The sequence below is a fragment of the Sylvia atricapilla genome, chromosome Z, assembly GCF_009819655.1.
Source record: "Sylvia atricapilla isolate bSylAtr1 chromosome Z, bSylAtr1.pri, whole genome shotgun sequence".
NCBI lineage: Eukaryota > Metazoa > Chordata > Aves > Passeriformes > Sylviidae > Sylvia > Sylvia atricapilla.
This window is the reverse complement of record NC_089174.1, coordinates 39,445,984-39,518,072: the sequence shown is the minus strand read 5'-3', so window position 1 is coordinate 39,518,072 and position 72,089 is coordinate 39,445,984. Positions and strand designations below refer to the sequence as shown.

At 39.0% G+C, this 72,089-nt stretch overlaps 1 protein-coding gene across 4 annotated transcripts; it reads right to left on the bottom strand.

Moving 5' to 3' along the window:
- Positions 1 to 11,652: 11,652 nt before the first annotated feature.
- SPIN1 (spindlin 1) lies at positions 11,653 to 71,444 on the bottom strand. Of its 4 annotated transcripts, none has more exons than XM_066339213.1 (6): positions 71,358 to 71,444; positions 32,557 to 32,785; positions 24,650 to 24,698; positions 19,210 to 19,463; positions 17,951 to 18,184; positions 11,653 to 15,376 (listed from the first exon to the last, which is right to left on the bottom strand). In XM_066339213.1, the coding sequence occupies exons 2-6, from the start codon at positions 32,606 to 32,608 to the stop codon at positions 15,177 to 15,179; spliced, it is 789 nt and encodes a 262-aa protein (XP_066195310.1). In that variant the 5' UTR covers positions 32,609 to 32,785; positions 71,358 to 71,444; the 3' UTR covers positions 11,653 to 15,176. The 4 variants fall into 4 exon arrangements, with proteins under 4 accessions (XP_066195310.1, XP_066195309.1, XP_066195308.1 ...); XM_066339212.1 differs by having other exon boundaries at positions 71,129 to 71,434; XM_066339211.1 differs by lacking the exon at positions 71,358 to 71,444 and adding an exon at positions 70,214 to 71,092.
- Between the last annotated feature and the right edge of the window lie 645 nt (positions 71,445 to 72,089).

Genomic DNA, 72,089 nt, shown 5'->3' with positions numbered 1-72,089 from the left:
AGTTCACACATTTAAAAGAAAATAGTTCAGTCATCACTATTTTCTAAGAGATACTTCTACATTAATCTTTACAAAGTAGGCCTTTTTATTTATTTCTGAGTATATCTGGACTAATATGTTACTACAATTCTGATATTCTGCTGGAAAACCAAAAATAATTGCTTAGGTGTTTAAAAAGTGGCTTTTATACAAATATTGGATTTCTTCATTTTTCATGGAAAGTTAAGCTATATTGTTTTCAAACCCAGATGCTCATTTGCTTCCAAAACAGAAGAGACATTTAAAACAACGTAGTCCTCCCATCACATCTCCTATCAGTCTTTTCTTAAACTTTTGAGTGCTGTTTTGTGCAGTTCCTCACTTCAAAATTCCTCCTAACATCAGAAGTAGAAGACAAAAGGAGCTATGAAAGTTGCCTGTTCTTAAAATAGCACAGGTGAGAAATTAGGCTCACCTGAGTCTTTGATTTGCCATACTGTTTGTGAGACTGCTGTGAGACAGGGTGGAGGCATAGCATTTGGAGCCTGTAGAATCACCAAAAAATTTGAAAAAAGTTTCCATACAAGTTCAGTCTACCATTGGTACATTCTTGATATTCTTACCAATTTCTCCTTCCATCAGTGGTGAAAGTGTATTTTCTCAGGTATTATGAGTGGAAGCAAAGATCCAAGGAACTTCCAGCTGTTCTGACTGTACAGCTTAGAAAGCTGGTTAGCCAGAAACAGGGCTGTGTCATGAGAAAAGAACATACTGAGATTGTCTTTGAGACCTCTAGGCATGGAGAAGAAAGTTAATAAATATACATCTCCACAGGGAGAAAAGCAGGATGACATGACAGTGACATTAAACTTACTGAAGCTGTTTGAGGAACAGCTACTAGGCATGAAGGAACCGGATACCTTCCTTCAGGAAGCTTAAGGTGATCAGGTCTGTAAAGATATCCCATGGAAGAGCTTGTCTTGCACCTGCCTTTATTTGACTACAGAGACATTTCTCCATGACACTAGTCTGGATCAATAAGAAATGCCTCACTTTATGATTCCTACCTAAGAGACTAAGACCTGTTTCAGTTAGAATTGTCTTCTAGGACTGTTCCTGTTAGAGATGTTAGCACTTTAGTGGTTTAGTGACAACACTTTAGTGATAATCTCCACTTGGACTGAAAATAATGGAGCTTCTTTACACAGAACCTGTGGTCCTGTCTCAAGGTAGTGTGTTAGCTCTGATGTGACGCTATCAGAAAATCTGTACACAATGCTCATCCAGTGGAAGTCTCTAGGGAATTCCAAGAATTAAATAAGAACTCCCTATGACAAAAAATTGCATTTATGATTTTGCTAGAAAAGAGCTTTTTATTACTGAATTTACTATACTGTTTTAAGGTAACAGTATTTAGTTTTGTTTTCAATCTAAGCCCAAGATTTTCAGTTTATTTGTGCTCACATTGCAAAGATGTTCCTGCTTTTCCTGTGAGTTTTGCTTCAATTTAACACTGAAGTTAATTACATATCTAGATTTTGACACACAATTGAGAATTTAAGAAATGAAGAGCTTGAATCATAAGCTCATTCTTTTAATGAAATAGGGCAGCATGCTGAGAAAGAGCTGTGTAATCAAGAAATGAACTGGGAGTAAAAAATGTTCTAACTTGCTGACTCCTAAATAATCTAGGAAAATACAAAATGTGAAGCAAAGTAATTCCGTACACCTATGGTGGCAGAATTAATGTCTATATAAGCTACACACAAGATAAAGTGTGAGAAGGTTCTGAAAGTCTGTCTAAGACTTTGAGGAACGTTGCTCTCTCCTTCATGTGCCTTCTTCATAGCCATCACCGGTCTGACTAGTAAAGAATTTTATCCAATAAACATTTACAATAAAGAGTCTCTTAAAACTTGTGTTATATGCATGACATTGGATTTTTAAGTGAAAAGGTATAAAGCACCAAGTCTGCTTTTAGTTCTTAAGCATTCTGTAAGAAATGCAGGCCTGAAATGCATATCTGAAATGCACACCTGAAATGCATCAATACGGTTGATGTTGGCAGGCTGTATTATCCACCCAGAGAGAAGCCCGGAGAGAAGCCATAAGGCAAAAGCTGACTAAATTCACTCAAAGGAGAGTGTGAAGGGGATGAGGGCTTGTTGGCTCTGTGTTCAATTAATCATTAGCACATCATCTGCTTAATTACACCCTGAGGAAAACATGTAAGTGACAGAACTAATCAAGATAAACTTAGTTGGGCAATACTGTATGTAGTGCAGTCCCTGAACAAGTCATGTTAGTAACTGGCCTTGGTGAATCCTATTATGTTTAAATACTAGCCAGAGAGAAAATCAGACATCAGAGGAGACCAGAACACAGAGACTAAAGGAAACACATCAGTGGATTGAAGAGTTAAATTTGTACAATCATTGATCAAATTTTATAAAATAACTGAGGTTTTTAAAATTCACTTTCATAATACGTAAAAACGTGCTTTATAGGTGAGAGTTATAATTTGAGTTATTGGCGAGAAAGCAGGCAAAGTTACCACAGTGTATACAGTGAAAAAAAGGAGTAGTAAGTTTCTTGGTCTCAACCCAACACATTAACAAATGAGCTGGGGAAAGAAGACAGTGCACAAAGAATACCTGAGCCAAAAAATTTAAACCTTACCATACACAACTGTTGCCTCAGGTTTGCCTGCTTTTCACTATTTGTGTTTTGTTCTCATGCAGCTTCAAGTAAACTATGTATATTTTTGGATTTGTTTACATTCTTCTCCTCTGGGAGGAGAAAGATTATTAATGGTGATGTTCAGCAACGAGGTTGAAGAGATGTAGCCAATCTTGGCCTGTTTGTAAAATTATACATATATAGAGTCAGAAAAATGAAGAGAACTTTCCTTTTTGACCTCCTGCTGCCAGCTTCATCCTTTGATGCACCTAACAGCAGCCACACACAACCTGCCAATTAAAGTAGTTATTACATATTCATAGCATTCCTTCGAGCTGACACATTTGGAACACCTTTTCTTCAGCTGGGTTCAGAGTTGTTATGACAGTCAGCAGTGATACAGAGATTTAGTGAATGTTCCTTCGTGATCATTCTTGGAGCTTGCTTCCCCTACATAACTTCCAAACACAAAAGAAATAACTCTATCTTTTTTCAACTAGGAAAATGAACCAAATAAGTAGCATACTTTTTAAATTACTATTTTATTAATTTTCTTTAAACTCTTTAGTGCCTATTGCAGTAGATGTCGAGGGCTACATGTTAGGGAATCTTACTTTTCCTCCATAAGAGATAATGGGATGTAGCTTAGCATTCTTAACACAAAGACATCTGTCATCATCAGGACTGAATGAGAGATTTCTACTATGCAAAAAGTCCTATAAGAATAGGAAGTGCAGAAACTATGGGTATATTCTTTCAATTTTACAGATTTTGAAATTAGCAAAGGGATATATTAACTTCTCCTTGCAGTACAAAAAGCCTGATTCAACGATCCTTTACATCTGAGTAGTGTATCTCAAATTAACAAGTGCTAGATAGTCTAAATATCAGTGCTGGAACATTTCTGACTTCCAAACAGGTATACCAGGGAAACAATGCAGTGTCATCTAATACAGCAGCAGCTGCATGGCAACAAGGAACAACATTTGCACCTGAAGAAATGGAAAAATACTGTGGCAAAATTCCACTCTAGTTCACTTGAGTTCAGATACACTTTTCATTTCACTCTAGACTTTTGGCAATTTAGTGTAACAAATCAGGTGGTTGTTGTTTTTTTTTTTTTTTTTTTTTTTTTTTTTTTTTTTTTTTTTTTTTTTTTTTTTTTTTCCCTGAAGAGACCTCTGACTAAATGCTTTCCATTCAGGATCAGAGTCATCCAGCACTAGATCCTGCATTTATGTGCCTTAGGAGAAGTGTAAAGCTGCTTTTGAGTCTTCCTACAGAATCCAGCTCAATCCTCTACAGCAGCAAGCGACCACCACCTAATTCTACATTTTTGTCAGAGCTTTTGGTTCAAGAAAAATGTCAGATTGTCACAAGCACTCTGCTACAAGGAGGGACTCCAGATTTTTAACAGCAATTTCAGTTGTTTTAAGTAATTTGCTAGCTCCATACAAAAGTACAAAATTTGCATCTGCACAACCTCTTCTGGCAAAACTTGCATAGAGTCTTCAGCTGTGGAAGGGACAGCCTGCATCTACTCCTGCCCACCTTGTTAGAAGCCTCTCTTCTAGCTGGACTGACTGACTGATTTCATTAAGCCATGTATTTCCGGTGATCATTTCTTAGCAAAAAAAGCAAAAGAAAAGAAAAAAAAGGATCGAGTCCTAGGGAAGCCAATGTAAATTTTACAGTGCTGAAACTGGAATACTTTTCTGCCAGTAACCAAGCTGCCAATGCAGCTTTGCTGCAGCTGCTAGCAGAAGCTCCTAATAAGACTTTTGCCAGAGCACATTGACCTCACTGCAGTGACTTTTCTCATGGGTTTGCAGATGAGAGTTTTCTGTCTAGCATGCTCCTTTTTTATAAGAAATCTCTGGTTTTGCTGTTTGAATTAGAGGAATGTTCTTTTAAGGGTGGGATTCACTGTCGTTTATATTGTACAAATTCTGCCTAGCCATTGTAAAATCCCAGAGACCTTCCCCTGGCACAGACATACCCAGAATATATAACATTCTCTAGCTTGTAAATTGTGTGCTCTGATTTTAAAATCATTAGAAGCATAGAAATATTTAAGGAAGCAAAGTCACTAAATAGGCTGAAAACTCCACTACAAAGCCCCCCAGAAAGGTAAGAAAGCCTAAGAAGGTAAGACCTGTTCCTTTGGTTGACCATGGGTTAAAAAGCTGAGTGTACTTTAGACCTCTGAAATGAAAATTAACTTCAGAGAATGACAGATGTCAATGATTCAGGTTTCACATGCTAGCTTCTCAGCCTCATGAACATTGAGTTTCACATAATTTTCAAGGGCATCCCTGCTCATGGTGAGGGTTTGGAACTAGATGAACTTACAGTCTCTAAGACATTTTATGATTCTGTCATTTTTAGTTACATAAAAAATAATCTTGGGCAAGGAAAAGAAAAATCATACATAAGGTTATTGAGTAAAATAAATCCTTATGCTATTGCGGTGGATTACCCTTGCATGACTGTCAGAAGCCCACTCAGTTGCTCTCTCAGTCCCCCTCCTCCATAGAACTGGCAGAGAAAAATGTTGAGAAAGTTCATCAATTGAGATAAAAACACACACACTGTTTACTAAATGCCATTGAAGGTAGGACAGATTTAACCAAGGGAAAAGCAATTTTCTGGAAAAAAAAAATAGGGGTTGTGATCTGTTCATAACACCCCATCTCTGTGGCTCCTTCATGTAATTACAAAACTGCTAAGAGTTGGAAGGGATATCATCCAGTCCAAAGCCCCTGCCAAGGCCAGTCAGTTAGAGCAGGTGAGATAGGAATGCATCTGTGTCAGTTCAGAATGTCTCCAGAGAGGGAGACTCCATTACATTCTTGGCAGCCTGTGCCAGTGCTCTGTCATTCTTGACATAAAGTTCTTCCTCATGTTGAACTGGAACTTCCTGAGTTTTAGTTGATGGCCATTGCTCCTCATTCCTCCTCACACTTTTTCCCTTTCCCCCCTGTTCCAGTGTAGGTCCATTCCATGGGCTGCAGTCCTTCAAGAACAAATTGCACCAGTATTGGGTCCCTACTGGGCTGCAGTTTCTGCCAGAAAGACTGCTCCATTGTGGATTCCTTTCCACAGTACCATGAGTACTGCCTGGAGTCACTGCAGGACAGACTTTCCATAGAGCGCAACTTCCTTCAGGGCACTTCCATCTGCTGCAGCACAAGGTCCTCCAGGGACTACAGTGTGGATCTCCGCTCTTCAATAGTACTCCACGGGCTGTGGGTCACAGCTGCCTCACCACTGACTGGACCATAGGCCTGCCAGAAACTGAAATATTTTAGTTTATAACTTTAAACATCTTCATGAAGGACTTTTGCCCTTTATAGCAAAACTGTATTACCAAAGTCGCAGAGAAGACCACCACACCCTGAATGGGGCCCTGACTGTGGCCTTTCTCATTGCGGAAGATAAAGTAACAACTCAGGGCTGGTGGAGAAGAATAAATTCACACAGCACAAGCTTAACACCTTTGGAGTGGAGACCGCAGGCCCAGGGCTGTCACTGCCAGACCCACAGAAGGCCTGACACCAAAGGGTGGGGGGAGAGGAGCTTTGGCTGTGTGGGGAAAAGGCCTCTGGTGACAGCAGTGAATGCCCATCCTCTGCTGGGAGAGCTCAGCTGTGGGGCCCCCTCGCCTTGGGAGAAGCTGCACCCACAGGAAGGACACGGGTGTCATGGCCCATCAGAGGTTCCCCCAGAGGGTCCCCAGGTCCTGCAGCAGAGCACTGCAGCACGAGGCTACAGACCACAGTGTTGCAAGGGACAGTGTCAAACTGCTTCCCTGCAAGGGAGGTGCATGGGTGTTCCCACCTGCCCAAAATGTATATTCATCCACTAGATTCTATAGTTTTTGGCGTGGTGTGGTGGCAGCTGCAGGGAACCCTCAAGAAGACCAGATGGAGGGGAGCAACAAGATGTCACTGGGACCCCTGGTAGGGTGATATCTTTCTACCTAACCCCTGTCAAGCTCTCCCTGTCCTCCCATGCTCCTTCCTTCCTCCCTTCCTTCCTCCCTCCCTCCCTCCCTCTTTCTCATAACCTCTTTTACTATTAAATAAATTTTTTTGGCACCAGCATCTAAACTCATCTAAACTCATTTGTTTTTAATTACGTTTTTAGGTGTCTGCTGAACCTTCAAACTTTTTTCCATTTCATGCACAGATACTTAACTTTTTTTGCTCTTCTGGGTTTAAACTGGATTGTAACAGGGCTCCAGGAGAATCTCTGCTCCAATGACTGAAGCACCTTCTTCCCCTTCTTTTGCCCTGACCCTGGTGTATGCAGGGCTGTTGCTCTCACTCAATCTCACTTTTCTCTCACAGCTGTCTTGCAGCATTTTGCACCCCTTCTCTAATATGCTTTCCAGAGGTAACACTAACACCTTGGCTAATGTGTTCAAAGTGTCCTGCACTGGGGCTGTTCAGGCTGGCTGCATCCTACACAAGGGCAGCACCAGCTGTTTGTCACAGAGGCCACCTCTACCACCTCTCTACTGCCAACACTTGACATGTACACACAATACCCCTATTTTAAATTCTTGCATTCCAGTAACTACATCTGTAAACTTCTTCTATGGTTGAAACAATTCAGAGGAGGAATTATTTGAACACAATCATCTTCATATTCAGAAAATGTAAGGCTACTAACTCTGAAAAAAATGACTGCTCCAGGGTTATCTCGGGCTAGGCCAAAGAAACAGATCACTGTGAACAGGACATAGTAAAGATGCAGAAAGTTGGGCCCAGGATGCAAGGACCTTGATGTTGTACATGTCACCTGCCACTAAAAGGCTAGATCTGTTGTCTCCATAAACAGAGAATGAAGTGTTAAAGCCTCAAAGTGTAAGTCTTTCATGTTCACAGTAAGACCGCATTTCATTCTGCATCTCCAAGTGGCTATGACAGAAATTCTTCCTGTGAGATGGCCCTGGATCTTGAATAGAAGTAAAGACTTTGAGTTAGACAGGACTCCCCAGTACTAGAGCACCAAGACAGTACTTTCCTTATGTTAATTCCACAGTAAAGAGAACATGGGTCAAGACCAGCCTTAATCTAGTCCAGTCAATAGAGGATTACTGCTTCAGAAACTTAACACAGTTATAACTCTAGTCCAAAGGCCAGTAAAAAGCAGGTTCAGTTGCTGCCATACCTTGCAGGAGCTGCCTATCTCAGTGCCATCCCAAAAGGCAGTTCTGAATTTCAGTCAGTTGGCCAGGTCACTTTTTCACTCCATAGCACAATTTTCTCTGGTGTTTACTCTGCACCTTTACTCTGCCATTCAAGAGTACAGACTAATCCCAGTAAAAAAAAATCCAAAACAAACTTTGAAATTTAATTTGTTATTTCAAAAATGCTTTTAGTGATATAATCAGATAGTTTACAGAAAAGCAGATGTCTGAAGAATTCAAATTCCTGCCTCTGGAATGTGTAAGTTTTTTTATAAATTAACTCAAAATGACACAGCTATCAGCATCACTTATCTTTGCAATCTTGAGTGCAAAAATCTGCTTATACTCCACAGAGAAGCATCTCAAAACAAAGCATGAAGTGCATCACAGGCTTTCTGCAGTAAGGTTTTTAGCACTCTTCAGCTATTTTCTTCCTTCCACACACAAGTGTATTCTTTAAAAATGTGAAGAAATTCAGATCTCCGTTTCATGTTTTTGTATTATCTGGAGGAGTATGATTAGGCAGTAACTAAGTTAGTAGCAATTTTAGATACTTGTAGTTTTGTAATATGCTGGAGTGGTATTCGTTGAACTAAAAATTCAGAATTTGGAGAACATATCGTGTTACTTTGAGCCATTTACCCACATAATTTAATTATATTTTGAATACGACAATTTTCATGTGTTAAACTAAATCTGTGGATGCCAAAATGCTAAGAACCTTCTTGTATGTACATTGCTAGTCTTGTAAAATCAAGTGAAATGCCAGGATAATGTTTGGTTTTACAGCATGAAAAAGTGCTACCTGTTGTAATTAATCTGTATTTTCTCCTCTCCTCAGTAAAACCTAATACATTGAACTTATTATATATTATAAGCATGCTCCTGTTTAATCTTCTTTCCAGCTTTTTGGAATGAAATCTTATTCTCAGTTTCCAAGCAGTAGATAATGGGTCCTTATATTGTTTGGATTTTTTTCCTCCTACCATCAGAAGTTCTGAATCAGAGTAGTTAGCTTTTCTGCCTTGCTTTTTCAGAAAACTGCACTGTAACTACTTTTTTTTATTTTTTGTCTAATAGGTACTGAGAAGACAATACACTGAGCTGCACTAGCAATAATAGAAGAAAATTTCGTGTCAGGCAGAATGACATCCTTTTAAGACATAAACCTCAATGAAATGAAAAATTCTGGAGAATATTGAGGATTCCCAGCAAGACAGAGTTTCAAATTTCCATAATGAAATGTGTGGCATCACATTAAAAAGTCGCTTATAGAAATTGCTGTTGCCATTCTACCAATGCTTTACGCATAACCTTTGAATCATTATATCTTCTCTAGTGCTTCTGCTGCTAGTGCCAATTTATTTTGTTCTTACAGATTAAAAGGTTAACATTTTGTAATTCATTAAAATAATGTAAGTTTAAGTTAGACATCTGCCTCTGCAAGCTGAAAATAACTAGGAGTTAGTGAACAGTGTTGTAAAATCAAATAAATTAATGACAGCTTTTATCAGCTGGTAAAGGTCTTTATGAAGATAATTTAATCAGTCATTCCCCGTCCATTTCAAAGCTGAATACATCATGTGTAGCTAGTTAGTGCCACAAGACTAAAATGCATCAGCCCAAAACTCAAATGAGAGATGCCCTGACACTGTTCCACAGAAAAAGGAGAGAAATAAGACCAGTCTCTCCTCAGTGGCCATTTACAGGGATTCACTTTGATCAACATGAATGTGTTGAAAGTGGTATAAAGTTGTGGTTTGGGTTTTTTTTAGTTACAAAAAATCCCTGTCATCTCTCAAGATCTGGGTGGAACAGCCTTAGGAAGTAACTAGATTATACAGATCATAGTAAATGTGAAGATGTCCATGTTCATTACTAAGGTCAGGTTTGAACAGATCAGTCTCTAGACCTGAGGAACAATGGCATCAAAAATATTCAAAAAGGGGTCCCTGCAAGGGAGGGACAGTAAAAATCAGACTCCATTGCATATAAACAAATTTAAGAATTAATTGCATGGAGGTGGGTGGAACCAGCGTCAAAACAGCTTTTTTAAACTGTGAAGTTGCAAAACCATTCACACAAGTTGTGTAAAAGTGAAGTTTAATTGTAACTGATTTCAGAAGAAAAATGTGCAGAGATCTGTAATCTCTGCATCTATGTAGAATAGGGAAGCGTTGACAGCACCTCACTTACACTGCTGAGACCTCAGCTGCTTTCTGTTGTACATGCACAGGTGTACATTATGCATATGCAGCTCTGCACCCTGTTCAGAAACCAGGAAACTCACAAGGCAGTGGGAAGAACAAAGCCTGAAAAAATGCTTAGTAGCTTGATAACTTCCCCAGGCTGCAGATCCTAGTCATTAAAAAAAAACAACAAACCCCCCCCCCCCAAAAAAAAAAAACAAACAAACCAAACCAAAAAACCCCCAACAACTCACTGAGCAAAAAGCATTTTTTTTTTCTTTCTGAAAGTATAACCTGTTCATATGGAGAAGGAAGAACCTGACAGATGTGAAAACACAGTACAGCAGCATTAAAGCAATAGTTCTGAGTAGGACCCCTACCACCCTCTTAAATCTGAAGGACATTACTGTCTAGAAAGCACTGACATTTAAGCTGCTTGTAAGTGAACTTTTAAGTAACTAGCTCTCAGGAGCGAGTTCATTACTGCAGTGATAGACAACAAAAATATCCTTGCTTTTATAAGGCTTCTCTTTATCTCTGTGCAGAGAAAAATGCCACCAAACTGGGGTTGCTTTATCAGTGGTAACACCTAACAGGTTCAGGCACTAGTCATAATGTGTTAGTCTATCTATTTGTAACCACAATTTAACAGTCTGCTCACAGAGATAAACACCTGTTTTTGCAGGTGATATTCCTGCTACAGAAAAGTCTTAGATTCTCCCTAATCACAGATATACACAATATAAATCTTCACTGGGAGCAGTGTCAGGGGCATGATGGCTGGATGCATGGATGCTGAACTAAGGGAAGAGTCTTGGCTATGCATGCTGGCATACTTCATGTTCTTCAGTACAGGACTAAACGAGCTTGGTGCCAAAGCCAGGCCAACGTGTTTTAGAATCACTGAATCATTTAGGTTGGAAGAGATCCTTGGATCACTGAGTCCAACTGTTAACACTACAAAGTCCACCATTATACCACATCCTTTAAGTGCCATGCACCCTTTATTATCAGAAAAGAGGTAGTAATAAAGAAAATCTGTTCAACATTGAAAGCCCGCCTTAGTAATTTAACCATGTAAAGCCTTCACAATTTACTTTAGAAAATCCACAATATGGTTATGTTATCTTCTATGCTCATCACCTCCAACTGGCATCAACTTTGTTTTTTATCACCAGTAAAATACACTTATTTAAATTTTAAATTGTTTTAATTCAAAGCAAATTAATATATCCCCAAAACACTGCCAAATGCTTCTGCAGTTCCCCACCGCCAAGATATTTTGCATGCTCTGAAAAGAGAGATTGTTTCACAGACCCACACAGCCCCTGGAGGGGGAGTTTTCCGTGTTCAGTTAAATACAATTGAACAGTGTGCTTTTCCTTAGGCAAATTCCATCTTACCAGCACTGATACTTATTTGGAAAAAAGAGTAAGTATTTGGCTTTACAAGCAAATGTATTTCATAGGGCAAGTATTTTACCAGCATACATGGCTCAACATTGAAATAATAAATCCTTTCAATCACAAAAAATAAGAAACTGCTCCTTCATAATCTGAAATCACATCACTACATTTTGCTTGTGAGAACAAAGCTTACAGGCATCAGTTGCACATAAAGGGTTTATTTTAAATGTTTTAAGGATAGAGTTACATCATAATTATAAAAATTACTTACAGAATTAAGTAACAATTTAAAGTGTTTATACTTCTAAATGCAGAGAACAGGGAACTGTCTACATTGTTCAAAATAAAATAAAAATAAAGAAACCAAGCTCTAAAGATGAATTTATTACCTAATTCAAAAATGTGAACACGAAGACCTCTGAACTATACACATACCAGGAACCATCCAAATTGCACTAATGATGTAAAATACAAAAAGCACAGCATTTTCAAGGAACCAGAAACTGTTTTTACCGTAATTCTTTTTCCTGACACAACTAATAAATTCTCTCTGAAGATAAAGCTCCTCTATTTAAACAATCTGTTTAAAGAATGCTTCTACCTATTCCAACAAAAAGGGTTTTTTCCATCTCTACTCGAACGTAGTTTAGGGTTTGGCACTCAAAAGAAAGAAGAATGTAGTGTTCTGCTATTCAACTGAAATTTTATTTTTTCTTTAACAGAGTACATGGTCCCTTCAAATGCTGCATGACACATACAACTGGAAAATTACCTTCCGTTGGCACTATGCTCGTCTCACCGGTGCATTTAATCCTACTAACAACCATTAAACCAGCACAATAAGCAAATTCACAAAAAAACTGAACACAAAAGGAAAAAACAGAACAAAACAAAAAACCTAAACATTTTAACATGCAACTTTAGTTTGTTACATTGAATGTTCTAACCCTCTAAGCATGCAAAAAAGGATGGTCTGCATTTAAGTGTTTTTTTGTTTTTTTTTTTTCCCTTTTAAGTTTTACATGGCAGCCTGACATCACACACACGCACACACACAATATACAACAATACTACAGCAGGTAAATGTGAAAGGTGAATAACTTTTATACAAAGATCCATGGCTTGTGCCATCACAAGCCCTATGTGATTTTGGAAAGTAATGTTGAACCCCTATAACAAGGAACCAACATTTACCAGGGTAACGCAAGCACTGCATGCAGATCTGAAACATGAGCCTAAAACAAAGCCCAAAGCAGATGGGCAGGGAGTGGAATTAGTCTCAAGCCTCAAAACTGTGGTTTAAGCTATTAAAAAAGAAAAAAAGAATAAAAAAGAAAATACCCACGCAACAGACAACAGGGACATCGAAAAACGACTGTGAAATTTACAGTTTATAGATTATACTCTAATTGTCAGAATACATAGTGTATTCAACAGGCTTGCAGAAAACCCACAAATGCAAGCCTAATGCTAGAAGTGTTCCAGTATACCTAAACCTCAGATATTTCAAAACAAACCTCTTATTCCTTAGATATATAGCCCCAAGTTCAGTGTACTAGGTTATTAATGTATCTCGTGTGTAATTAATACACTCACTCATTCCTGTGCCACGAATATCGACTTGGGCTCATGGAGCCAGGCTCAGCTTTGAGATTTACATGCAGGACTCTTAAGAGTCAATAGAAAACACAACAGATCTGCAGGATGAAAACACTGTGTTGCAAATCTGCTCACTTTGTTCAAACACAAGAAACATTTACGACTCGGGTACTTACTGCATAAGGACTGCACTGAGAAGCTATTCACTGAAAGACAATAGCCTGCCTTTGGTTGCCCATGATGAAATACTGGACTTAATGCAATATAGTAGCAATGGACAAAGAATTAAGGTATCATATTTATATGGAGAGTATTTATTACCATTCAACAGCATAATGAGGCACAAGCCTTAAGGCTAAAATATGAACTCAGGCAAAAAAATGGACAGAAAGGGGCTTAAACCACTGAGTCTTCAATATCGAGAATACCCAAAACAGAGGTCAACTGCACCTCTGCCCTCTGATTAACAGCATCTCCTGCATTCTTCCACTAATGGCACACGGTTGGACATCAGGGTATTTGTTCCTTCCATCAACAGTGTTAACTGTCTTCACATTCTGTACTTCTGTGAAGCAGTTCTTTGAAACTTGAAAAGCTCTGCCTTATTGTAACATGACAACCTTGCTGCTGTGCTGGATTGTTGTTCCAATTCCATTATTTTTAGAAGCTGCCACACTTAAGAAACCCTAATTTTCATTTACAACTATCTTGCAAGATTATAACCATGAAAAGATTTTGCAGTTGTGGGCTGCTATTTACATCCACAATCTAATGCAGATGACTGAACCACTGAGACTGCCTATAGCTTCCATTAGATAGTACACCACTGGCATGCAGAACTCTAGTGTTCATAGAATGAAGTTCATGTTAACAGCATACCTCAATGCAAGTACAACGTACACCACAAAAGGCAATAACAGGTTTAAACTGTAGATTTGTCCAGACACTCCTTACGTGGAAAAGCCAGAAAAAGAATAAACTGGGAAGATGCAAAGATGCCTTCTTGGACCAAAATGATTAAAAAGAAACCAACACAAAAGAATGCAACAGACTGAGCAGAAGGTAACAAATGCTTCTCCTTCTCTAAAATTACATCTTCACTGTAAAAGGACACCCCCTCCCACTTCCCTGGCGTGAGACTGTATTTACCATGTAAAATTTTAACTACTGTTAGGCTTCTAAGTCCACACACAAACATTCAGGTTGCTAGGTTTTGATATTAAATGAGACTACTGATGCCAATGCGTAGTCTAAAGTCTTCTGAAGTAGCATATATACTGTTAAAGTTGTGGCACCAAGCATTTGGGTTTTGCAAAGAAGTGTGTATAATAAAGAAAGAAGAAAAATGTTTAGGATTGAAGGCAGCCTTGTTGCATGTATTTCACTGGTTCCTACAACTTGTAAATATGGGCCATTAATCTGCCTATTCTAATTAAGTGGTTATACAGATTAAATGTAATTTTATAGTTTAAAGCCTTTTCACTGAAAGGTGTGTGATCCAAACACTTGGACTTACTAGTCACCCTATGACCAGTAAAAAACGCACAAGCATTTCCATGCACTGCAGGATCTTAAAAAGCTAAATTTGAAATAAAGTGTAGAAACACAGCAGATTGATATTACTTGAGTTAGGCACTCCTAGACACAGCACAAACTATTTAAACCTTTCAGAAAAGTCACCTCTGTCCCCACCCTGAAAACAAGGACTGCCAGTATCCAAGAAATGAAATTTAATGTTACAAAAGAAGGCATATCAAAATATCAAACTACACTTGCATGTGGCAGTTGAACAAGTGAGTGCAAGATTGAAGAAAAAGTCAAAATCCATGAAAAAATTTAGATTAATGATTACAATACTAGATCAACTTTACACAGCTTGAATTTGCAGCTGTTCTTTGCTTTTAACTCCCTCCTGCCCAAACATACTGACTTCCTTCAAGAAAAGGAGTTCTCTTACACAAAATGTGTCATGTTTGTATTACTCAGAACAAAACAGTTTTGCTGGCAGAGATTGTGGGTTCGCAGGGACATTTAAGCTTTCGTTAAACTGGAAAGCAGTCAAGTCTTTGTGTCTACAAATTTTACATTTAATAGTTCCACAAATTTGGCAAAAGTTCATGATGACGTCTAGGATGTCTTCACCAAATCATAGACATAAATATGGAAATCATCATCAAACTTGATGAAATAGACAGATGGTTTGGCTTCAACTTGATGAATGACCATGCCAGTCCTTTTCGAGCCATCTTCTTTGGCATATTCCACTTGTTTGCCTACCAGGCTGTCCACAACTTCACCTGGTTCCCGTTCTGCAGGAGGTGAATCATCTGTAACAAAAACCCAGTATGCTTTAGTAGACATTAATAAAACCTTGCACCATAGAAGACAACTGCAGAGTCTTCTTTAAAATGCATACAAAACAATTAAAAAAACTAAAAGTTGCAAACAGATTAATTAATTTTGTTCAGAAAATTTTCAAGGAATACTGTCTTCAGTTTTATTAAAACAATAGCATTTTGATTAGTAAGAGAAGTAAATCTTTGACAGGAAAGTGTATGCACAAGTTGTAGAAAATGGCTGTAGATAACTGAATTTAAGCCATGAGGAGAATAGAAAAAGGCACTGGACCTCCTTAGCAGAAAGGTAGCCTAACTTCCCTCTTCCTACACACATTATTCAAAGGTTCAATGCGTGCATTCAACTGCAACAAAAGCATCTCTTCTGAAATGGTAGTAGGTGTAAACTCCTTATTAAAAGAGGCTTTTGACTCCGTATTTGAATACTACTTTTGGTAAGGCCTGATTGTACTATTTTCCACTCTGGTAAAACCTAACCAGACAATCCCTACGCTAAATCTAGTTAATGAAAGGTGTGATCTGTAACATGCCAAGTCATTGGCTACAAGCCAATCATAGAACAAACATGGTATGTATGTCTGTATGGAGAACGGGAAGCTAACCACATCTGCTTTCTCAGCTCCTCTTATTTGATTCCTAGTTCAGATAAACTTGTAGATTGTAGTCCACTGGAAAACTTTCTAAAGCAATTGTAATATCTGATGTGGCTTTTATTTCGGAAATCATAAGCTTTTAAATTAGTAATTTTGTTACAAGTTTGCATTAAGAATCCCTTACAGATTCTATCCGTTTTATTTTCAGTTTTGAGAGCTGTGAAAGAACTCTCAAAGGAGGGAAAAGAAAAAAGAAAACAACAGGGAATGAATAGATTGGCTTGCATTTACACTTAAAAATTATACAAACAGAAGTTTATTTTTTGTGTTTCACTTCCTCTATAAATGCATTGTCACACATATTTATTATCCTCTTAGTATCAGTTTTACATGAAAAGTCTTTCTTGGCAAGTTCAGAGACAGAAGTCAAATTCCTACATTTTCACTTAGAAGCATAGACAAAGTTTTAGTATCAGATCCAACAATACATTTTTCCCTTATAAGATGAAGAAAGGTTGAAACAAATTATCTATTATTTGGTCTCCTCACAGATCCTATATTTGAAAAGGGATATACCCTAGAAATTTTGTTTATAATATTATGGCAAGTTACACCATATTTAGAAGTATTTGAAGATATTCTAAAATCTGATTTGAAAAATCTAAAATACTAACATCCAATTGTTGACTGAAGTCTATGATTCAAAGTATCTGGAAAGCAGTCACACTCAGGAGAGGAAGCAAATACTTAAAAGTGTTTAGAAAATCAGTTAGCAATTATATTTTTGTGAGCACAGAGGGTAGAGTACACTAAAAGCAATTAAAAAGGAAAGAAAATATGTAAGCTTTCCCTACTCTGAACGTAGAAGAAAGCAAAGCAGATTTAGAATACATTTCTAGTCCAGTTTTGGTGACTACTAAAAAGGACAAGTTATTTTAAGATTCAAGTCTGAAAAAGCTTCCTATATGTCTTTAAGAAGAATGTAATTTTTTCCCATTAATATCAGTGATTCATTCTTTAAAGCATCAGAGATGTTGCTTCATCAACACACAGGTTATGCAAATAAGTGCCACATTTTTATTCTGCTAGTAGATCATTACAGTGGTGCATCTGAAAGAAGATGATCTCCAACTCAACAAATTACTAACTGAATAACTGTAGTGGTTGATTCTATAGTGCTTTGCATATGTACTAGTTACAATTAATTTTCCTTAAATCCCAGATGCCTTCTGTCAGAAACGGTTTTGGTACACAGGATAAAGTAACCCCAAAGTATTTGTTATAATCTCTTTTTTCGTACTATCTAAATCACTAGAACAACAACGATTCTGTGAAAATCCTTCTAAATCAACAGGAGTCCTGAACAAGATGACTTCCCATTCAAAATGAGAGGAAAAATACTAAGAGGAAATATTTTTCTTATGTGGGTTACAAAATGTGAGAGAAAATCAATTTTCAAAAAGTAAGTACTTCTTTCTCCAAGCAACTACTGAAGAAGTTTTTCATACTAAAGACACACAGCTCAGTGAAATAGTTCTTACTATATTGGTTGACCCAAAAGAACTACTTCAGAGACACAGATCAAGAGCCAACTCCACAAGACGTGACACTTCTACAAGAAAACAGCAATGTAAGACTTCCGGTTTGTCAGTTTCCACTAAAAAACCAAAACCTAGTCTTTCACAGTAGTGTGCCCGTATTTTCAGCAGAATTAAGAATAATTATGAAAAGTTATTACCCTACATATGTCACTGCTAAGAAAAGTTAAATATTTCAGCAGTTAACAGAGATGTTCTTTGTTGTACTACCACATTTGTTAGCAGTGATACTTTTAAAAAAAAATTAAATGGATTAACAAATATGATGCTTGTCAGCTCTCCTGTCCATAAATAAAGCCACAGCTAAATGTTTAATACAAAAAGCTGCCAAAAGAAAGCAGTAACTGGCTTACTTGAATCAGGCATAATGCGAAGGTCACCTTCTTTATAATCGTCTAAGAGCTGGTACATGTACAAGACGGGATCTTTCTCGTAGGTAATATAAAACCACGTGTTCATAATAGGAGCTCGAGCCAAAACCATCCCCCTCCATTCATCTTTTGAGCCATCCTCTGTCTCAAACATATGTTCCACAGCTTTACCAATCATTGTGTCTGCCAGGTGGGCATCACTAATTCGAGATGAAGCTGAAATGACAGCATTTCAGAAATTCATTCAAAAGCACAGATATGTATCTTTGCAAAAAATTATCTTTATGCTGATTAATGCACAATCTGATTGGCAAGTAGTAAATTCATGCACAAAACAAACAGTATCCATTCCAGAGAGTTTAGTGCTGCAGAACTGAGACCTTCAGAACGTTGTTAAAGTAACAACGGATTATTGTACTTCCTGTGATTAAACAATCATAATGCACGCTAATGAGAGATCAATCATGCAGTAAAGGCTCTGAACTTTAGCTAGACACTAGACAGAGACAGGCACAAACAAAAGGCCTATCTCAGAGTTCTCTGATGCCATTAATGCAGCTTTGGGGTTTGGTTCCTCCTAATGCAACCCTACAGACTGCTTCCAATCCCTTTGCAGTTAGACGAAGCAACACCTTCTTCTATTTACAAACTAGTGTTTACTTTGCAACTAGTTTTAATTTGTAAACTAGTAGATACTGAACCTGGTGGATTGAAACACGTGCAGTTCAACAATCTAATTCTGAAAACCAAAATGCACTATTATTAATCAGGTTAATTCACTTAGAAAATGTCTTCCTGCTATTATTATAAATACAGGGTGGTAGTACAAGAAAAAATGTAACCTCATTACTGTTAGACACACAAAATAGTCTAGATGGCTCACAGCTGAAATTCTAATGGAAATATCAATGTTAATCTAAAAACTATTGTATGCAGTTTTTAGATTAACACTGTATGTATGTATGTATGTATGTATGTATGTATGTATGTAAAATGTACTGCATACTACCTAAAGAGAGAAGACAGCAACTGCACTTACTAGCATTATCTAAACTTTGTGGAATAGAAAAAAATTAAAGCATCTAGATTACCTGCCATGAGACAAAAATGAAATTGACCAGTAACATTTAAGTGATCACAGTTTATCTTGGGGAAAGTCGGGAGGCATTAGTGGAAAACATTTAGTGATAAATGTCAGCCAGTATGTATATTTATTTAGGAGAAAAATCCCTAACACCTACCAACTCTGTCCGGAAGAACTTCAAGTGCCGAAACTCTTTCATCTTTGTGAAGTTCTAGTCCATACACACAATCAAATCCATCATACTTTATGAGATAGAGCGAGGGATTTACAGGAACTTGATCAAGAACTGTGCCCTTCCATTGTGTTACAGGTCCACTCCCTTCTTTCCATCCGTGCTGTATCCTGCAGCCTACAATATTTCTTCGTGGCTGAGAAATAGGTTTGCTTGGTCCCACATTGTTTCTATGTTTTCTGTACACAGATACAAACATTAATATTAAACAAGTAGATACATACATAAAATTTTACTTCAGAAAACAGCTGTTTGCTTTTACATGACAATATATTTTATAGGTTATAAGTTATATATAACTTATTCTAATTGGGCATAAAGTTTTTCACACTTTATTGGAAAAAACATACTTAAAAATAATGAAACATTTTTAATTGCTGTATAAGGTCAGTTTCCTAGAAGTAAATTCTAAATCTAGTTTGCTTAAGCCAATGTAACTATTCTATCCTTTGCTACACTGAATGTCAAAAGTGAAACTCACCTGATCAAATCTCAAAGCACAAGGTTAGCTGGCAGTATTACAACTTTAATACTTTGTTGTCCTCTGCAGAAGAGTAAACAACTCCTTCCCAGGAGGAAAAAGTCAGCACAAGCATTATGTGGCTGACTGAAATTCTTTCAAAATGCTTGTTTTCCCTAAACCAGATCTGTTTTCACCTAAAGAAAATTTAGGCTCTTTTATTTACAGGTAATTTTGACTCCATGTAATTTTAAAGACACATGACAGCAACAACACTTTGTATTTAGTACAAAAAATGAAAAACTGCATGTAATGTAAATGGCACAGAAGGGATACTCCTTTATGTGGATAATAGATCAAGTAACTTTTTTGTCCTTCTGGTATTTTCATGGAATTGGCATGGAAATTCCCTCTGGTAAGTAACAGTTGCTATTCTGATGAAGTGTAATGTAAGCTATTTGACAGTTCCAGGTCACTGAAAATGTTGTACAAGTTTTGTTTTATTCAGCTATTAAAAACACACATTGACAATTTTGAACACAAATAGAAAAAACTAAGGGGCATTACGACAAGATGCCAAATTCCTGTAGATGTCAACTAGCTGTAAAATAAATTCTTGGGCTACTACTTGTAGCACACATTTCAATGGCAGTAATATATGCACACAACTAGCTTAAAAGTAACATCTTAATGATGATAGTTGCAGAAGGCAATATTCTTCCTTAGATTAGAGATAGTGATCAAAGAAAAAGGTCTCCAGGTATGATGAATGCTCTCACAGAAGTCCCTATATAATCCAAAAAATACAGATAACAATCACACCACTGAACTCTTGGAAGCAGTATTTCAGATTAATACACTCACAATATGATACTGGAATGTTTGATGCTGTATCATAACTGTAATTGTAACTATTAAAAACAAGATACACAATTAACTTCAGTACTTGTCCCACCTCCAGACTTTAATTCACCATGAATATCTTAGCAAGGGTGTTTTCAAATGTCACTTTTGTTATCATTTGAGGTTTTCAAAGATCAGGCTGCATTTTTGCATTCCTAACTTGGATAGCACAGATATCTGGAACAGGTTGGAATTCCTGTAGGGAGACTCTCCCACAAAGCTGGTTCCAATTTATGCAAAAACCAGAATGCATTTTTAAATTCTAGTTCTGCTCAACTACATGTATGTGTTTCTAATTTTATTAAGTGCCAGTAATAGCTTACTCTTACAAAGTAAGATCAGAGATCTGGCTCTCAGCACAATAAAATTGAGTCTGTTCTGTATTCAATTCATTTAATTAGTGCTAATGGAACACTGCTTCATTCTGAAGGGAATAAAAACAACTAGAAATAAAAGAAGTTTAAATTGACATTGCTTTGTCTAGTTTATGTTGCTCATAATTTCATCTTTGAAAAATATTATAATTCTATTGACATTCAACCTCCCAGTCAACTTGATTTTCTGCCTACAAAGCATAATCCACTTAAATATTTAATTTGGAACAATAAGGCAAAAAGTTTTACATTCATTCTAAAAAAAAAAAAAAAAAAAAAAAAAAGGAAGAAGACAACACAACTGAGTCCAAACAGGAAACTATGTTTAAAATGCCTCACAGAGCAAAGAACATTAGGAATTTAATTACAAGTCAAGTACCCTCTTAAGTGTACTTGCAGTTCAAATTTTTGTTTGAAGGTTGCATTACTGAACAGCTGCTCACTTCCCATTTGAAGTGGCTCATGCTATAAAAAAATCAGATATTCGAAGTAGTATATTACCAAGGAATACCTACATTTTGCATCTGAATATGGTAAGAAAGTGAGCAAAAGTTTCTAACTATTAATACCTAAGTTATACATGTAGTTCTATGTAATACAACTAAGTAACCGATTCTCCTTTCCTAAACAGTATAGTATTTTTGTAATAAATCAAGTAACACAAATAACCCTCTACAATGTTTTATCCAGAAGGTCTAATGCAATTTTTCCTTCTTCATTAAAGTAGTATTTAAAATTTCCACATACATTTGCTCTTGAAAACAATTAGACATGTAGGGCATGAAGCCAGGAAAAACAAAAAATAACAAGTCCTGGAAATAATTCTTGACACATCAGACATGTCCTCATTGTAAGTGGCCCTCCGATTCCCAAAAGATCCTCTTCTTTATATTGCAGGCTGTAAGCTGTTAAGTAAAACCTAATGCAGTAAAGTTGCATTATCAGAACCAGATACTTTTGGAGACATTCTAAAGACTACACAGCCAGAAGGAAATCTACCCAAATATTAAAGCTGTGTTTATATGGTCCTTGCACAAACTTTAATTTGGCAACTGCTATCTGGGAAACCAACATATTGCAGAACTGCAGAGGACTGGTAGCAGAAAAATCAGCCATTACCAGAGGGTTGTGCTTAAAACACAAACTAACATTTAGAAAAACAGGAGTGGCAATGTCCAGTAACCTATAAAGCTACCCATTTAGGTTTGGCTGTTGATTGTTTTTTGTCCTGATCATGTCATCTCAGAAAAATACCTCAAGGAATAAAGAACCAAACCAAAACCAGAAGGATGAAATAAAATCACATCTTTCAGATGTGCAGAACATGCACAACTATGAAAAACTGGAATGAAAAGTATAAAACACTATAGAAGCAGTTCAGCAGCAGTAGCCACTATGCTTTCAGTCAAATCTTTCATGGTACAATTCAGAAAAGTTATTGAAGAGAGGATATGAAACTTAATACAACTGTGATCTGATTAATATCTACGAATAGTAGCAGAATGGTGATCAGAGAACTGTTATTAACTACTTTTCACTATATTCAGATTATGAAGCACATTAATTAAGACACATTTTAAAATACTCCCTCAAAAGTAAAAAGAATCATTAAGTTGTGAATTTCAGCTCTAGATGCTGCAGAAGCCAAGAGTATGTTACCTTAAAGTGGTATCAAAATTTCAAAATGTTTAAGTTCAGTTGTAGTTAAATTATAACCTACACCTCAAAGTCTCTGAACTGCTGACTACAAGAAATGTGGAGAGCCTACACAGAAAAGATTGTTTCATACATGTGCTAGATCTTGCACTATCCTTATACACTAAAGGTGGAAAGAATGACATCTGTGAGTTTACTGATTGATCTGATGCCAGTGAGGTCAGTTTCATGTAGGCAGAGATCACCATTACCCACGGACAGAGCACTTGGAAGAACTGTCATATAACCATGGGAACCATCTCCAAAAGGCTCAACAGTTAACTACCATTTAAAGAGTTCAGAAGGCTCATCCACACTGCTCATTCTATCACAACCTCAATTACTGAGTCATGCCTTGTTCCTTCCTCTGCCACAAACCTTCTGAAAACAAACCTTTAAAATCTCAATGGCCTTTGAGTGCCAGTGGGCTTCTTTTTCTTTTTCCTTAAATGAGGAGGTAACTTAATAAATAGCTAAAGCAGTGACAAAGTATGTATTACTAACTCATGGTCTATCATACTGGCTCAGAGTAGTATCAGCATATAGTATTACATCATATTCATATCCTACCCACTTATGGTAAACTGTAAGTATAAACAATATTCTACTACTCTGCTTCATTCTCAGACAAGTCAGTAAGCAGCACACAAGAAGTCATCTTGGCTTGGTACACAAAAAACCTTAACTAAATAATAAACAATTGAACTAAGCTAAATTAACATAAAACTAAGCTGGATGCTTAAGTTAAATACCTCAAAATTATGTCACTTATGAACAAAACTTCTTATGTCCCACAAAAGCCTTTGTGCTAAGAAATTTACAGCCTATTTGGTTATTTAAATAAGTGTATAATAACACAACAATAAAGACAAATCTAGCCACCCTCAAGTACAAAAGGCAACCCACCTCTGTTAGTCTTCCCATCATACACTCCTTTCTCTGAGCGGTTGAAAAAGAACAAGAGAAATTAAATTTTAACCAACTCTACCTGCCCCTAGACAAATAAATGTTTCTCTTTGCCTTCTATGAAGATAGACAAGAATGGATAATGATGAGCTGGTGGAAGGCATCAGAGTAGTTTAATATCAGGTGTTGTCTCTGGGAAACAGTTAACACTGTTAACAGTGATTAACTGTGGAAAATAGGCCTGTCAAACAAACTGCTTCTGATTGATACATACTGTATGCCTTAATACTTACAAAGAGCTAGCAACATTTTAAGTTTCTCACTTACCCAGCTTAGATTCCTCTCACCAGATATAGCCAGATATTGTATCTTGCTGCATGACACTAAGACCAATTTTATACAGGTTACCTCTACTTTCACACAGGTACTCACCAGTGTTCAGCTGCTACCATTTAAAATGTTGAAGATGGAAAAATACATGCCATAAAAGTGTAGCAAAAGCAGGTATCCTTCCTTCACATACTAACAGCAGCTTCCTTACAGAAGTATTTCAGTACATTCTTTATTTTTAAAAAATAAAAAATCTTTTCCAACACTACAGTTATAGTATGTACATGATTAGACATATATCAGATTCCTTCCCAACTGGGTCCTTGGTAAACGTGATTTGTAGGTTTTTTGACCTGGTGACTGCATAAACTCTGTGCCACAGAACAGACATCCTACAATAGATGTGGCTAAGTTCAGGCTTGAAAATCTTTCTCTACAGATTCCAGAAAGAATTTCAAAATTGTATTAACGAAATATAATGTTAACAGTCAAAACAACATTTAAAGCTTTATCTGTGGGGCTTTCTTTCCTACTACCCTCCAGAAAGAATTAAGAGTCTGACTCTACACACATATATAGACTGAATATTATTCCACGATTTTCAAGAACAAAGTGAGTGGAACAATACAGATATAGTTCTAGAAGAGTACTTCCAGTTACTGAGCACTATTCTTTAGCAAATATATTAACAACTTACTTGTGGGATGTTCTTTTCTTCATCATGCTGGCAGATACTCCTGCATGACCTACAATATAAAAGATGTCGAAATTACTGAAAATTAATTTTAAAACTTACATAAAAGCCTTCATGTTGAATGTCAAAATGTAAAGAATCCAAATACTTCATGTTATGACTGATCAGTGACCTTCTAAAATGGGAAAAGGCTCTAGAGAGGTAGATATTGGCTATGTGCACAAAAAGCTCTGGTGGGCTGACCTTGGCTAGATGCCTGGTACCCACCATCTTTTCTCTCAGCTGGACAAGGGAGAAAAAATGCAACCAAAATTTCCTGGGTCAAGAGAGGGACAGAGACGCATCACTCACCAACTGCCATCAAAGGCAAACCAGGCTTGACTTGGGGAGTATTAATTTATTACCAAGCAAGTCAGAGTAAGATAATGAGAAATTAAGCTAAGTTTTAAATATGCCTTCCTCCCAACTCTCCCTTCTTCCTGGGCCTAAATTCACTTGCAGTTTTTTTTCTACCTCCTCTTTCTCAGGTAACACAAGCTGACAGGAAATGAAGATGCAGTCAGTTAATCATACGTTGTCTCTGCTGCTTCCTTCCTTCTCCTGAGGGTTAGTTCTCCCTCCTCAGGGAAAGGACTCCTCTCACTCTTTCCCCACTTCAGTTTGTCTCCCATGGGAAACAGTCTTCATGTGAATCTGTCTCAGAGGCTGCAGTCCTTCACAAACAGCTGCAGTATGGATCTCTTCCAGTGTGCCATTCCTCTGGAACAGGCTGCTCTGCAGTGGGCCCCCCCACAGGGTCACAAGTCCCGGCAGCACACATGCTCCAGCATGGGCTCGTCTCACGGGGCCACAGGAAATGTGCTCCGGAGTGCAGACTTCCTGCAGGCTCACAGATTCCTTCAGTCACATGCACCCGTCCCAGCGTAGGGTCCTCCATGCGCTGCAAGGGCACAGCTGCCTCACTGTGATCTTCACCACGGGCTGCACAGCAGCCCCTGCTCCAGTGCCTGGAGCTCCTCCTGCCTCTCATTCTGTCTGCACTGACCTTGGCGTCTGCAGGGCTGCTATGCTCACATAGTTTCACTTCTCTCCTGCAATGGCTGTAGTGCAGAATCTTCCCTTTGTTCTTAAACACAGTACCTCAGTGGCACTACCACCACCACCGATGGGCTCAGCTTTGGCCAGTGCCAGGTCCGTCTTGGAGGTGGCTGACATTGGTGCTCTTGGACACAAGAGAAGCTTCTAGCTGCTTCTCACAGAAGTCACCCTTGCACCCTCCTGGTACCTTGCCACGCAAACCCAACGCAAAAGCTCAGTGATGTGACTGACAGCAACTATTAAAATGAAAGTTGAACTAAACACAACAGGGACAATACTTGTGATGGTCAACCAGCAACAGCAGTGAATCAACAGGCTGTTTTAAGCTTTCATCAGTGAGTTGATAAAAGGAGATGCCAATACACATCATGCTGAGTTAGCCAGACCAGCACTACCTGTGCCTAACAGAATACATGAAAAACTACAATTTTTACAGGCAGAGGAACACTGCACTCAACCAGTGCTAATTTGGGATGAATATGAAAAAATGGAAAGTTTTTAATAAGATGAAATGAGGAAAGGGGAAATCAGGCTTCTGCTGGTTGTTAGAAAGCTACTTATGAGCAGCCATGAAGAATTTCAGCAGAGGAAATAGGCAAGAACAAAATGACAGAAAAACACTTTCAAAAGAACACTGTATAAAAAAGGTGATGTGCATGCGTTGAAAAATCAAAATTAGTTTGCAGAATGAAAACTGCAGCCTTCAGATTACAGCCAGTGGGCACCTGCATAGGGACAATTTACTAGAGTTGACTGAAATAGCCCCTTGCTAAAGTGATAGCTGATGGTGACTACGTGGCCTGAAGATATCTGGCTTGATCCTGATTCTCCCTGTCTTCCTCACTATACTGCTTTTGGAATACATACATATTTTATATATATTTTTATATATATATGTATATATAAAAAATAAAATGGTATGGAGTTAAAAAGAATTTCTTTACAACAGCTTGTTTTGGATTTGTTGCTTGTTTGTCGTATCTAAAACAATCTGGTCACAGTGCTGGACTGAACCATGTGTAACTCTAACTCTTCATGTTTATGTACAAACATGCCTAGAATTTTAACTAGGAATGCTTGAATTAACACTTACAGAAAAATGCTTTAATTTCTCTATAGGCCTAAACATACCAATTCTTTTAAATTTACACTATGTGCATGTTCCAAGCGTATCTGGAGTAATATACATATTGAAGAGAATCACACAGAAGTCAAGCACTGACAACACCAACAGTCTTCAAAGTCTTCGTAAGTATTTTACTATTTTCAGTTTTGTATGAAACATTTAAGCAGGCATACACAAAGTTACAGAACGACAGAATTAATATAATTAATTAGTAATTAGAAATAATCTTATGTTTAGTACATTCAAGCTTGCATCAGATCATCAGGAATCTGCATTTCCAACAATAACAATATCTGAAATGTTCCGAATTTTTTTAAAATTAAGGCCTTATCTGTCTATTACTGCAGTAAAGATCCTACTTTCAAATTCTGATTGTTACAAAACCAAATAATTAAACTGAGTATGTGTAAAAACTTAGTCAGAAGAACAAAACCAGCATCACAGAAAGTTTGATTAGAAACCTTTAAGACTTTAGGAGTTTATTACAAACTGTAAAAAAAGCTTTCAAAGCATAATTTCAGTTACTTCTCTGTCTATGAGGTGGCTGTGTTCTACTAATATTTAGTATTACAAAACACATTTTATTAAAAATACAGTGGTGTTTTATTAAAAAAAGGTAATCTCTCAAAATCCGAGAACTGCTCTTAAAAAAATAGAGAAAATTTATCACCAGAAGATTAATATAGATACTTTACATTTCCAGCTAATGAGAGAAAAGTAAGATTTTGGCTAAAGTAGCTCAAGTAAAAAACACAACAAAATAACAGAATGGTGCAGCACAAGAATTTGCTTTCCGTCCACCTCTCAAGGACTATGGAACCTGTGTGTAAGAAGGGAGGTAGGAAGCATTTATCTTCCAAAGTCAAGAACAGAAACACTAGACTGACACAGTAGGAAGATTTACTATAGGATTTGCAATAAGTGCAGAGAAGTTATGCTAACCTCTGGGAATGGGATTTTGCTGTTTGCTAACTTCTCCCAGTTTAATACCTGAAGTAACCGCATTTGGATGTTTAATAAAAATACCAATAGCAAGTATTTGAAGATCCTAAGTTACACAACCCTTGTACCAACCAGATGCTGATTTGCCACAGTTTGCACTCCTAATCTGCACTATCTGAGTTTGGATAGGTCTCAAGGAGATGTAAATTCCTTTTAAGGATGTATCAAGTTACACTACTGAATGCTTGGCTACACAACTGTAAAATCTAGTTAAGAGTCTCTGTCCTTGACAGCAGCTCTGGACACGGGAGGGGGGGGGGGTGGGGCAGAACAGCACAGAATTCTTATTTTAACATATTCTAGTAAGAAGATCAAAATCAGAATTATCTGCCTCCTGAATGTTTCTTGGCCCATAAAAATGGAGCAGCTGGACATGACCCAGCCATGGGCACTCCCAGCCCAGAAAGCCAAACGTGTCCTGGGCTGCATCCAAAGCAGCGTGGGCAGCAGGGGAGGGAGGGGATTCTGCCCCTCTGCTCTGCTCTGGTGAGACCCCAGCTGGAACCCTGCATCCAGCTCTGGGGTCCCAGCACTGAACAGACCTGCTGGAATGAGGTCATAGGAAAGCTGTGAAGATGACTGGAGAACTGGAGCACCTCCCGTGTGAAGAAAGGCGAGAGTTAGGACTGTTCTGCCTGAAGAAGAGAAAGTTCTAAAGACCTTATTGCAGCCTTCCAGTATGTGAAGGGGGCCTGTAAGAAAGATAGGGACAGACTTTTTAGCAGGACCTGCTGCAATAGGACACAGGGTAATGATTTTAAAATGGAGAAGATTAGATATAAGAAAGAAACTTTTTTAATTGAGTGTGCAACCTAGCACAGGTTGCACAGAGGTGATGGCTGCCCCATCTCTGGAAGTGTCCAAGTCCAAGCTGTACGGGGCAAAAGAAACCTGATCTAGTTGAAGATGTCCCCACTAATCGTAGGAGTTGGACAAGATGACCTTTAAAAGGTCCCTTTTATTTCACACTATTTTATTTTCTTATGACTAAGAGCACAGAAACGTATTTTTTGTAATAGAAAATGACCACAACCTACAGCTTCCAGACAAGAGCAACAGAATTAAGAACTCAATTGGTGTTTTGCCATACTGGTCATACTTGTGTTTTCTGAGACTTGTTAATTCTGCTCCTTATAGTAAACCCTTAAAATTCAACAGCAAAACTAGAAATCATGTCCCTGAATATTTCTACTTTACTCCAGGAAAAGATAAAGGGTATGACAAGACTAAAAAAAAAAAATTATGTTGGCTTCAAGGGAAATATACATGTCATTTCAGCTGGGGCTACAGGAGAATAAGAGGCATGGGAGAAAGCTACTAGCGATGTTATGCTATTTCAACAAGTTTGTACCCTCCATGCAATCCATGAAAATCAAACAGGTTCTTCAGAAGACACCAACCATATTTTACTTCTCTGAATATCTCCTATGTTTAAAACAAGCAGCAAAACCCAGATGCTTTTTAAAAATTGCATTCCAGAATCATCTGTGGGAACAGCAGTAATTGCACTCTGTATCTGGAGACTATTTCAGAATTACTTTTGGGGACCTAAGAAACATATCAGTCTGCTGATTCACACCTAGTATTGCTCAACCTCAACTTCAAAGAGTTTGTAGAAGGGACATCTTTTAATTGATGTAGGTCAGAAGTACAGATATAAACCAAATTCTAACTGCAGAAAATATTTCACTGCAATTCTATGCAATTCACATCCATGATCTCTTAGTTCATAAACTTTACACTTGCTTTTATGGGTGAAGAAACTACATATGTTTATATACGTGTTAGAAGTTTTCTTTACTAAGAGAGTAGTTCTGTGTTTTCAAAACGTCCAGTAAAGGCTTTACAGTTGCTCCTGACAATCATGCAATTTGGTAGGATTCTGTATCTCTGGGAGAACACTACTAAGAAAGACTCCAGAGGACCACACCTTTCACTTATAAAGCATTAAAACAGGTGATCACTGGATTTAGAAGGGCCAGTTGTGTTAACACAGGGTAATCACATCTTACTTTACAATTAATTATATTGTATAATACTTTTCTTTAAAAACGCTGCCTTTCTCCTGTATTTGGGACAGCAATACACTGACTAGAGAGACACACAGGCGCACCGTGAAGAGGACCTGTTTGATTTACAGAAACTGTATCATGGAAAACAACTCTATGCTTTGACAAACTCCTAGAGTCTGTAGCCATGTACTTTACTGTTGTGCAAAAATTAAACACCTACTTTCTCTTCTCCACCTTCAATTCTATCCTTTGTTTCTCAAAAAGGTACTATGTACAAAGTATGTTTCCCAGAGAGAGATTTCAAATGCTTAGATATTATAAATCACATGTACCTCCTCCTTTACAACAGATTTTCTTCCTAAGCAGACAGACAGGACAGCTAAAAATTAGCTTTGTCAATACCAACCTGTAGTGTCACTGACTGGTAAGTCTCTACAACAGGATGAAATCAAAGTCAGTTGAAGAACGTTTTGTTAATGCATTAATTTTGCCCTATATGAATACCTGACACTACCACTGGTTTATCTCTTAACTCCAGACTGCATTTTTTTTGTAACTGGTACATGATCCGAAAGTCTCCTAGAATCCAGCAATTTTATTATTTTACATGATTAACATATCAAATACAAAATACATAGCCTATTTCCACTCTTTTGCTGTATCTTTTTATTAATTTTTCCTCCTGATTAAGACTGCATCACTGCTTTATTATCCAATCCCAGATGACAGCAATTTTATAGGCAAGACTTAAAATCCTAATTTCTACTTTAAATGTAGCTATTCTGGAATACTATGTGCTGTTCATGAAGTTTCTTGGCAAGTGGAAACCACCTTTAAAAATGGAAGGATATAAATAAGACATCTGTATCATAATGTTGTAAAGTTCAGCAAATCTGATTTAAAAGTTAATTCTTTAAGTACAACCTTTTTCTTCTTTTACAGCTCTTCTAGATAATCTTCCAGACGCTATTATGGTTACCTGGTTCAGCCATATGATAGGGGAAGAGACTCCTCACTAGATCAAGTTGTTTAATAACCCTTTGAACATAACCTTAAATATTTCCAACTGAGGAGTCACATTTGCGTAACCTGTTCCTGTGTTTCACCATACTCATCATAAAAAAATTCCTAACTGTACTCTCTGTTTAAAACAGCTACCCCATGTACTGTCACTGAAGGCTTTGGCAAATAGCCTTTCTCTGTCTTTCCCTTAAGCCCCACTTAAAAATCAAGAGGTTGCACTCCCTGGAGCTCCTCTCCTCTCCACACTGAATAACCACAACTCTCAGCCTTTTCTGCCCTTGTCCTGTCATTACATGAGCTTGTAAATAGCTCCTCTTCAGCTTTCTTTTAAGTCCCCTGCAGGTACCAGCGGCCCATAATTAGGTCACCCTGGAGCCTTCTCTCTCCAGGCTGAACAACCACAGCTCTTAAAACCTGTCCTTGTAGGAGGAGAGGTGCTCCAGGCCTCAAATTATCTTCGTGGCTCTTCTCTGAACTCCAACTAGTCCACATCACTCTCACATTAATGGCCCCAGAGATGAATGCAGTGCTCCAGGTAATGTCTCACTGGAGTAAACTAGAGAGACAGTAAGACCTCCCTCCCTCAGCCCCGCTTGCCGTAATGTTACTTTTGATGCAGCCTGGGATGTGAGATGCCATTGGGGTTGGGAGTATACCCTGATGGGTCATACTGAGCTTCTAATTTGCCAACACCCCTGAGTACTTGTTGAGGCTGCTCTCAGTCCTGTTGTCTGTCCAGGATGTACTTGTGCTTGGAATTGCCCCAATGCAGGGGCATTGGCACCTGGCTTTGTTGAACTTCGAAAGGCATGCAATGGCCCACCTCTCAATCCCATCCATGTTCCTCTGGATGGCATCCCTTCCCTCCAGCTTGCTGACTGCAACACACAGCTGGGGTGTCATCAGCAAACTTGCTGAGAGTGTACCCAATCCCACCACCCCTATCACTGAATAAGACGTTAAACAATGCTGCTCCCAATATTGACACCTGAGGAACTCCTCTCATCACTCTCTCTATTTGGTCACTGAACCAAGTGTTCAAGACTTCACACCGGATCCCTCCTTTGAAACCTGCAGCTCTTACTTGAAAGGTAACTGCATTACATTTGGAATCAGTACATGTTTCGAGTAAGTGACAGCAAATCTTAACACAGTTTCAGGTAAAATACACATTTTAAAGTTTCCAAAAGGTTACTGAAAAATCCTCCAGTTTCAGTTTTCAATGAATCAAATTGGAATCACCCAAATTGGAATCACCCAAATGGTCTGTTTGCTTAGGTATTTTAAAAGTTAACTGAGCTTTCCCAATTACACTTGCCAAGTTGGTTTTCTGAAAATTTCATAAATGCTAAAATTCACAATGGTTGGTGATAAAAAGTATGTTGATGTCCCCACACAAGTCACTGATTTATAACTTTTGACATAACACAAAATACAAAGGTCAGATCTGTATGGATTAATTTTTATTTGTCTTTTCAAGCCATGACCTTCTAGAATAAAAGTAAATTTTCTTTTAAAACAGGAATGATGACATCTAAAATCATTAACATCTGCAGAAAATCATTAAAACATATTTTTAAAAGTCAGTAAAGTAAGAACACCTTTTACCCATTAAAAGCAAAGAAAACCATCCAGAAAGAATATCTCACCTGCATCAGCTCTGGATCGCTGACCTGGTGATTTTCCAAATGGGGTCTTCATTCATCTGTGTTTAAGTGAGCAGCAAAGCTGCTGGACTAGGGTGAAAATCCAGTTCTTTCCAACTTTCAGGATATCTTCCTTTTAGTTTTAGGATGAGACAACCATTTATTAATCCACCATTCAATCAAGAACTTTTCCCTCCTCTAATGTAGAAGATGCACTTCCAATTACAGTACTCTGAAAAATAAAATGGTGAAGTATAAGTAGCTTGATTTTAAAACCAAAATATTCTATCTTAACTAAGTCTCACTTTAATGCTTGTTTTCATATACAGTAAGATATTTCTTCACATTCTGTTATTCTGAAAACTTCCAGTGGTACAGGACATACATGGCCAAACAAATACAAGGCTGCTACTTTTATTTCCTAGTCATGGTAAAGTTCCACATCACTAAGTCAATTACACAGAGAAAGGAAAGCTTCTTAAAACTCACTGAGCTTAACACAGGGAAGTATGGCTGCTAACTTAGAAGAAACTATACTACCTTTACCAGGTTAAAGTACCAAACAACTCATTCCATTGGTTAGAATTAACATGCTCCCACTCACATAACAGAGTAAGTTTGCTTCAAAGAAATTTTGAAAAGTCAGTTAAAGAAATGCAACACAAGATGTTTTAAAAACACTGATTTCACTGCAATGACTGCTCATGTCAGCAATTTACTGAGTAGGTCAATATTTCATAGATTTGTTGATTCATAGATCTGTTTAAGTTTCTGGCAGCTCTCTCCACCTCTAAGATCATCAAATACCTGAAGAATTTAGTCATCACATTCCTCTAGATAAGGGAGGTAACTGAGGACAACTTTTTAATACACCTTTCAGGATTTAATTACAGAAAATTTTGACCGTATGAAAAAAATCAAAGCACTACAGCCTCACTTATTTCAGAGTAATATTTTTCCGAGAAACATTTATGCATAAGAATTCACTATTACTTCAGGGCTGCCCACAAACAAGACCATCTCCTTAAGAAATGCCACTGCTAATCTGTGAGAGACAGGGCCTGTCTAATCTGTAAGTCAGCACTATCTTCTCTCTTTTACTTCAATTTTCATACAGTGCTTAAAACCAGATGAATGCCCCTAACTAGTGATCCAGATGAAGAACGAAATATATATTAAGCTTGAGCCTTACTGAATAAGGGAACATACAGGTGACACTGTATGTAATGGTAAAACTGTTACACAGAAAAATGCATTTACATGTAACACTTGACATTTCTTTCAAGAATTTAACCCATTAGCTTCTTGGAACAATACAGCAACAAAAAGAAATACACCTAGGAAAAATTGCTAGGGAGTAATCTGCAGTTTTCAGAAAGAACTAACTTAAGACATTCACAGTCTGGAATTCACAAGACATTGTGAAATCAAAAAATTACTTACAGAAATTTACTGGTTTTTCCACATTCATCTCATCCTGAAATCTACCAGTCTACACCTAACAATGTTAAATGATACCATGGCAACAATATTCAACAATATTCTAATAGGAAGCAATTAGCTTACTTAACTACTTTACTGGAAACACACCATAAGGGTAAGTTTTTTTACTGAACTCAGATGTATTCTCCTATGGATTAAAACACATTAATAAAGAAGCACCATAGACTATGAAAAACCAACTCTAAATTTGCTGCAATACTGTGATATACTACCATACTCAGTCTCACAGATATTGCATAAACATACAAGACATCAAACATTTACCTCCAGAAAAGCTATTAGTTGAGAAATTACTGTAACCTTGTTATATCTTCTGATCTAAAAAACCCCACAAAACTAAAAAAACAATCCCTCCAAAACATAAACCACCATCACCACCTCCACAAATTCACAAAACGTGTTCTTCAGGTTTAGAAAGTAATAACCCCTTCTACAGTAAGCTGTTGAACTGTTATTCAAGGGAGTTATTTTGTGACACCTGTATTATACACTTGCCCCCACAAGATTTCCAATTCATAGTAAAAATATAAAGTACTAGGCATTTTCATTGAACTGCTTCTGCAGTTATGTCTAGAAAAATAACTAGAACATGACAAAAGATATGGTTTTTTATTAGTTAAGTTTTTGTGTAATAGAATATCCCCAATAATTACTATGCCCCATGAAATCATGCTTTGGAGACAGAAGATTTATTCTTAATCCTTTTAAAGGCACAATGCATTTGCTAGCACTTAATAAAGCACCTAATTATGCTCTCTGAATCCATGAATGGACACAAAGCTACTGAAGTTAAAACTAGATCCAGCTGTTTAAACTGATTTTCTGAAAACTAAGCCAGTAACTGTTTGTTACCAGTTCAAAGCCTTACTGAAGATGAAACTGGTGCTTTCAAATTCAATTTCACTTGCATAGTGACAGTTCTGAAGATAGTAATAAGGAGGTCTTATAAATGGAAGGCTAGACTTGCCCATACATCAAGCAATATAGCCAATTTATTAATCTGTTCGATAAAAAGGTGAGCAAGTGACAGTGCTGGGTGCATAGGGGTCACTGCCCCAAGCAATGCCCAAATTCAGCTCTTAAACGGTGGTCTCTGATACCATCCTAGGCACTTCACTGCCCCAAATTTTCAGTCATTTTCCGCTTGCTCTCCTTCATAATCAGCAGTTGTGGTTTTTGAAGACCTGTTGGGGAGGTGGTCCGAGATGGTCTTCTGATGGATCTCCAGCCTCCCATTCTTCTTTTAAAGTATCTTTTTCCACTAGCATTATTTTTGGTTATAGTGTTTGCTTAAGCAAGCAGATATGTTCTGTTAGTCAGCACACATTTTGCAGGCGTCCTCTCAGTCATTACACAACCCAAAGCTAGCAGGGCCCCCAACAGCTGTCTGCATAGCACCCCCTCCAGGTCATTACAAAACCCCAAATCAGCATGTTTCAAAATGTCTTTGTAGAGCCTCTCAGCTTATGCTGGCCTTACTTCCACTTGTCAAGCGATTATGAATTCTTCCACTCAAAATAATAACTTGTACAAAGGATAGTTTGACACTTATACTACAAAGTAGTTTAAAGCTCATAGTAATTACTTGCAAACAATTACAATTTTGTTGTTAAAACAAACTGTTAGCTAAAAGCCTACTGTTGTATAGTTGCCTTGTTAAACCTCACTTCCATGCCTTACTTATCTGATGATTTTTTTTTAACTTTTTGTAAAAATCTCATGGTCTCTATCCACACTGCCCGCAGACACACATACATAGGTGAGTGCTATTTGATTGACATGAATGACAACCTGAGTTCTCACAGAGTCATAAAACCTGATTTCTGAAAACAAACTGACACACTAAGAACACTTTGAATTTTTAAGAATGTGTCTGTCTTAATTACTTTATTAAAAATGCACCAAACCCTGTAAAATTTAGGGATCTCAAATTTGATAAATGACAAAATATCAGACTTCATGCCAACAACATATAAACATCTTGATCTCCTAATACAAAAAATCATCAAGAAAAGAAAATTAACTCATAAAATGAGAACTTTTACTTCAAGTCTCAATAATAATGCATGTAAAGGTAGGAAATACAAAACCAAAACATACTTCTGATGCATTCAGTTGCAATAACTGTTCCATTAAGAAAGAGCAGATGCTCCTTGTTTGGCTGTAAGATGACCTATGAAATAATGAACTTTTTAGAGTCATTCTGTTGATAGTGGCAGATACAGTAAATCCAACATAAGCAGAGATTTTTTTGGATACCAAGTGACACAACCAAACCAAGTCAGACTAGACTTTACAGACTGCCAGCAACTCTCTGAAGAGAACTGTCTACTTGTCAGATACTCATTTCCCCAATACCCAAGAGCACAGGTCATGATCAGTGCAGCTGCAGATATCACTTAAAAGACAGACACTGTTTTGACTTGTGAGCTGCTACTCACCAACCCATGTGTGCTGCTCATCTGTTTTTACAAGCCTTTCTATAAAAAAGCATACTTTTGGAAAAAATGTGGAAATGAGAGGACTACTTTGTCTGATACTAGCCTAATTACTGAGGAGTGCTTCAGAGACTATCAAGTGTTAGATTAAAAACACTAGCATTACAAATTGTCAATCATACCCGTTTTGTTTGAGAATAGTGGAATCATACTATCAAAACAGAGAGAACAACATGACATTAAAAAAAGAAAATAATGAAAAAATATTTTTTGCACTATAAAGAGAAATGATGGAAAAATCAATATGCACTGAGTTCAGTTTTCACTGTGAAATATCTTAACCTTCTCTATAAACTTAGTTGTTTACAAAGATTAAAATGTTGTCATGTGCTTTTAACTCCATGGAAGTAAGTGTAGTTAACATTCATGTCTGTATTTCCAAAAAATTGCTCGCATTTCACTACAGCACATGGGACAATGTTGTTTATAGCATTTTTGTGAAAGCCTCATGGCTCTGCTATCCACTGAAGAGTGATGTTACCTACACAAAACCAGCAATAATTAATGCTGACACCAAGCCCACAATTTTAAGTGCGTCACTCCTATCCAGGATATTTAAATTTTACTATTATGAATACAGAAGGAAGAATTTGCTGAGGAAATGCTTTAGCGGTAGAGAAGTTTGGAAGGAGAGGAGGAGTACTAGCATGTGTTGCTTGTATTCAGATGATACAGCTTCTGAGGAAAGTGACAGGCTCGCACCTCCTCAGGTCCGTTCTGCCATCAGAGCCACCAGGGATCAGGCCTTCTAGCACCACCTGGTGGGCATCAACATTTCTACTTCACTATCTAAAATACTTCTGTATGCAACTCACTGAAAACTTCCACTGCTAGCTGATCAGAGGAGGACCAGCACTTCACAAGAATGTTCTGGGGAAGGAGTCCTCCTAAACTGATATGCATCAACTGAATTCCTTGGTAAGTAATGGTGATTTCCATCAGTCAGCTCAGAGCTACTGGTACTTCAGATGAAGTAGTAGTATATTTTTTTCCATTGCTAACAAGCTGGATGAAGTATGTTGCTCAGCATGTTAGTCTGTTATTCAGACTTCCTAATCCTTCTTATATGAACAGAAAGAATCATTCCATGCAAGTCTTCTGCATTTGCCTTCCCAACAACAATCTTAGTGTTAAGATATCTCCTAAATAATGTCGAGAATAAAACTATGCTGATTTTAGTTTGTTACTTACCTGCTTAAGCAGCATATTAGTTATTAGTAACTTTTTAAATTCTGTACTAGGATTTTGTGTAGGTAATAAGATCTGATGTCTGAGAAGGAAGTACAGTTACAGCACATGACATCTGAAGATAAAAGGGATTTGCAGCTGACAGCCATGGAAATAACACACTTCAGAAACACGTTTATGAACTGAAAGACCCCAAATTAAGTACAACTACCTCTCCACTATGATGGCCTCTGCAGTTTTACCTGTACCCAGAGAGGTGCTATCTACAATTGTATAGAACAAGTAGCTCTGGTGTGCAACTCTGTGTGCATACATACAAACACACACATAGGTTGCTGCACAGGTAACTGGCTGTATGGGGTTTTGACTGGTCTAGGGAAAGAAATCTCTGCCAACGGCAGGGCAGTAACACTAGATGTTCTTTAAAGGCCCCTTCCAATACAAACCACTCTCAGGACAGATACAAACTCACAAAATTCGAAGTTAACTCCACCTTGCAATGCCATACTGATCAGACCGCAGATTATTCAGCAGAAGACTAGAAGAATCTGAAATTCATGCAGTGTCTTTCATTGACAAGGTGTCTTTAAAATTCAAGAAACAGTACACTGCAATTTCTAATTATTTACTAAAATATTTTAGCATAAACGAATGGGCAAGTTATTTACCGTAACAAAATATTAAGAAGTTTGCTAGTAAGTTCTTGTGGTTGTAGGGAGGAGGTGAAGCTCAGAACTGCATGGGCATGGCTTATATTGCTATTCTGAACAGGGACATCTATATCAACATTGCAGGGCATGCATGGGGGTGCCCTTGGGTACTCAAGTTTTCTCAGGGGAAAGAAAAGGTGAGTACACTGCCGAAATTACACCACTTTGTTTACCTCTTCCTCAGAGAGGTTGCTGGAACAAGCTGAGTGGACCCTGTGCTCTCTTGCTGCTCCTCATCCATTCCTGTCCCTTGGGAGAACGTGGCTCTGGGTGGCCAATACAGCTGAGCCCAGGAGAGCAATTAAAAGCCATGGTGCTGCTGGGAACCGAGCCCTAACAGAGTGAAAAGGGCAAAAGCAGCAGTGCTGCGGTGGGAAACAGTCATGGGGAACAAAGCAGTGGCATGGCACAATGTGAATGATCTTCCTTACAGGGGTCTGTCATTGTTTTCCATTGTCTCAGGCCTGCATAACAGGGAAAGCGAACTGTGGGAAGTGCCTGCCATCCTGTCTTTGCCTGAGAAAAACACATGGCGCTGCAGGGAGCGTCTGCCATCTTGTCTTTGTCCCAGCTGCCACACGGAACTACATGGAGGTGGTGAACACCAATTTTTGTGTATAATGCACCTTCTCTTCTTGTATACTTTTGTTATTAATATTGCTATTACTGTGAATTTCTTATTCCAGTGCTCTTCACTTTCACTAAATTGTGATCTCAACCCATAGCCTCTGCCAGGAAAGTGAGAGTTTAATTTGTGGCTGGTGTTAAACCACTACATTCACTGGTGCCCACTGTGAGCCAGAAAAGGGTAGAGATAACTTCCATCTAAGAATCTGTGTATTATGTATTGAATTACCTAGTTACACCTGCTCTTATTCGTTCATGGAGGTATGGTATTTAACCCTGTATATATTCCCACACATGCTCCCCATGATGCTGTTTTCTCAGAACAGGGAGGGAGAAGGATCAGGATTGCCTTATTGCTGTACTGTGTGGTATCATTTTATGACATGGTAACATCAACGGCAATGAAGGTCATTTGGGATGTGTGCTCAGTGCTGTTCACCTGTTCTGGCCTTGGCTGCTACCTCTGAGGATTCATTAATAACAGTACCCTTCCAGCAGGGGGGGCAGAGGACAATGATTTTCCTCAGCCTTTCACCCCTTTTTCCTCCTTTGGGCCTGTTACAACAGTTTTTGGGAACCTTGAATTCTGTTTGGATGTTAAAGAAAGTGTCTGCCAAATATCTTCAGTGCAGTCTTGAGTAAGTGAAATTTAGAAAAAGTGAAGTCTACACAATGTTTCAGGTCAGGATAGAGACTCCTAGGGAAGTTGGTCAGAGAACTGTCCTGGAGCTGAACAATCAAGAGCAGCATGGGATGATGGAGAAAATGAGCCAGCTTTTAAGTACTATGCTGTTCCAGTGGTTTGGAAGTTCACCCCTGAAAAACCTAGGACCTTGAGAAAGTGAAAATATTTGAAAGAAAAATGCTGTGACAGCTGCAGAGGCCCAGAGTTATCAGAGTTGTTGGGCCATGGCTACTACTTATCAGACACTTGTTGTTACTATACAGAATTCTCGGGGAGGAGAGGAAAGCAGATCAAGAGGCAGCAAGGCCACTCAAACTGCAGCTGAACAACCCATGCCAGTAGCAGCTGCCCCTGTTCAGAAGACAAAATTCAAGAACAAATCAAGTCACATGGAGAGAGATGAAGAAACAAGACCCTCAAATGGAGAGGAAGAGACAAGGCCAGACATCACCTGATCCCTATCCATGGGTGAGCTCTGAAACACACAAAAAGATTACAGCGGCCAGCCTGGTGAGCCCTACTGACCCGGCTGCTTGATGCTGGGATGGAGAAGTATCTTTGTACAGATAACCTTTCAGTGCACCAACAAGTGGAACACCAAAAGAGGCACAGTATCCAGTACCTGACAGAGTTAGTTGTGCATGAGCCAATCTGTAGGGATTCAAATAATGAGCAATCCTCTACAAACATAGACGACATCCAGCGTACACAAAACACGTGGTGAAGTTCCTACAAAGCATACCAGTGTCACAGGCCAACTCACTGGAAGTGAAGTCATAGAAGAAAGGAGGGAAAAAAGTGAACAATTTGGCTACCAAACCCCAGCTATATGAAGAAACTATATTCACCCCAATACAGGAGTGCATCTCACCTGTAAAATGACTGTCCAAGGTTTTACAACAATTTAATGAGGAAATTAAAGAAGACCACCAACAAATCAAAAAATATTACCAAAAGTTTAAGGCAGAAATGTACCATGCCCTGCCAATACAGATCAGAGTTTCTGCCATTAGGCAGCAGGTGCTCCCCAGTGAGAGAGAGGGTACATGTCACAAGGTAATCTGTGATTTTACCTGCATAACCACGAAGACTACGTGAGGAAGTGGGATGGAAAACTCGCCTCTGCTCTAGCAGCACCTGTGCTGAGAGGAAGAATAACCACCACGTGAAACTCTCTGATAATAAATGATGCTCCAGTTTTCCCTGGGCAAGTACTTACAGAGATTAAAAAGGCTGATGTTATTTCTGATCCTCCTGAAGTGACCTCCAGGTCATATTTACAAGAAGTAACAAGTGCCATGACCAGACTGAGAGATGCCCTGCCTCTAAACACAAAGGCTAAAGGAATAATCAGGTCTACCGGAATGTGGATCTGATGGCCCGGCACATTAGACGTATAAGAATATAATGCTTTAGCTAGCACCAACACACCATGTACCCTGACGCCATCAAGCCATGTAGGGGCAGAACCCACCTCAGGGGTGACAGAGGGAATCCCAACACATGATTCTACTGAAAGCTGAAGTGAGCATGACTGGAAACGAATGGCAAAAGCATTGCCTCAGGAGGCTGTGGCTCTGGGTGCCAAGCACAGCAAAGTCCAGAGGAGCTGAGTGGAGATGTCAAAAGTAGTGTCACTGGTTCAAGAAGCAGCCATCAAGAATGATGCAGTGTGACATGGATGGTCATGCTTTTGAGGATTTATCTGTCATCATTTCCTGTTGTCTTGGGAACAGGGAGAGCCAGATGTGAGGAGCACATGCCACCTTGTGTTTGTCAGGGAAAAAAAACCACATGGCACTGAGTGCAGGAACACCTGCCATCTTGTCTTTATCCTGGCGGCCAGGCAAAACTAAGTCATGGTGGTGAATACCTGTTTGAGTGTAAACCCTTCTCATTTTCCATACTTTGGTTATCAACACTGCTTGTATAACTGTGTGTTTCTTATTCCACTACCTTTTGCTTTCAGTAATTGTCATCTCAACCCATAGTATCTGCCTTTGTCCTTCCTCTCTTACTAGAAGGGCAGGGAGAAGAGACGTGGCTTATTTGGAGTATAATTACCAGCTGGTGTTAAACCACATAACACCACATAAACCATAACCACAGTTATGAAGACAAGAGTGAAACCAGGAAAGTTGATGTAACTTAGAAATCCTAAAGAAGTATTTGTAACACTATTGTACAATAACTATCGTCAGAAATTACATTGAAGAATTATCCCAAAGGTTCAGAATTAGATGGGTAGCTTTAAAAAGCATACTATTCTTTCAGAAGGCTGCTATCTCAGGCAACAGTTTGAGAAAGTTCCATTAAACCTAGCATGTTTTAGTACATGTCCTTACCATAGCTCTTTAAAAGTTAGAAACAGTGATCAAGGTGAAAGGTGGATATATTTTGTTTTAGTTTACTTTCATTAACTTGAAACACTAATATAGACCTACAAGATCACACATGGATGGTAACCTGTGAATACTGCATTCAAAAGTTCTTACACACATGAAAAACAAAGATGAATGGAAAGAACAGCCAGGGAGAAATCCTAAAAGTATAATTTCCATTGTTTCCTATCCATGCTTGTTTTCTATTTTCTGAATTAGCAAAATGTACCTGTTAGAGAACCCAGCATAGTTTGTGCTTTACTTCCATTACATTTCCTTCATGTCCTATCATTAAAGCAGCCCATCTCACTTAATGCAATTCAGCATTTAAGATTTACAATGGGTGTAATTTGAAATAAACTCTGACAGTGTATATTCTCTGACAGAGCTATTTGTAAAGGCAGCAGTAAAAACTTCATTAGAGCTGGTAATATAAACCAGTACTTTAAACCAACTTAGAAAAAGATAACTAATTTCAGACACTTAATTAATACCCTTGTAGGATCAGAGAAATACCTTGCAAGACTAATTTCCAGAACTCCCTCACTACAGTTCTATACTGCAATAAAAGTACTAGTGAAGAGGTCAAGGGGGCACAGGATTCTCTGTCCGAGTGTTAGAATGCAGCTAGCTCAGATTTCAAAAAACAAGTGTTACAGGCTAAATGATAAAAAGATCCTGCTTTCTCCAAGCTTATAAATATTTTTTAGTGTCTACATTACCTTTATGCTTACATACATTTGTATGCACATGCACTTGTAATATCCCCCATCACCATGGGAGATTCAAGGATAAAAACGGGCGTCTTCTTGTCTGCATTAGAGCACGCATCTGTCAATAGTAAGGAAATCCAAAAAACCCAGGGATATAGAACCTTTCACTGTCTACTGAGAAACATCCAAAACACAGAGTAATCATGTTAGACTCTACCATCGAGCACAACTGCTTAAAATTACAGGAAGAACACATTATGTCACATTTGATGGCAGGAGTGGCTGTTCCTTGAAAAGTCCTAGACTCCTGGGAGAAAAATCAGTTTCAGAATTCTGAGCACTATGCAAAGAAGGATAGGGTGTTTGTCTTAAAATACTAACATATAAATATGTACTGTTGTTTGAAGTGAGTAAAATCCATAGATGTCTGTGACATGTGAGACTTCCTATGGGAAAACAAATACAGGACAGAACAGAGAGCACAATGAAACTTAGTGATATCCTGGCCTTGGTAGGATACAGGCCACTGGGATAAGCAACTACAAATATGAAGAACTGGCAAAAGGCAGCACATGCAGATATCAAGGTTTTTGAAACTAGGTAGTTTTTTAAGGCTACGAAGTAACACAAACAATAGGCTAATTCTGTAACCAGTGGGAAAATCTTGCTTAAAGATGTGACTTCTTAGACCTGTAACTGCTTAGAGCTGCAGCAGTATATAAAACTGAACTGAGCCAAAAATAAACTACTCCAACCTTTTTGCCTGAACTTCAACGACTTCAACCTCTTTTTGCTCAGGACTTTGATTTCTCTTTGCTGGGGCTTCTTACTTAGACTACTTTTTACATCCCTCTTTTGAAGTCCCTTCTCTCACTCATGCGGCAACCTCCAAAATGTTTTCCAGACCAAGATAAGAGCAAACAGACCTAACTAGTGCCACATCACTGAAATTGATTATTGAAGTTCAGCTTTAGAGTCAAAGTCCTTCCAGACAGCAAGAATTACCTTCCTGAAAGTTTAGGTATCTAGAATCCAATGCCTACTCTTCTGAAATACACCAAGGGGTCACTTTTTAAAGTATGTCTACATCCTACTGCATACAAAGGATTATTTCAGACTTTCTGGGTACCTAACTACAAGTTAAGATTATGTCATCTTGATTCTCATCTGACTGGCTTGGTATTTTATGCTGCCCCTCAGGATATAGTAGAAATACTCTATCCAACATGAATATGGAATTCTGGTCTCAAGAATACTACTGTTTGCTCTTGCCATTTGGGTACTCCTTAAAAGGAATATCTGGCTTGCTTTCTTTGTGGATCCTTTTGCATGGAAGGTAACATTTTCAACATACTTAAACACAAAATAGTAAGTATGAATGATAACGAAATAGGTACATTTTAGCTTCAGGGTTACAAAGGCCCAGGTTCTACCAGCCTAGGGGTTTCTTCATTGTTTTTGGTTTTTAATTGTTGTTGTTTTGTTGGGTTGGGTTTTTTTTTGGGGGGGGGAGGGGGTTCATAATGTGGCAGGGAAAAAAAAAGTCCTTTCTACAAATTGCCTAAAGAATACTAGCAAACGAAACTAGAAGTCAAAGCCTGATCCATTAGAGACCTGGAATTATCAGTTCCTTGCACCCAGGTAAGAATCTCAACATAACCTGTAAAAAGCTCTGTTATTAACTTGCCATTATCTGTCAATGTACTTAAAGAAATCGCTGCATAGGAAACTTTCTTATGCAGTTATTAAAAGGAAACCTGCTCTAGAAATTCACAAAACTGTAAGTACAATACACAAAAATTCTTCTCATAGAAAGATTGCTTTTTGAGGGCTCTTGTAGCTCAAATCTAGCTGGAAATTAAGCTTCAAACTTTCTTTCCCTCAACTACTCCAGTGAAAAAGGGACAAAAAGGCAGAGATTACGGATTGACACAACAATTTATCAGAAGAGCAGCAATGAGCTAAGGAACACAAACAGTAGTAGCAGCAATACTACTAACAACAGTGTATAAAAGAGGGTGATCACAGGCAAAAAATGCTTAAGAAGTCCAACTGACCCTGTGTTATTCAACTAACTGTGTCCAGTGACACACAGATTCCTGAGACAGAGGAGAATATTGCAGACATTACCACAGCCACCATCTTCTTCCCTAAGCCCGAGAGAATGAAAGACAATAGGAGACAATTTGTCTTGGGCTCCCCCAGTTTAGGAAGGATGCTGAGAGACTTGAACATGTCTAAAGCAGGGCAACAAGACTGGTCAAGAGCTTGAAACACAAGTCCTGTGAAGAACAGCTGAGGGAGAAGGGGTTGTTTAGCCTGGAGAAAAAGCGACTCAGAGGGGACTCTCTTCAACTCCCTGAAAAGTGGTTGTAGCCAGCTAGGAGTTGGTCACTTCTCCCAGGCAATAATTGACAGAACAAGAGGACACAGTCTTAAGCTGCATCAGTCATTGTAATCATCTGCTGAGAGGGGTGATAGAGTCACTCTTTCTGGATGTGTTTAAAAACAGACTGTATGTGGCATTCTGTGCCATTGTTTAGTTGAGAAGGAAGTGTTAGGTCATAAGATGGACTTGATGATCTCAAAAGTCTTTTCCAACCCAGTTCATTCTCTGATTTTGTCTGCACTTATGCTCCTTCCCCACGCCTGAGACAAAAACAACGATATACAAATCCTCCAGCTGGATTGCCCAACACTACTCTGCTGGCTGCTATGCCCTCCTGGAAAAACAGAACAAATTAACATGATTCTGCATCATGTTCCCTTTTTCTCCAGTTTAAAGTCACGCCCTTTAGTGACAATTCAGGTAGCATAAAATAACCTGGCCCTGCCCACACAGATGGAGCTCCAGGCTCCATCTTCCTCTTGGCAACTGTGATGAAATTAACTTTGTCCTAGCCAATATTAGTACAAGTGTGAAATTAAAATCATAGAATAGGGGTGAAGAATTAAAGAGCAGGAGTTTAAATGTGCCTTAACTGTCAACAAGGGAGGGAATGAGGTAGAGTACAGAGGAGTATTGCCCACACTTAGAGTGATCTATCTTTGGTGATATGTATATGGGCAGTTGCTTCCCATACACTCTGCTACAGTGGGAATTTCTGTCCCAGTGCATTAACCAGGATATGCTAACCAGATCTCACCTCTGCCAGGCCTAGAATTAGCATCTTCTTGTTGCAAATTCTTCCCTTCTGTCCATAACCTCAAGTTTCCACTGTGATGCCTTATTTTACAGGCAAGTACCTTCTGTGGCCTTGACAGTTTGAGACAGGAATCTGTGTTAAGTCCTTAAACCCACCCTGTGGCGCAAATACTATCCTCCAGGGACTTTGGTCCTCAGCTCACAGGCTGGCCACAAGGCTGACATATATGAAGCAATAGTAGGAGAACAGAGAGAAGCAATACCATGAGCAATCATACAGTGTACAACAGCTATCCCAACTGAGACATTAATTTTGAAGAATTAAGGACTTTAGTTAAACTAGATATTGCTGAGGTAAACTTCCCTTTGCTAACTAGACACTGTTGAGGTAAACTTCCCTTTGTTAATAGAAGCTGGATTTAAGGAACTGATAAATCAGGAGGCCGGTCAACCTAATCAATAGACTCCAAGAATACAATGTAATCATAAATCATATAGTCTTGAGAAAACAGGATCCAGGTGTCACCAACACTAAAAGGTTAAAAAGTCAAAGCAAGGAGGACTCATGTTACTTCATCATTTTGAGATCACACCCCGTAAGACGGACCACTGACCCATTTCAAAGAACAAAACACGCATGCTTAATTGCTTTTTTGGCTAATTATCATACGAAGCAGGAATAGGATGAACCAGAGTTATGAATATGCATTTGTGTTCTGGGTATTCAATACTCTTGTACATAAAAAGACGCTGTGAGCATCTGTAAATTGCGCATGTGTATTTGGGAGCTATCCCACACACTGTCCAGCATTGTAATAAACATACACTTTCTAACTTCAAACTGTTAGAGAGTCTTTGTCCATCATAGTTGGATATCGATATTAGATCAATATCCATATTTTTTAAAAAAATCACAATCATTAAAAATGCAAATCCAATGGCAGTCATCAGCCCAAGTCTCATTAGCCACTTCTCCTACTCTCTGAGTCCCAAGGACCAAAATACTGACAATTATCCAGGAACTGGAGCTAACTCCTAAAAGCCTGTCTTGGGCTTGGAGTGATTGGTAGCTATTTCTTTATTTCTGCCTTGGGCTTCTTCAGTTGATGCCACTGCATTGTGAACAGTGATACAATACTCGGTTTTGTTAGGATTTAACATTCCACATACCCCTTATTCTTTCAATAACAAGATATCTACTAAAACCCTTTTTGACATGTTTTTGGACTTGCAAGTTAAGGTCTCTGAACACATACCTGATCCAGTTACTGAGGCTATGTACCTTCAACATAAAAAGTCCTCATTCAAAAAAGCTTTCATACAAATGGCTCTCAAGCAAACTCACCAGTCCACTGGCCCATACACCATTTCTCCGGGAACAGACTACAGCTCTGGAGAGGCAGAGGGAGGAAGACAAAGCGAGAAAAGGATCCAGCGATGTCCCATAGGCCCTTCACCCTGGGCTTCTTGGTGGTGGGCATTCCCAAGTCATTTTTCCAGGGGTACCACCTATACAGCTCAAGTTGCACATATGCATATGGCGCAGAATACTCCCTTAACTTGGAGAGATCTGTTTGACTGATGGTAACTGTATGAGCACTTGCTTCCTTTTACACACTTGGCTACAGTAGGAATCTTGTCTGGATCCATTAGCCAGGATGCATTAATCAGATTCTGCCTCCTCCAGGCCTAGAATTAGCATCTTCCTGCCGCAACTTCCTCCCTTTCTGCTACCTAAAGTTGCTGCTACGCAAGCTTATCTTATGGCAAGTTCCTTCTGAGGCCTAGACAGGCAACTGTGCTCGCTCTTTAAATTCTTCCATGTGGGTTATATCAGAATCACTTAGTACACTAAAAATTACCTGAAGTCGTGACTTCGGATCCTTTTAAGAAAGTAAGCGCTATTAAATGGAAGCAGAAACCCAACAGCGTGTTTTTGATCAAGTAACACAAAGAATCTTGCTTCCCAACATGTATGTTAAAACTATGAGACAGTTTTCTCCTGATCTTATTTCAGCACACTCTGTGCTAAGAACACTGTAAATAAAACACAGCTCATGATCAAACATCAGACCTGAAACAGGAACTGCTGTTGCTCAAGCTGTTGAAACTCTAAGATAGCAATGTTTTGATTTTAGATTTCTTATTTCAGAGCAATAAAAAAAAAATTTCCTCAAAGAATACAAAAACTAAACACAAAACAAAGCAGCAGCGTACAATATACTGCACCCTGGAAACAAGCTAAAATGTCTGAACCTTATCTAAAGATTACATTTAAGCAAAATACAATCAGAGATCAAATCCCGATGAAGAGCAAAGCTTTGCCTATAGACTCTGCTTGATAAGTTAAATCAGTTAAGGCTTCTAAATTACATTTTTAAAGACTCATTCTATAGAACTCAACGAAGGTTTTCTGTTTCTCCAAATCATGTAAATCAGTATTAGCATCTTTCCTAGTAGGATTTTTAAACTTGCTGTGAGGCACTGTTATTTAATGAGAGTTCAACAACTATTAAAGCCAAAGCTGAGCAACCTTGACACTTGCTTCATTTTAATTGCAACACTTTCTTTATAAAAGCACAATTCATTATATCCATGTTCATTAGAGCTCTGCTCTTCTCACATTTCTGAACATTTTAAGTACATGCATAATGACCATTTAACAGATAAGGTAAGTCTTAACAGGCACACAACAGCAGTGGCAACTGCCACATATGCACATTCAAATGCTTCCATCGAGAGTATCAGGTTAACAAGTCTGTGCCACCAGCAGCACCTAGGCTGCCCACATTTACCATACACTGGTTACCCTTCCAGACTGGCAAGGTCTCTTTACCTCACAAAACCACTTGTCACTCTATAGTTTCTAAAGCTATCTGCCACTCTGAAATACTGAACTACAGTAAGCCAAAAATTCTCTAATTTCTTTTAAAATACCATACTTCTCAAGCAGTGCTTTACACTCTTTCTGCTTCATCCCTCTTTCTGACTTCAACCTTTCATCTTTCTTGCATTTAAGTCAGTCATTCTACCACTGCTTCACAGAAAAAGTCCTTTGGTCATTTGACCATGACCAGTTCAAGCAGTTGTCAAACTTTCTTTGCATAGTTCCTCATACCAATAATCTTAGGATTGCCGCAGCATTTTTTTCTGTTGTAGGCTGTTTGCAAAACCAACCAAAACTAACATTACACACTTCTCTGTGGTTTCTGATTTCTCATTAAGTGCTACTTGTCACAAATAAACTTATAGCCATCACCTCTGAAAACTTTGTATTTCAGTCAACATCAGAACCACTAACATAAAGCACATCGCTGAACACAATCCAAAAGTCCCAGTAGCTTCAACAGCGCAACAAGTAAAACTACAAATTACAGTTACAATCTTATCCAGCCCACAGGGTGGATAGAAAACAGCAATTTATGAAGCTCTGCCGCAGTGGGTCCTTGGTTAAGTATGCATAAACAAGAATCGTTCAATGCTTATTCCTTTCAAACTGAAATGATCCATAAACAGTTTACTAGTTTTTTCCACTTAAAAAAAACCTATGTGCTTAACAAAGATAAGCTCTTTATACTCATCACTTTCACATCTTTGATACCAAGTTTGACATACTTAATCAAGAACAGTTTCTTTCTGCTGAAAAAAAATCACTGTTTTTCCTAACTATATCATAAAGAAATTTAAGAGGTTTTGATTGAAGTTTCATTATACATTTTCTTTAGAGATTTTGAGGCATATATCCAGAGTAAGCAGTACTAATGACAACCTCAAGCAGTCATAAGGAACTGCAAATAAGCAATACCACAGAATCCTTACATGCCTTCTTAAGAAACACTCCTCAAATACACTCATCTTACTAGCTCAAAATGCAATAAAAGGAAGCCATTTTCATCCCTCGATTTTCATCATTTTCTGACCAGCTACACACTGCTCTTTTCACATTTTGTCAGTAGACTGATGTTTCACTATGGAGTCTTAGAATCAATCATCTCTTTCTGCCTTTCACCCAAGGATGTCTGATTTGTAATTAATTAAACCATCCAAATTAATAAAAATGTTATAGCAAATACTCAGTTCATCAGCTAATAATGAAAAAAACCCATAGAATCATTCAGGTCAGAAAAGACCTGCAAAATTAAGTGTCCTCTGACAGAACACCATCTTGTTTTTCAACTAGACCGCAGCACTAACTGCAACTATTTCTTTCATACTTCCCTGGACAGCCTGTGACTCTACTTTCAAAAATATTTCCAGCTCTTAGTCCACAAACACTCATCATAGTGAAGTACTGAATCAAACATGTTTGTAAGAAAATTGATATCTGACAAGTCATGTCATAGGTAATTTTCAGTTACGTATTCAGAAGTTTTAGCCCGTCAACAGCAACATGCAGGACACACATAGGCCCATGCAACTTCCTAAAGTCTAAAAGAGAAAATGTTTTTTAATATTATTTGAAGAATTACTTAAGCTGTTCTGTTGCTTTTGTACTTTAAACGAAAACAATGTTTTCCATCACAGTACATAAAATTGAACAGATTACACACTTGATCTTATATTACTAGTAACAGCTTTCAGCACTAAAGAGGCAGTATGGAACTTAGAAGCATTATGCAAATTTCCTTGCAGTAAAAAGTAAATAATTTTACCAAAATCTGGAAATCAACTGAAATTAATGCTGTTAAGAGGCAAAGTCGTACTTCAGTATGTCTAACGTCACTGGTCTTTCTTCCTTGATGAGTTAACATGCAACTAAAAATAGTTATGATTTTCATAATCATTCATCATCTATCAGGGATACAGCTAATTAAAACTAATACTGGTCAGAATGCAATGCAAGCACATGCACTCATGCAATGTACAGCAAGAGAAAGAAATGCACACTGGTTAATTCAAGTGATCTCTTCATCTCTAAAGCCTGATAACTTTAAAAGGTAGAACAACCCTTAAGGCTAGAAAAACTTATCTATTATAGTTGACTCCAAAATCCAATTATCACAATGTAAAAAATTACACACTTGGCATACATTAAGCAAGAGACAGTCTGAAGATACACAGAATTAATTAAGACAACCAATATTTTTAGTCAAAAAACACACAGTTATTTTGCTATTAAAACCAGCAGAAAAATTTAAGATTATGAGCTTTAGATCTACAGGAGGTCCATTCCTGTCCTATGTACACAGAAGATAAGTTTCCCTTTTATAGGAAACAATCATATAAAATTCTTCTGAGTTGCTTACTACTCCTTGTTTTACTGTAATATAGTTACATATCTATACTATGACTATAAACTACACAGGAGGTTCTTTGCCAGTTTTTGCAGCTAAGGAAGTTTTCAGAGCAGAAACAGTTGTCATTCTTATGATTTTTATTTCCAAGAGTATCTTTTATCACAGTTAAACCAAGAATTTCTCTACTCTGTAGAGCATGTTATCTGTGACAATAAAATCTACTGGTATGAGAAATGCTTCAGACATTTTTAGTATCATTTCAGAGGCCAAATATTCCTGCTCCAAATAATGCACTGCACATTTGGCCCAATCTTCCAGGAACTCAGCATCTTTCTGATGTTTTTTTGCATTGTTAAGGTCTGAATATTTACCAAATGTTCCAGTCCTAAGAGAAAGAGCTGACTGAAAAGAAACCTAACTTCTCTTCCTCTAATTTCCTAGGACACTGGCTATCAAATTACAACTTCTCTGACAAGTTGGTGAATTTTATTTCCTGTTACACCCCGTGCTAGGTTTGGCTGGGGTAGAGTTAATTTTCTTCACAGCGGCTGCTGGTATAGGGCTCTGTTACGGATTTCTGCTGAACACAGGGCTGCTAATACAGCAATAGCTTTGCTATTCTTAAGCAAGTTTACACAGGGCCAAGGTTTTTATGCTTTTTGTACTGCCATGTCGTTGAGGACACTAGAGGTACATAGGAGGTTGGGATGGGACACAGCCAGGAGAGGTGACCCCAACTGACCAAAAGGATATTCCACACCCTATGACACCATGCCCAGGATGTAAAAGTGGGGGGAACAAGGAGGGGTTGGGAGACATTGGGAGTGATGTAATTTGCCTTCCCAAGTAACCATTATGTGTGATTTCCCCTGTTTTCCTGGGGAAGGCGGAACACCTACCTGCCCATCTGAAACAGAAACTAATTCTTTGTTTTGCTTTGCTTGTTTGCATGGCTTTTGCTCTCCTTATAAAACTGCCTTTCTCTCAATCCATGAGTTTTCTGGCTTTTACACTTCCAATTCTCTCCCTGATGATGCTGGTGAGGGAGTGAGCAAGTGGCTGCATGGGGCATGCTTGTGTTGTGGGTTGTGGGTTTGACCACAACAAAAGCCTTACCACTTAGTTCTACTAATGTACAGCTAGTCCTGTGACCTAATACAGGAAAATAATCCATGCCCTCAAAGCACGATAAATTTATCACATCATAATGAATTCCATAATGTCCAGTTATCTTCAACATCTTCACTGATGGCTTAAGAAAAATATTACACTAGCTTTTCTGGGTAACAGTAGTGGATCATTTTCATTTCAACAGCAGACAATAACCAAGAGCAAATCATGACTGACAAATCTGGTGGCCTTCTACAGTGTTGGTGGATGAAGGAAGAGTGACTAATGTCATCTACCTGGACTTCTGCAATTATTAAATACTGTCCTGCACAACACCCTTGCCTCTAAACTCAAGGGACACAATTAGACAACTTAATAAATAAGAAACTGGTTGGAGGATTGCACTCAAGAAGGTTGTGGTCAACAGCTCAATACGCAAGTGGAGACCAGTGACGAGTGGCATCCTCAGGAGTCAGCACTGTGACCTGAGTTGTTTGTCATCTTCGTCAGCAACACAGCCAGTGGGATCAAGTGCACCCTCACCAAATTTGCTGTGGAGACCACGCCGTGTGGTCCAGTCCACTTGCTGAAGGGAAGCGCTGCCATCCAGAGGGATGTGGACAGGCTTAAGAGGCGGATCTGCGGAAAACTCATGAAGCTCAAGAGGGCCAAGTGCAAGGTGCTTGTTGTACTTGCACTAAGACAATCTCAAGTCCAAATACAGACAACTGGGCAGACAATCAGTTGAAGAGCAGCCACAGAGAGAAAGACTTGGGAGCGTTAGTGGATGAGAAACCAACCAACACGATTCAATAATGTGTGTTTGCAGTCCAGAAAACAAATCATATCCTGGGCTGCAAACAGAAGCAGTGTGACCAAGAAGTCTGGGAAGGTGGTATTGTCTCTCTAGTCCACTCTCATGAGACCACACCTGCAATACCTGCATCCAGATCTCCAGCCCCCAGCAGAGACAACAAGACAAACATGACTTGTTGGATTAAGTCCAGAGGAGGGTGACTAAGCTGCAAGGTCAGGCTGAGAGAGTTGGGGTTGTCTTGCCTGGAAAAGAGAAGGCTTTGGGGAAACTTTACAGCATCCTTCCAGTACTTGAGGAGGACTTGTAAGACTGGAGAAAGACTTCTTACCAATGCAAATAGCAACAGGACATAAGGGAGTGGATTCAAAGTAAGAGAGAGTAGGCTTACATAAGGTATTAGGAAGAAATTCCTTACTGTGTAGGTGGTGAAGCACCTGAACAGGCTGCTCAAAAAACTTGCGGATGCTTTATCTTTGCAAGTGCTGAAGACCAGGCTGTATCTTGCTTTGAGTAGCCTGGTCTAGTGGAAGGCATCCATGTCCATGGCAGGAGGGTTAACATGATGATCTTTAAGGTTCCTTTAAATTCTATGATTTTTAAGATCCGTATAGCCTTATACCACAAAAACCCTGCTATGCCAAAAAAAACCCTAATCAAATCCCCTCTAAACTAACTAACTTGAAATAAAGGTTTTATCCTCAGCCCTGTTCTCTTCAACATCTTCATTAAAAACTTGGATGCATGACTCAAATGGATACTAAGTCTGACAAGGACACTAAATTAGGAGGAGATGTGACTCCCTCAAGGACAGATATCCTGACAAATTAGGGGGGGCGAGTGATCACCAACCCCATGAACTTTAACAAGGGCAAGTGCTCACTCCTGCACCTGGGGCAAACCTGGACGTGTGTACAGACTGAGGAACAAGAGTGTTGCCTCAAGTTTGTCTGCTTTTCACTGTTTGCCTTTTGTTCTCACGCAGCTTCAAGTAAACCATGTATGTTTTTAGAAATTTATCTTTGTTTATATTCTTCTCATCTGAGAGGAGAAAGGTGATTGGTGGTGATGCTCACCAATGAGGTCGAAGAGGTGGCTACCTGTGTAGCCAATCTTGGCCTGTTGGTAAAACTGCATATATACGAAGTCAGAAAAATAAAGTAGAGAGTTTTCCTGCTTGACCTCCTGCTGCAAGCTTTGTCCTTTGTGCACCTAACAGCAGCTACACAAGAGGTTGGAGAGTAGCACTATGGAAAAGGACCTGAGAACTCCGGTCAAAACAAAGTTGAATATAAGTCAGCAGTGCCCTGGCAGCCAAGGCGGCCAGTCCTGCCCTGCGGTGCATCAGGTACAGAATCACCAACAAGGAAAGGGAAGGGGATTGTCCTGCTCTGCTTTGCACTGGTTCAGCCTCACCTTGAGTGCTGTGTGTAGTTTTGAGTGCCACAGTATTAAAAAAATACACTAAGCCGTTAAAGAACATCCAAAAGAGAGCCACAAGGATGGTGAAGGATCTGGAGGAGAAGCCTTATGACAAGTGACTGAAGTCACTTTGTCTGTTCAGCCTCAAAGAGACTGAGGTGAGACCTCACTGAAGTCTACAGCTTCCTCAGGAGGGGAATCAGAGGGGGAACCAGGGGGGAAGCTCTTCACTCCCCATGATCTGTGACTGACCCTGAGCAAACAGCATGAAGCTCAGTCAGGGGAGGCTTAGAATGGGTATCAGGAAAAGGTTTTCCATCCAGAAGGTGGTTGGGCACCGAAACAGGCTCCCCAGGGAAGGGGTCACAGCACCAAGTCTGTCTAGTTCAAGAAGCATTTGGACAACTCTCTCAGGCAGGCACCTGGTGTGATTCTTGGGGATGATCCCGTGGAGGGCCAGGAGTTGAACATGCTCCAGCTTCCAGCTCAGCGTATTTTAGAATTCTGGGATTTACATTCTTTTTATCAGCTTTTATTAAAAAACAAATTATCAACTGAAATAAAACCAAAACAACACTCTTCTTTAATTATGTCTACCTTATTCATCTATAGCTTTTCCAACTACTCTTGTATTACTCTGTACAGTTAAAGTTTCAAAGACAGATAGTAAGGGCTTCTCCTCCCTTTCTGTAACATGCATGGTAAAATACAACCTTAGAGAATTAGGCCTTAAAAGTCCTCAAAATTATAACCTTTTTTTTTGTTTACTTGATGGTAGGTTAAATTTAATGTAGCTAAAGCAAATTTTCCAAGTCTTGTGTTTCTATTTACAATTTATCTAGACTTTCTATTTTTAAAAGAGACTGCTTAAATTTATTCTCTGTAAGCATGCTTTCCTTTTATCTTTAAAATTTTTAATGGAACTTTAACGAAAACTAACCCAGGGACATACTAAGCGTGGTTCATCAGAACTCAAGAGATCATGCAACAAGTCATTACCTATAAGCACCTTACACAGCTCGAGAAACTCATTTTCCTAGCAAAAACTACTTTTGAGCACAGATCTACAATTTATTACTTGTATCTTAAGCTCCCATAAGTATAGGTTAAATTAAGACACATTTTCATCTGAAGAAGTTAAGCTGACTGATGAAAACAGTATCTCTTCTGACACAACTCTCCCACAATACTTCACTGTATTTAAGGAAAAAATTTCTAAGATATTAAGGGTTTTGTCTTCAATTACAGATCCTTATAGAGCAAAAATATTTTTTTTTTAAATACAATGAATTGATGATGAAGTAACAACAAATTTTCAGACAGACAACCTGGTACACACAAGCACCTATAAACTCACCACATTTTCAAGTGTACCTCAATACCAGCATCATCAACACAGAAAAATTAATGCAATGACCTTTAGCAACAACATTTTCTGTATTTTGCCTTCATGAATATTAATAGCAGTGGTAAAGTGGACACTGCTCAACCCTCAGGCAATCAGCAATAAAATGTGCCTTGTTACTTCTAATAAGCAAAACAATCCAAGATGGGAGACAATTCACTGTAGTTTTTAAGATCTCTTTCCTAAAAGGCACTAAAATCAGTTCTACTGAGCTTACATTCGCATGAAATAAATTGAGAAATTCCCTTTAAATAATTATAAACAATTTTTTATCATTCCAACCTATTAGTAGCAGATACTTCTGCTGGGAAAATTATCCTTTGGCAGAAGATCCTGTGAATAATCAGATACACTATGCTAGAGTAAAACTTGTGAATAGTTAATTGTCCACAGCTCCACAACCTTTCAACCTGCATCCTTATTTAACCACCAGGAATGCAAGTCACTAGAGTGAAAGCAACATAAAAACCAACATAAAAATTTGCGGGTAGAACATAACCGGCAAATTTCTAACAAATTTCTCTGAACATCAGAACTTGCTAAGCATCTGCAACACTTGCATGTACATGATACACCCAGCAATTTTTTAACAGCACCAGAAGTGCAGATGTACCTCATCATGTTATCATTCCCCTCTCCTACCAAATAAACAAAACCAAAGACTAGCTGGTCTTTCTACCTGTGGAATTTAAAAAACGTGCAAAGAAGGACAAAGGGAATGACTTCATTTTCAACAGAAGAAAGATGTACTTTAATCACTGTTTATCTAGTTTTTATTCTACTTTTTTTTTCACTAAAAAGGTAATAGTGACTAATGGAACATCCAGCCCAGTGCTGTTGTGTGGGTATTATCCCACCTCGGTCCAGAGGTTTTAAAAGTTCTCAATTTTCCCATAAAGAACAGACAGGTGCACCTGCAAGACAGCTGGCCCAGCGCAACAGTTCACAGATCAAGGCTTCTTCCACTGTCAGGGACTTTAAATCAATTGGAAAGAGATTGAGAACCTCCAAATCAAAATTTTCTGTATTTTATTTGTGTTATATGGTCCTAAAATTCTTCAGAGAAAGAAAAGGGGACTGAAATCATCTATATAATGCCATTACTAAAGGCATCATACATCAGTGGCTATGAACTTTACATCCAAAAAGCACTTAATTTTTAAATGCCAAACCTCAAGTCATATGGATTTATTATAAGTAAGAAGCAGTGATAACACCACATAGTCACTAAGCCAGACATAAGCTGTTGATTGCAATTAAAAACAGGCATAGGATTTTGCCAGAAAAGGAACTGCTAGTTATCAACATTCACAGCTGAAAACAACTCAACCCACTGAAAAGAACAGTGATAAATTAAACTAAAGAAAAATAAGACTAATGAGGTAAAAGAAAGTAGAAAATGGCATGTGCACACCATATCCAGAACGCAGAAACAAAATAGAAAAAGCTCAATTAACTCCACTTTTTACATTTACTTTCACACTAAATACAATTATGTTTCTGAAATTCACATGAATTTTCAAGGTAAAGGAAAACTGCAGGATAGCTGCTTTACACATTCATAAATAAATAGCACAGAAAACAAAGGAAAGTTAACTCTCCAGAAATTCATTTCAGAAAACCTTGCAGGCTTAGTCTGGCTTCTTACAAGTTATCAACAGTGAAGCTGTGCAAAAGTAGAACATTTCACTAAAAGTAAACTGATTAAAATGGAATAGTTTCTTATTTGATCTGCTTCCCACACAGGCAATATTACAACCAGATAAATATTCGGCTAAGAACTCACTGACATTTTGACATACGTTTTCCCTTTGAAGAATTCCATACTTCTCTCTTGGTTCAAAAAGTAAATTCCAAAAATTGAACACAAAAATGCAAAAAAATTTTTTGCTAAATCTGATATTAAAACCACGTTTTGGCTGTTCTGCTGAATAAGAATGAAGCTACTTGAAGGGGTTAGAGAACTGACTCATGCCAAATGAGCTTACAAGAGCTTCCTTTAAAAAAACCCCAAAAAACCCCGACAAATAAAATATGCTTGTCAACATAAACTTTCAAGTTCCACATTAAATGATGTAGTGGTTTTTAAATAAAGAAGTTCCTAGTCTATTTTATTTCTAATAGCTAAGAACAAATATATCTGTTTTCCTATACAGACAGATGGTAGAGCAAAACTAATTTTGAAAACAAAAAAATTTTCCCAGAGACATTTTGCCCACCTTAGTACACGAACAGTAAAGACACACATAGTGCATTTTCAAATAATTTTCTTATAGCTCTTGTCTACTCTTCTCTCAAGCAGCATGGCCAAGCACAATCTCCTTTATGTCAGAATGATTTGCCTATGCTAAGAAAAGAGAGGGTTCAATTTCAGTATTATTCTGTCCTTCTACTAAGGAATCATCATCAGCTACCAAAGTTTAGCCAAACAGCTTTAAAAACAGCAACAACACTTAAAGTAAACTTACTAAAACGAAGATTTTTTTGTCACTATATTGCTTCAATTTTTCCTATGACTTTGCACAATATACTAAGACTCTGAAGTACAATGATTTCTTTTTAAAGCATCCTCTTTCAGGCAATGCAAAAATACTTGCTGATTTAACCTTGTGTATAGTCTAACCTACAGCTTGATCATTTGATACTTACATGGTCCTCCATGCTTAAAGTAATCTTACGAGGCTTTAAAAAAAAAAAAAAAAAAGTGAAGAAGAGATCTATCTAGTACTTACTCAAGGTCAAGATAATGTCCCTTGCACCACTTTATCAAAAGCTAAATTTTAACCCACTCCTAATTGTTCAGTCTACTGCAAATAACTTTGCATTTAACATAGAGCAAGAACCTGCACAGACAGCACAAGTTATGTAATCACCCGAAGCAGCACACTTTTGCATCACAGCAAATATGAACCAAGTTAGCTTCTCATCTGATGATCACAGAGCTGGAACACATCTCTACAAGATCAGGTTGAAAGGTGAGGTTGTTCCACCTGGAAATGGGCCGCCCTTCAGTACCTGAAGAGGATCTACAAGAAGGCTGGAGATAAGCTTTACCACAGCAAGTAGCAACAGGACATAAAGGAGTGGTTTCAAAACAAGAGAATAGGCTTAGATTAGTTATTACAAGGAAATTCTTGATTGTGCAGATGGTAAGGCACTGGAGCAGGCTGCCCAGAGAAGCTGTGGATGCCTCCTCTCTGGAAGTGTTCAAAGTCTGGCTGAATGAGCCTTTGAGCATCCTGATGTAGTGGAAGGTGTACATGTCCATGACAGGGGAGTCAGAACTAGGTGATCTTTAATGTCCATTCCAAACGAAACCACTCTGTGGTTCTAGAACTTTCCTTTCTAGTAGGTAACTATCCTCTCCTCCCTTGAATAAAAATTAAAAAAAAAAACAAAAAAAAAACAAACAAAAAAAACCCCAACAAACCCAAAACAAAACCCACCAAAAACAACCACCAAAAAACCCCCCCCCAAAAAAACACCAACCAACAAACCCATCCACAAAAATAAGTTATCCAGGATATGACAGCAGCACTGCACAATCACTGTGCTTGCTACCACTTGATGGTAAATGCAAGTGAACTCTTAAGTTTTACAATACAATTATTTTGTTCTTAGTCATGCTTTTACAGACAAAAGTGACCCAAATAACTTATTACAACTCCAAGCAAGTTTACTCAATTTGGCTTGGAAATATTTACAACAGGCCTTTGGAAATCAGGGAGGAAAATGCCCATTTAAAAAAGCAAGGCACTTCTGTTCTCTGCCTGTGTCTCCTCAAGGAGTATACTTTGGTCAGCCTTTGTCAGAAGACTAGGTTTAATTTCTATTGTGCCAGTCAAAGAAGGATCCAAAGCCAAAAGGACCACTCCAACATTCTGGAAGAGCAAGCACCAGGCAAACTAAGCACCTCTGCAGTTAAGTTACTGCACTTGTAAGTCAGTTAGGTTGACTAACCATAGCAAATCAAACTCCTGCTTGAGAAGGCTGGTTGATCTTTCCAAGTGTCATTTTAAATACATGACAACCACTTCTCAACAATCCAGGCTAGCAGTGCTGCTACACACACCTTCAAACATGGAGGGAACACAAGCAGCATATAGTTTTTAGGAGCAGGGGGATGATCTCCATTAGATGGACCACTTGCAAGCTTTTTAGTCTGTGTGTCAGAAGTACCAAAATTTTTTTTGATGTGTTTTGAGCATCCTGAGAAGATGCCACTGCAAAACTAAATTAAACCTAGGCATAATACAAAAAAATTCCTAAACTAGTGTAAGAATTTGTGACACAAATGCTTGCGCAAATAAAATACTTCTGCAACATGGCAACCACCTACCAACTTTTAATGCAAACAAAGCACATTAACATTCAAAATTCTTATAAGGACAAGATATTGTTCACAGCATTGATTATAAAATCAAAATTTAATTGTTATGGTTAATAACAACCTAAGTAACCAGTGAGAATATTGACATATAAGTAGTAATTCAGCACTTACAAAGAAAAAAAAAAAAAAAAAAAGCAGGATCAAAAGGGGTAAGATTAGAAAATAGTTATCTACATTAGCTTTCAATACAACCAAAAGTATGACAAGCTTTGCCACAAGATCCTTTATTCATAGAGTTGAGACTCATGTATCCAAACTTCTCCCATCACAGTAGCTACACCTATAACAGACAGTTTTTAATAAATCAGATATTAACTTGGGTTTCCACTGGACACAAACACTGATTGTCCCTACTGTAATAAAAACATAGCTCTCTTTCCTTAAATCAGCTAACAGCAGTAAAAACGATTGGAGTGAAAATATTGATAAAACTTTGGCCTCTTCTAGTCAGGAGAAAATGGATAAATTTTTAGGAATTACTGCAATGAAGGAGCAAACAATACCACTTTTGCCAACTGAAGCATGATCACGGTGACAGACATGAAACTCATATTCCAAACATGGGAAAATTTCTCACTATGCACCTGTTTTTAAAAAAAGCCTATAGACATAGTTAGACAATTCAAATCAATAGCATTTTTCATCCTATCTTTGGAATGACCACAGCAAAAACCCCAGAAAAAAAAAAACTGAAAAAAGGATTCAGAGAAAATGATCTCCTAGCTTTAATCTACAGTTTGAAAACGCTGAGCAGTCCTAAACTGAATTTGTCCTATCTATTTTCTTCACATTCAGCCATTTTAGCTTATATTAAATCAGTTCTCAAATGCATTCAGGTAACTGTCTACAGTGGAATCATAAACCACTTAAATGAAAACACTTGCTGTTAAGAATGGCAGTCTTGCCATGGCTACTAATGAAAAAATGAGATGTTAGTTTTTCCAGATCAATGGCAGAGTATTTGCTCACTGTCTAAAAATCTTGGCCTAAAGAGATGACCACATTTAAATGGTGAATAGCTACAATAGATGTCTGAGTTGTGATTTGCGTAACAGCAAGTCACTGAACACAAAATTCAGCACTGTATTATATGAGCTGTAATTGCAGCTAACTACTCTGGTTTCTCTAAGTCTGGAGGGTCAGTGAAAGAATAAAAGCTGTTCCTTTAAAAGAGGATAAATTTGCTGTAGAAAATTTGTATCAGATATTTGCAATATTAATTTAAACACTGCAGTCATTACTGGATTTATCATCAAAAACAATGGTACCTTATTAAACCAACCATACATTCTTCTCGAAGCTGAGAACCATCAGTACAGTGACACAACATGGTACCTTCTTTGCTTGAGTATAGTCCTTTCACACTTTTGGTGAAAAAACACAATACATCCTGCATAAGTGTATGTATGTGAGCAGTTGTTGGTGAGGAGCAAGACAATAGAGAGAAAAGTTCAACTGCGAAACCAGTGACTCTCCCTAAAAGCTGTGGAAACATCAGAACAGACCAATCCTCATACCACTAGTGTTTCTTAAAAGGCACATTAGAAAAATGCACAAAATATTAGTTCTAATTTTAGTACAGTATCTGCATACTCATGAAACTAATTAGTAGATCTGAAATATTTAAGCAGATGACAAAATATTTTAAGTTACTCTGGGAAGTTATTTACTGGACTGTGAAAAAATGAACTTTCTGACAACATCTGCATGTGTTTGAGTACAGCTGACTTAAAACACTACTGTTCTCAATCTTTAGTTGCAGAAAGGTAACAAAATTATGTCAAGGCTTTCAGAACAACAATCACCTTGGAATGACTTGTTCTCTACTATTCTGTGTCTGACCCACAGTAAACCTGCTTTTCTTTTCTTAATTCAGTGGTAAGTTGCATTCAAAATGCTGCTCTGAAACCACTGCACTGTGCATGCAGCACAAATGGAAATGAAATTAAAATTTAAACTAATTATGATAGAACTTGGAGGCAGAACTTTCAGCAGCAGCAATAGGTATATGTAGTCTTTTTGGTTGTTATTGGTTTTTATAATTGCATTTTCTCTCTGGAAAGTTTTATATCTGATCTGAACTAGATTCACCTATGAATTTTTAAGTGCATTTCCTGAGATTCTACATCAACCTGGGTATTGGTAATAACAACAATCCCCTCAGAAACACACACATCCCTCTTCCCTTTTGAAAATGCACACACTTATTTGCAGGGAGGACTAAATTGTCTTGTGGTCCTTGAAACAAAGTTGAGTCTACTCAGCTGGGCAGCAGAGAAGGGGAAATACAGAAACTGAATAAGAGAAAAAGTAATGTATCTCCCAGGAAACAGGATCTCAGGAAGCAAGATATTCTTTCCCCGTAAAATCAGGTGAGGCTTTCCAGAAGTCTGTCCTGGAGATAATAAAAGCACACACTACAACAACCACACACCTCTGCCACACACTGCCACACACACTGGCTTATGCCAGTGCCATTCTGTGCCATCCCCACCCAAACAAACTCTCCTAGAAATGTGATTAGAGGCTTAGGTACAACAAAAACCTGGGATGTTAATTCACATCACTTTTCCTTCTTCAATTAAATTATACCTAAGAGCAAAAGAAAAAACGTGCTTTAAACAAATTCATGTAAATTCAATTCTTCAAGCCTCTACCCTACAACTATCTGTAATGCAATGCCTATTTCACTGCTGGTTAGCCACCAAGGTTACAGCACTTGAAAATGTACTTTTCATCCACTGTTAATATAGGCACAAAGTGGCATGAAGTAACATTAACCTGACTTATCTCTTTCCATATAAGCCACAGGTGTAAGCAACTGTAAACGCAGTGCTGGGCATTAAGATTCTTCCCTTCTTTCTCTCAGGGAATCTTCTCCTATATGTGCTGTTGCTAGGAGACAGTAACAACCGGGTACTTAGGAGAGACAAGTGGCCACAGCTGAGGGGAGGGGTCCAGCTGGCTACTCTCTTCGAGGTTTCTCTGGGAAGGGCAGAGGTGCCTCGAGAATCGTGATGCAAATAGAAGGAGGAACTCCTAACTCTCTTGCCACTCGGCTTTGGAGAACAGTCAGAGCTGCTGCGTGGGGGAAGGAATTCACTGACACTGCTAGAGCCCAGCCTGGTCCTGCTTCCTCTGCCGTGGGTTGAACCTCTGCTCGTGAAAGCAGTCACTGAACTGGGACCTTATCACCAGCCTCACTTAACCAAGGACTTTTTACCATCTGCTGGGGTGCCTCAGGAGAAAACCCCGGGACCCCAAGCCCCTTCCCGTCCCAGGCAGCCTTTCCCCTGCCCTGCCCAAAGCAAGGCTGCCACTTGCCCACTCCCACCATTTTGGGGTGTTTTTGGCCACTGTTCTGAGTTTTCACTGCATTGTAGCTCTGCACACCCTGCGGTTCCAGCTACAGCTGTGAAATTTCTGATACATATTATCCACCATTCTTGGACTTGCTCATGCCTGCCTTCCCGGCTTGCTGCTCTGAGGTCCCTACTACAGCCCCTTTTGCTGTCCAGAGGGGACACCAGGATCGCCTACCCCTGGGGATTTGTAAAGGAATCCCCTGCTCCATCCCTTCCACCAGCTGCATCCGCCATGAGATGGCCGGGCCAGCGCCACAGCGCCCCCTGCAGGCGCGGGGAATGACCGCCCCCGCGCTGCCTGCCGGGAGCCACCAGCGCCCCCTGCCGGCTACGGCCGTCACCGCCCCAACAGGGACAGCGCGGACAGAGCGGGAACAGACTCCTGTGGGATTTCTGCCCTTTCGTCGTCATTGCCACTGCTGCTGTTTGTTCGCCCTGTTATACACACTAATGAAGAACTGTTACTCCACTTCTCATATCTTCGCCTGAAAGCCTCTTGCCTCTGCCTTCTTTAGCAATGTTATATGTATATGTGTTGCCTAGCTATCCAATTTAAAAAACCAAATAAAATTAAATGTAGCTGCAATTTTAATTTGAGCAGCTTAAATTTTACACTAATTTTCTAATACTAAATTAATAATAATAATAATCATAATCATAATGCATAAGCAAATATAGACCACAGGATACAGAGCAGGACTTGGAATCCTGCCTCACATACAAACAAGATGACCCAAATTAACCCTTTTATACTGTGTGTCACCACCCATCTCCCCCTATTTTCAATTTGTAAAATCTACATCACTGCCCTCATCACCACCTTCACTACACATGCTCCACCATCCCTTTTTAGGCGGTCTGACCACCTTTGAGGGTCGTCAGAATAAGGCTTCTCATCTTCCTTGTGCGCCCTTTTAGTAACCTTTCTAATTACATGTGTATAAAGCCTGTATTGAGTAAGCAAATACCATGTTTGAACATTAAGGCAATAAATCTCATATAATTAACAATTTTCCAGGAGTTCCTCCAAATTCTCCTGTCTCCCAGATAAATTTAGCTAGTCTTATCTTAGTTCCTTCTTATTTTCTACTCTTTACTGAACACTTGCAGGAGAAGGAGGGGATCCTCCCTCTCCTCCTTGGCATTGCACTTTTAACTACTCTTTTATTATTTTAAAATATTGATTAGTGTTTCAATTTTGTCAGCATGAATCATACCTATTTACCACAGCAAGACACCTGTCTTTCAAACCAAGACACACAGGTGAAACTGAAGGCAGGAGTAAAACTCCCCCCAACTAGAACAGATAGGAAAGTCTATTTACCCTCTCATCTGCCATCTGGCATCTAACAGTATGTATGCTTTAATGACAAAATGGAGGTGCAGAAGACAGAGATGCAATTCACCTGAGATGTAATTCTCCTGCAGTCTAGGAATTGAAGGCTTTTGTGGTTAATCACTCCTCCCTTCAGCAGTAGGGAAAGATGACCCAGAGGCCAGCTGCTCTGCCTATCAACATAAAACTGTAAGAATATCCAACAGGCTGTGGTTTCCAAGTATATTGAACATCTGCATATCTCTTAACCCTAAAAGCACTCAAGAACAGATTTCTGTGAAGTAACAAGGAAGTCAGAATCCAGCTGCTTTTGAAGGCATACTTGTCAGACTACAAATTTTGGCCAATCATATCTCACAAAATCTCAGCACCACAATATCTCATTTGTAGTTCTACTGACACCTAAACAACCAATTAATGGGTTTGTAGGTCATCTTTCACCAACAAACAAAGAACTTCTAAAGGGGATTTCTGAAGAAAAAGGTAATTATATCCATTCAACAAAGCTCCCTGCAACTGGAACATTTTGAGAAAGGAGTAAATTGATCTCTTAACTTGTTTGCTCACATTCCAGCTTCACTGTGATGTTTAGTTCACTGTCTAAAACATACATGATTAATAAATATGACAAGCAAGCTATCGTTCAGAATCAGTCAAATCTTTTCCAAGTAAAATTATATGAGTTACACAAACTCCATATTTGAAGCATTATTTTTACTAATTTTTATTATTCAAAAAAAACCTGAAGAAAGACAGTCTAATCTACAGCCACTTTTAAGTGCACAATTTAAATCAGAAGAAAGTTACAGATATGCTGCAGCAGAATACACAGAAATACTTCCCAGTCCATGGCACGTACTTAACCTTTGCTTACTAAAAAGAACCCCTAAGCACAACTTTAGACTTCAACAAACATCATGTTTGTCATGGTATCTAGAAAAGTTTATCAACAAAACTTTACAGATTTTTTGCTAGAGAACTAACCTAGAACATGTTTTTCCTTGTGCTACTCAGATCACAAAACATTAAATCTAGAAGGGGAAAATTTCCACTATTTAAAAATTTCAACTGAAGTCACAAGCTAATATACTGGACTTGCGATGCCTTTGTTCCTCATAACTAGCAATGACTTCCATGTAGGAAACATAAACACTAACTTAGGAAAAAATTCAAACAGTTCTGAAACAATTACTTGATTTTAAAAAAATCAAATAGACCAAAAGTCTGACATCTATCTAATGACTCTTTCTGTCCTTATCCCTCTAGAGTAAGAAACCATAATCTAGCAAAGTTCTTTTACATTTCATTTGGATTCAAAGAAGTTCCTGGAAAAAGAACTTGGGAAGTTGAATGTTGGTTGCTTTGTTGTTGTTCACGGTTTTTTTGAAGTCTATGTTGGTGTCACTTTACAGACCTTAGTATGATGGCATAAACCACCTAAAATAGCTTACTATGCTACAAAGCAGCAACTAATAGATACAGCTCCATTTTGTTCAAAATACTGTATGAAACAGAAGGTCTTAAGTTCAGCACCCATTCTGTGAAAGTAAAGTATATCTCAACCAAGGTGCAATTACTGCAAAAATTACAGAATGATTAGGTATCAGTTACAGCTAGAAGACACCACAGGTAATCATTACTATTTCTATACATTTCATTTTGTGGAACCATTACAGTAGTGAAATTTCCAAGTCAGTCATTCAAAACCTCATATAACACAGATTTACAGCAGTTTCACAACACACTTTGCAAGAAAGAAATAAAAAAATAGAACGTGGATTTGTAGAACCATCCTGCACAACCTGAAAGCTAAATCCATTCACCTCCTGAATTCTCTATGTCTTTAGTGAATTCACATTTTACTCTATAACAGAAAGTTAACTTCAGCCACCACAAGGTGAAAGCAGTTAGTTAAAATTAAATTATTTCATCATTGTTTGAAATGGATCAGTAATGAGGCCCCTTTGTCTCTGGAATCAACTGTTCCAGAGCTAAATACAAACCAGTTAACTGCACTGTTTTAAGGATCTCAACATATGTTCACGTCGGAGATGTAGATGGAAGCACGCCTACGCATTCATAAAGCAAAGTCAGATTCCCTATTATTTTAAGGTAGTTGGCACGATGACATTTAGATAGCATCTGGACAGCAAGTGATACACATCTTGATATACAGGAGATACTCATAAGGAGAACCAGTGTCAAGAAAGATCAGCATTCACCCATCCATCATAAAATCACTGACCTCTGAAGAGTAGTAGGAGAAGGAGCACAAGAAAAACAACAACAAAAAAAATTCTCTTACACCTGTTGTGAGAGACAAGCTATCCAACCACACAACAGGAAACAACTTTCTGTAAGAGTGTTCCCTCTTTTGGTTTGCTTCAATGAACAGCTTTCTAAGACAGTTTTCTAAACCAGTTTGATGAATTGCTTTCAGTCACCTATGAAAACATGTTCTCATGCCACACTGTCAAGAAATCAAGTTCAATCTTTCTATTACCTGTTGAAAAAGGAAAGGAGACAAGAAAAACAAAATGGAACTACGAGAAGTTTGCAGCAAAAGGCTTAATTGTTTGGAAAGGAAAAAAAAAGGTTAAAAAATAGTGGTTTGCTTCAGTAAATAGAATCCTTCTAAAAATACTTCATTTATCAAACATTAAGGAAACCATGCATTACATTATAACACAGCTCTTGCATCAGCTAGAGGTATAGAGATCTGAACACGTCAAAGAGTGCAGCCTGGCAACAGATTGCAAGAAAAGATACTGGGTAAGAGAGATGAAAGAATACTCAGACTGAGAAAATATAAAGTTCCGAATAAAAAATACTAAATGTTTATTACCTTTAGGCCTGTATATTACTTGGTTATTTCATCAGTATTTAGAACTACACTGAGTCATGATTTACTTGATTAAAGATCTATTGAAAAGCACGCCTGGTTTTAAAAGATTATTAATTCCTAACTTCTTCCAGCAAGCTGATCACTGAGACTGCATTTCTTGCAGTCTTCTTTTTCTTCAGTCTCATTTGCAAAACAGTTTTTGAGAAGAAAGTTTTACTATTCTCAGGTTTTTAATTTGGTTGAATACAGCCTAGTGGAACTCACAATGGCAAGGACACTGGAGTGTCTTCATCAAGTGAAGATACAGAGGTTTGCCAAGTTCTTCAATTACATCTGCTCCTTTTGGGACACGAAGGCCCACAGTACTGATTTTGACTAAATCAACAAAACCAAGACAGAAAGAAAAATCTTCTGAGTGTCACAGAAAAGAATATAATGACAAGCTAATGTAAAGATGCTATAGCCCAGAAACCTCACCATGATGATGAAAGAGAGATAAATTTTACAGAAAAAAATTTAGCACTATCAACAAAACTGCAATGTAACAGAGTTAAACGTGATTACTTTTAAGCGATCCAGTATTTAAAGACAGGTGTTGTGGATGGCTTATTTTTATTTTGTTTATTTTGGTTTTCAGCCTAAGAACTAATTTAAGTATCTGAAGGCCTATTCTAAGGGAGGAGCTGCATGCTTCAATGCATTTTACATTTTTAGTAGGTGAGCATAATTTCAAAATGCAGTAGTTATCACAATAAAGGACAATTTAACTACAACTGGTAAAACTATTCTAGTTTAGGCAATACTGCCTTCAGACTGAAACATGTAAAAGAAGAAAAAAAAAAAAGTAATTGTCTGGTGCAGGAATCTACTAATGTATAAGGCTAGACTTTTGCTTTGACTTTTCCATCTAGAAGTAACACAGTTGCCTTAGAAGCCATGATGTTGATACGCATTCCAAAATGATATTTTAACTTGGACGACTTCTTTTAAGTTTTATGTTGTCGCAAACTCTTTCTATATATTATTTTCTCCATAATCAATGTTTGCTAATCAATGCTTATTAATGGGGATGGAAAAAGCAACAGAAAGAAGTATTCATATACAATACTTTATTAGCATACTTCAATCCCAGAAAAAGCTGCAAGGTTATGCCATTCCAATGCTTTTCCACTAGAAGCTTCTAAAGCAAAGCAGACAAAAGTCTACATAGCTAGGACATTCATTACTTAAGAGCAGTGCTCAGAAACTATGGCTATCCATGTGAATAAATAAAGACCATGTCTGTATGATCCTTGAAAAATTAAACACTTACTTCGAATTACAGTAACACGTCTAGAAAGCAAATACAAATTATCATGTCTTCACCCCTTTAGCATTCACTCTTAATTTACAAGCTAGAAATGAAACTGTTTCATGGCACGTCACTTCAGATATGCTCGAACTATCTTCAAGTGTTTTGGTTTTACGTCATAAGCAGCAAAAAAAAAGCCGTATTTATCAAAGCCAGAAGGGGGTGCTCTGAAAAACTGAGGTGGAGGGTACTGAACTAAGCATTTGCCTTACACTAGTAAAGAGGTCAAAATCATGTTGTCTTGTATTCATTTGTGAGCTCAATCAACATGCCTTTTTCACAAAAAAACCAAACAAATAAACAAGCAACACCTGCAAAAAAAAAAAAATCTGAAGGCACTCCCTTTAGAAAAAAGGAAATGCTTCAGTTTTTACTATTGTCATGACAAGGGCAAATTAATCAGTGACAGAAAGCTAGCAACACGAAGACCTGAGAACCGTAAATTCCGGTTCTGTATTCCATGTTCTGCAAGCTGTTTAAGATACTAAAAAGGAGATACAGGAAATTAAAAAAAAAAAAAAAACCCAACCAAAAAAACCAAAACACGCCTATGCTACGGGTTTTACCTACACAATGCCTATTCTGACATAACTAGTACAGCTCTTTTTAATGTGATTGTCCAGAGTTGACCCCTTATACCGAATTATGTCCTGAAATGAAAGAAAAGGCCCTAGTTCATGCTACCAAGCGCAACACAGTATTTTATCTCTGCCAGCACTTTGGTGCATCAACCACCCCCCACCCAACACGAGAAAAAGATACGCACATTCCAATCAAGCCTCTCTCAGCGGGGCTCATCCAGTTCCCCCTTCCTTCCCTCCCTTCCTCCCTCGCCCCAGGCCTTGCCAGGTTCTCAAATCACCTCTGATTTTAGGTTTCATTTTGTTGTAAACAGCAAAACCAAAGGAGAAAGCTTCCAAAGAGAGGATTCTTACCCTTGAAATCCCGCCATGCGCGCAAATAAGGAGGGTGAATTGTTTTTCCTTTTTTTTTTTTTTTTTTTTTTTTTTGATGGGCGATGAAGGGGGAGGGGGTAAGAAACAAAAGCCTACATGGAGGAGCGGCTAAGCAGCGGAGATTGAGGGAGAAGGCGGAGACCCTGGTGGAGGAGCAGGGCGAGCGTCAGCCATGTTGTATGTGTGTGTGTTGGTCCAGTATTTACAAACCTGCAGCTGCAGCAGCGCTTGGAGCCTGGGAGAGAGAGGGGAACGCAGGGAGGGAGAGGGAAGGGAGGAGGGAGGAAAGGAGCGAGGGAGGAGGGGAAAGCGGCACGGCAGACAAAGGATCGCAGCAGCGCAGAGCGAGCGGGGCGCGCACACACACCGCGCCGGCGCTGTCTCCCGCGGGCCCGGCTCCCCCGCCGCCCTCACGCCCCCCTCGTCCCGCTTTCCCGCCTCCACCTCCCCCGGGAAAGGCTTATCCGCCAGCAGCCCCTCGGCGGGCCCCAGCCCGCACACAATAGCTCCGCAGCGGGGAAAGGGGGAGGGCACCGCTCCCCTACGGATGGATGCGGCGCGGGGCCGTGCCGGGGGAGGGCGGCAGAGCCCCGGAGCCCGGAAGGGCGGGGGGGGTTGCCAAGCAGCCGGGGAGCTTGCGGGGGAAGGGAGAGCAGAGACGACACCTCCAGAGCGGAGCCCCCGCGGCCCCGATGCCGCCCGCGGCTTCCGGCTGGGGAGGGCGGGGGATCGACGATGCGAGAGCCCCGAGGGAGGCGAGGCGCGGCCGGGCTGGGAGCGCCGGTTCCCCCACAGCGACTCCCTCCGGCTCTGCCCGGTACTGGGCCGGGCCAGGCCAAGGGCGGCGCGACGGGCTGCGCTCCCCCCGTCCCCTCCCTCATCCCGGTCGCTCACCTGCCGGCGGGGCGGGCGCCCAGGAGTGCCAGGGCTGCCGCTCAGCCCCTCCCGGCCGGGCCGCTCAGCTTCTCTGCGGCGGCGGCGGCAGCAACGGCGGCGGACACGGCCGCTCTCCTCGTCTCGCTTCTCCCCCTCCGCCGCCGCTGCTGCCTCCAGCTCGCCTCTGCCACATTTGGATCCCCCTCTCCCTACGCGAGCTCCGCCGCCAGGATAGAGGCCTCCTCACCTTCCTGCCAAATAATGAGCCGCCCGCATCGCGCCGTTCAAAACACAGGGCCGGGGCCCGCCCTCCTCCCCCGCGCTGCCCCCCCTGCCGGCGCGCAGGCGCACTGCGCCGCGCCGACTGCGGCGGGCGCGGGAGCGGCCCCACCCGCCCCGCCATGGGCCGGCGGCGTGGCCTCGGGCAGCTCCCGGGCACGGCGTGTCCGCTTCGTGCCCCGGGTCACCCGCCAGCCCTCTGTGTGTACAGAGAGTCACCGAGACGTCCCTGAATGTCCTGTGCTGGGAAGGACCACCCACAAGGATCATCGAATCCTACTTCCAGCCCTGCACGGGACATCCCCAGGAGGAACACCACGTGCCTAAGAACACTGTCCAAATGCTTCTTGAATTCTGTCCGGTTTGGTGCTGCAGAAGGTCAAAAGTGCAGTGCGCACACCAGAAGGCCGACTAGCGCTTCACCTGAGCAGGGAAGGTATTTGTAAAGAGTACAAGCAAACAACTGCATTTTGTGTGAAATTGTCTTCTCATTTCAAGAGAGGCAACATTACTGGGAGAAAGAAGGCGCAGTTTGTTCTAAATTTAAATGAGTTCGCTGAAAACATATTGATCTATGCAATAAGAACTTGAAAAAAAGGGGGGAAGCCTTCAAAAATCATTGCTGAACAAAAGTAGAAGTTGGAAATTCTTACCCACTCTTTTAGGGCTGTCCTGCCTGCCCCTGGCAGGCTGAGAAACT

What these genes read in the sequence shown, in the direction of transcription:
- SPIN1 (XM_066339213.1), bottom strand. Translation starts at nt 32,608, where the DNA reads ATGAAGACCCCATTTGGAAAATCACCAGGTCAGCGATCCAGAGCTGAT. An exon ending in AAGAAAAGAACATCCCACAA is followed by an intron (nt 19,464 to 24,649) that starts GTAAGTTGTTAA and finishes ATCTGTGTACAG; the next exon opens with AAAACATAGAAACAATGTGG. An exon ending in AGTTCTTCCGGACAGAGTTG is followed by an intron (nt 18,185 to 19,209) that starts GTAGGTGTTAGG and finishes CTGTCATTTCAG; the next exon opens with CTTCATCTCGAATTAGTGAT.